Source organism: Cucurbita pepo, chromosome 1, assembly GCF_057944985.1.
Source record: "Cucurbita pepo subsp. pepo isolate OVF chromosome 1, ASM5794498v1, whole genome shotgun sequence".
Taxonomy (NCBI): Eukaryota; Viridiplantae; Streptophyta; class Magnoliopsida; order Cucurbitales; family Cucurbitaceae; genus Cucurbita; species Cucurbita pepo.
In genome coordinates, this window is record NC_141798.1 from 14,566,550 (window position 1) to 14,630,660 (window position 64,111).

The 64,111-nt window shown below is 35.9% G+C and overlaps 2 protein-coding genes and 1 non-coding gene across 3 annotated transcripts; 1 reads left to right on the plus strand and 2 right to left on the minus strand.

Annotated features, from left to right (window-relative positions):
* Positions 1 to 15,867: 15,867 nt before the first annotated feature.
* Positions 15,868 to 17,704, minus strand: LOC111799657 (ethylene-responsive transcription factor ERF119-like). Its single transcript, XM_023683091.2, has one exon. The coding sequence runs from the start codon at positions 17,087 to 17,089 to the stop codon at positions 16,169 to 16,171; it is 921 nt and encodes a 306-aa protein (XP_023538859.2). The 5' UTR covers positions 17,090 to 17,704; the 3' UTR covers positions 15,868 to 16,168.
* Positions 17,705 to 49,970: 32,266 nt separating this feature from the next.
* On the plus strand, positions 49,971 to 50,109 carry LOC111782990 (small nucleolar RNA Z247). The gene has a single exon (XR_002813252.2). It is a non-coding gene; the product is annotated as a small nucleolar RNA Z247 (small nucleolar RNA).
* Positions 50,110 to 56,554: 6,445 nt separating this feature from the next.
* On the minus strand, positions 56,555 to 60,338 carry LOC111799472 (alpha-xylosidase 1). Its single transcript, XM_023682868.2, has 3 exons — positions 60,040 to 60,338; positions 59,269 to 59,951; positions 56,555 to 58,674 (listed from the first exon to the last, which is right to left on the minus strand). The coding sequence occupies exons 1-3, from the start codon at positions 60,279 to 60,281 to the stop codon at positions 56,801 to 56,803; spliced, it is 2,799 nt and encodes a 932-aa protein (XP_023538636.2). The 5' UTR covers positions 60,282 to 60,338; the 3' UTR covers positions 56,555 to 56,800.
* Positions 60,339 to 64,111: the final 3,773 nt, after the last annotated feature.

Consider the following 64,111-nt stretch of genomic DNA (forward strand, 5'->3'; position numbering starts at 1 on the left):
TTCTCCATGTTGTATCAAAATAGATACATCTCTTTATTGCAATTTTCCAAGACTTAATAGGTTGTTTTTCAACTCAGACATATAGAAAACATAAATGATTACTTGAGTGGCTCCAGCAACTTGCAACCTAATATTACTTGTTTGCACACATAATATTGTCGAAACTCCTTATCAAGATCTGAGAATCATTCCTTGTTTGCACACATATGATTGCTACTGCCCGAATCAAGGAACCAAACATCTTCCCTCCTTGATTGATAGAGTTCCACATATGACATCAGCAACATTTCTTCTTCCTCCTCAAGCTCAGCATAATTTGCTTCTTTCTCCCATTGAGAACACTCATATCTAAAGTTTCCTAACTAATGACACTTATAACACTCAACTGTAGTTTTGTTGAATGGATGTCTACCTCTTCCTCTTCCTCGAAAAGCTTTACGAGTTCGATCACCTCCTCTTCCATCGGTTCTATTATCGTATGCTCCTTTTACTGCTTGTTCATCACCTACACGTCCATTCAATCTTTGCTTATGTACCAGCAAGCTATTTTGCAATTCATCGCTAGTTTAATCTTGAGGTCATTGATCTCAAGATTTTTTCAATAATCACCACTTGTTTCATGTTTTCATCATGAACTTTCATCTTATTTACAATAGTGAGAGTTTAAGCAAAATATGCATCAAAACTCTCGCCCTCTTCATCTGTAGGACTTCAAACTCTTTCCTAAGAGCTTGGAGATGTGCTCTTTTGACTCTTGTGGAACCCTGATACTTCTGGGTCATAGAGTCCTAAATTTGTTTGCCAGTATCTCTATTAAGGATTATTTCTATAATAGTTCAATCAATAACTTGAAACAAATAATTCTTGACCTTCAAGTATTTCAGCTTTTGGTCTGCAATTAGTTTTTTTGTTGTGCTTCATTAATCTCCACTCCTTCTGTGGTGGTAGGGATTTGGGTCTCCACCAAAAACCAATATTGTTTTGAGTGAAGAAAATTTTCCATAAGCATAGACCAATAATCATAATGACTACTATCAAACTTCAGAATTGTTAGTTGAACGAAATTGGTTTCATGTGTCATATTTTGATTCTCTCTCAGTTCACTCTTCTTTTTCTTAAGAAAGAACTGCAGTCTCTTTTCTAACAATCAAGCCTTAGGATGTGGATCCGGTACCAAATGTTGTGAAAACACACAAACTAACTCAAAATGAAACTCCCAAATCAATTGCATTCATAAACAAAATAAATTGGTTCCCTTTTATAGCCCTACAAACTAATGAATTTAGCAAACATAAAATAGCAAACTCCAAAAAAAAAAAAAAGAAAAAAAATTAACAATCCATCAAATGATTTAGTGGTCCAAACATCTCTGAATAAATGAACATTCCTACCGAAATTATTTTGTCTAAGCTAACCCTCGGTCTAAAGTAACATATTTAACAAAGTAATGAAATTATTTTGAATTTTGTTTATTTTATTATATGTTTTCAAGTCAAAAGAAGACGAAGCAAAGTTTGATTATTCTGTTATAAACATTTAGCTGGTATGTTTTTTCTTAAATTTTTAATTGACGATAGCATACACATAGTGACAATTGGTGGATTAGGATGATGGGCTTTGTCTGAATCCTGTGCGCAGCATTGTATGGGTGCCTTCCCCTGTTGCCTGCTGACCTGGACAAGTGTCCGCCTTCACTTTGTCTTCTTTGATTTTGCTCTTCTGCTTTGCTATTAAAAGTATATATATATATATTTTTTCTATCGTTGAAATTGGGGGAAAAAAGAATAAGAGAGTGATAACGTGACATAGAGAGCATCTTGTTGCCGTTATTATAAAATTCATAATGTTTTAATTGTTTAAAATAAATAAAAATCCAATTTTAATAACCAAATCTGAGCTACACCTCATGAGAGAATGCACGTGCAGTTCTTTCCAATAACATCCTTTCGTTTCTTTTTTCTTTTCTTTTTTTTTTTTTTTTTTTCTATTTTAATTTTAAAAGAAAAAGCAGACAAATTGCAAATTTTTTAATGTTTGGATTTATGTGGAAAGAGCCGCCGCATGTGTTGTCTCTTTACTTTATTCATTTAATTTTATGCTTTTCTCGGTAATGGTTTTTTTTCTTCCAAATTGTTAATATTAAAATTAATTTCTATAGTTTGTTAAAATTCAAATCACTTATTTATAAGAATTTCATCCAATTATATGAACTATTTATAATCTTTTACCGACACTATTATAATGTTTTTTTTTTTTTAAATTATAAGAATTAAATTTTAAATTGTGCTCTTTAATGAGTGGGAAATCAAGGATCAATATACTGAGGAGGTTGTTCTGAGTGGGAAATCAAGGATCAATATATTCAGAAGGTTGTTTCATATGAACATATTCAATAAGAGTGTCATTGAGGAGGAAAGCATTCTTAATATCAAGTTGTCGAAGAGGCCATCTATTTGTGATTGCAATAGAAAGCACAACACAATCAGTGGTAGCTTTGACAACCGGATTGAAAGTGTTAGTGTAGTCGAGACCAGGAACCTGAGTATAACTTTTGACAACAAAACGAGCCTTGAAACGCTCGACGGATCCATCACGCAGATATTTAATGTGAAACACCCATTTAGAGCCCATGATATTGGTGTTGAGAGGGCGAGGAACCAAGGTCCAAGTGTCATTTTGTTGTAAAGCTTGAATTTCTTCATCCATGGCAGCAACCCGAGCAGGATTCTTACCCGCAGATTTGAATCCTTTTGGCTCAGTGGATGCAAGAAGAGCATAAAGAAGTCCAGATAAGCCCAAAATACTAAGATTTACTAGATGATGAGTCTTGAATATACCATCTTTGGCCCGTGTGGCCATAGGATGAGAGCCCAAAGAAGAAGAGGAATCAACAGCAGGTTCAATAGAGGCCGGATCAGAAGTCGAAGGTGACAAAGAGAAACCAGCAAGAGAAGTATCAACATGCATAGACTCATCCCCAACTTCAGAACAAATATCACATGGAGATGAGCTGGATTGAGGAATGTGTAGTGAAGAAGTGGTAGGAGGATGAATCAATATGGTAAAGATGCAGTCCTAAAAATTTTGAAATATGAAGAGAGGAAAGAGGATGGGTCTGGGAAATAAGGATAGCAGGAAAGTGAGTTTCATCAAATTGAGCGTGGCGAGTGATGTATAGCTTAATGGTGGTGGGATCAAGATAACGAAACCCTTTATGAGAGGGACTATAACCCCAAAAAAATGCAAGGAATGCTGCGGGGAGAAAGATTGTTAGGCATATAATCATGCAAGCAAGGATAAACACGACAACCAAAGGGATGTAAATTTTCATAATGCGGAGAGTAGCTGTAGAGGAGTTCAAAGGGTGATGATGTTTTCTCTCAGCACGACCATTTTGATCAGGTGTATATAGACAAGAGAGTTGATGGTGGATGTCAAAAGTACGTAAATGAGTTTTGAAACAAGTGCTAGTAAATTCGGCACCTCCATCGCTTTGAAAAACCTTGATACGAGCAAAATTTTGATTTTTTACAAATTTAAAAAAATATCAAAGAAATAAAATTTTAATTTTAAAGGGTAAAGCCAAGTGAATCGAGAATAATCGTCAATAAAAATAACGTGGTAAAGAAAACTCGAATTGGATTTGATGGTAGAAGGACCCCAAATATCACAATGAATAAGATCTAACACATGAGACGACCTATGTTCATTGTGGGAATAAGGCAATCGATTACTATTTGCAAGCTGACAGGTACTACATAGGAATGGAGAAGACAATAAAGACTAAGAGAAATATGATCTTTTTTATTTAAAAAAGAAATAACATAATAGTTCACATGACCTAGACGAGCATGCCATAAATCATATGAAGCATGTAAAGATTTGTTTCTAAGAACAGAAATAAGGGCAGAGTTGTCACGCTCCAGCACATATAGCTCTCCATCCCTTTTACTGGTTGCCACAACCCTTCCTGTTTGACGATTCTGGATAGTAAGAAGGTTATTAGTAAATGTAACGGAGAGAAAAAAAAAATCAGACGTTAATTTACCAACTGAAAGAAGATTTTTAGTGAGACGAGGGACAACAAAGACATCTAATAAATGAATATATGGAACAAGAGAAAGAGTATCAGTATGGGTAATGGGTAGGGATGCATTGTTTCCTACGATCACAGAGTTCTTACCCGTGTAATTTTTAGACTGATCCAAAATAGATGGGTCGGTGGTCATATGAGTCGAAGCCCCAGTGTCCAAAATCCAATCAATAGCCTCGGGTCCAGCAATAGAACATGACATGTTGAAGGCTTCAGCTGTCAGCATAATGGCCCTCCGTGCGGCATATTTGGCAGTGAGGTGGCCAACGACCTTGACTTAAGTGGGTTCATCCTTGGTTGGAAGAGTTGTTGTTGTGGAAATGAGAATGACCTTGCTGGTTGCTAAAAGAAGCAAGGTGACTTTCATGGGTGCGACCACGATTAGTGGCTATAAATGTCGTAGGAGTGGAGTCATAAGACTTAAGGGAAAGCTAGAACAACTCAAAACTTTCAGCTTTAGAGACTAAATCTACAAAATAGGGGAAGGGGTGATAGCCATCTGAGGAGTAGAAAAAGTTGAAAAATCGGGGCAGAGTTCACAAAGGAACCAGTGCACTTTATCAATGTCCTCGACGGGTCTACCAATGGCATGAAGTTGGTCACAGATTGTTTTGAAGGTATGGGAATACTCAGCAACAGGTTTGGTGCTACGTTTCATCAGCTACAAGTCATCTTTGAGTCTCAGTTCATGAGCTTTCGAATGATGGTTGAATGTAGTTTTCAACGCAAGCCAAACGTCACGTGTAGTGAAGAGACTAATGAAGACAACAATAGCTTCCTCGGTGAGAGAGGAGAGTAGGAGACAGAGAAGCTGTTGATTGATTGCTTTCCACGCAAAATATTTGGTGTTGAGTGTTGAGGAGGTTTTTGGTCAAAGCTAGGTGGTGAAACCATAGTTCCATCAACATAGCTAACATATCTGGACTCTCAAGTAGAGGGAGAAGTTAACTTTTCCAAAGAAAATAATTGGGGAAGAAAGTTTGATGGTGATCATATGTAAAGATGAGAAGAGGATTCGGAAGCCATAGAAAAAAAAAAAAAAAAAAAGGATTAGGGTGGTTAAAACAGATGGGCTCTACTACCATGAGAATATTTGCTGAAACTACCACATCTAAATGGTGGTAAAAATTCTCTCATTTACAAAATCAAAGAAGTTACAAATAATATGGAAAGCCCAATAAATGAAAAGACTAATAAATTGGTACAACATATTGGTCTATAATAAAAAGACAAATATGATAACGAGTAAGTCTCAATAGAAGGAAAATATCTAGATATTTGTCTATAATAAATAGTCAAATATGATCTATGATAAACCGTAATGAAAGACTAAATGTCATACAAGATATTTTCTATAATAAACGGTGAAATATGATACATATCGTAAATCATAATTTAAGACTAAATATTTTTAATAGGTCGTTGGGCTGGAGCAAAAAAGGAATGTGAGCTAGGCCCTGTGTGCATGTGAGCATGTGTCTTCTGCCTACAGGTTTAGATGATTGGGATTGTCGAGGTTGAGGTTCAGCATTTGCTTCGGTTTCCAACCTTAGGCTTGGATCCGAGGCAAATTCTTGACCTAATTTTTTCTTCAATTTATTTTCTTTTTGTTTTGCTCCCACTTTTAACCAAGTTTTGGCTACTTTTTGACAACTTTTTCATGATGGATTCATGACGAAAATCTTCCTAAAATAGAGAGAAAGTAAGTATTTCCTGTTGAATATTATTGGGGGAGATAATAAACAAAATTGGTAGGTTCGAAGACCGAAAAGCAAATGGAAAATGACTTAATGTTGTTGACTTCCCTTGAACGATGTTTTATTCCCTACGTGAGGTTGGATATGTGCACAATGAGAAGGATCGGGAGAGTATAGATCTCGGAAGTTGAAGAGAGTGCTAGGTGGTTAAGTGTAGTGAGGTTTTGTTGATTTCTTTGTCTGGTTACATATCAAAACATAAATAATATGTAATAACTAGAGAACTTTTTTTCCCTTCCGTTTAACTATAATAGAATGGGCTGAAATAGGAGCAAACTGATAAAGTTGAGATTAACTAGATGGATCTCGTCCAAATTGGTTTTGTTTAGGTTGAATTGAGTGGAGTTAGATCTAAATCGGACCAGATTGAGTGAATCGGTCTTCTTTTTTCTTGTGTGATTGTTGCTTTTGCTTCAACTTCTAATCGTTCGTGTGATGCTAGTGAGCCCACAACATCTTTAAGGATGACGATGATGTGTGAACGTTTCGAGTAGGGTTGAATGCATAATACTTCTTTACATATAGGCTCATCATACTTGTCAAAGACGTGTTACCTATGGCTGCATGTTGGATGTCCTGGTTATGCTTGTCCAAGACGTGTTGAGAAATACCCATAACCTCCATATTAAAATGGCTAGTTAATGGTGGAATATAGTAACATATGTAGGTTACAATATAACCTTAACTCCTATATTTAAAACTAACTTAAATATGACAACAAATAGTTAAACTATAATTAAATAATGCAAATAATAAAATGTGCTTATTAGTCATCTTTGGACTATTTGATAAATTTAGCGGAGTTCATTAAATGCAACTTAAAGTGCATTTAATTCATCTCTGTCTTGAAGCTCAACTTTGCATAACATATAAGGGAGGTCTCCAATGTTTTTTAGAATTTCCTTTGATGAACTCACCATAGCTTGAATATAACTGTATAAGGTTTGTTGTAGCTTCTTGGCTCTCGTCCTTCTAATTGGACCTTGAGGCATGAAAATTCCTTGGTCGTGGTTCATATCACGTGTTGTCCATAGTCGCTTGCACGTTCTAAACCCATTTTTCATGCTTTCATGTTAGATAGGTCTTTTACTATTTCATGTTGTCTTAATATGGGTGTGTATGATCGATCACCAAAATCATGTCTACACCCGTCAAGGCTAAAATTCCTTAAAATATACTGTACGAGAATGTGACTAGTTATCAATTTTTTCAACCCGAGTTGTATGTTATCAAAGTCGTTTTTACCTACTCGCTTTTTACTTATAACATTACTTTCTTTAAAATTGTTTTCAACATAATTCCTCGCTCACATTTTCAAAATATTTCTCTCAAACACCACCTAAGGCTTGAGCATACGTCGATATTGTTCGCAAAATCTGAATTTCACACAGTTGACTTGTTCGCTAGGTTAGAAGAAGTGACGCACAATCTGTTGTTTCGTTGCCACAAAAGTGTGTTTGTGATAAGTGATATTAGAGACAAATCGTCTCCTTGGATCGTATTATACAACATGTTCGCTGCAAAACAACTAGGCAAATCTCAAGCTAATCGATTGGTAGAAATCGAAGAACAATTACTCTACATGAGTGAAGTTCCTAATGGAATGGGGCCTTTGGAGTCTTGCATGAATGAGATTGTCGCTAAAACAAACAAGATCGACAAGATGGCAGGCCGCCTTGAGGCAATGCATGTCGTGGAATTAATGATTGGGGTCGAGGCTCTAGAAGACAAGGCCACAACTGGTGGTGGTTTCGAGCATAGGAATAGTTCGACGACCTTTATTGCCCAGATGGAGGAACTCATCGATAGTTTACAGCGTTGAACAAATGATTGGTCAGATGACCTCAGAAAGAATGTTTGCTGAATCCACCACACCTAAATGGTGGTGAGAGTTCTCTTATTTATAATCATTTACAGAATACAGAAATATGGTAAATTACAAATAATATGGAAATAGCGATAAAAGGAAAGAATAATAAATGAATACAATATATTTGCCTTTAATAAAATGGCAAATATGGTAACCCGTAATGTAAGGCAAATATCTAGGGCAGTTGCTTCTCTTTCATTTTCTTCTTCTTTCACTAGCACTATTCTTGAACTGTAAACAAAGTGTCTTCTTCCTTCTTTCTTGAACCGTCAAAAAGGAGTAATGAACGGTCAACTATCCTTAACATCCCCCCGCAAGCTGAGCGTCGGATTTGAACGAACGTGAAGCTTGGATCTGAAAAATTGAAAGAGAGGTTGAGAAATACTCTTTGTGAAGATGTCAGCAACTTGGAGATGAGAGGGTACATATTGTGTGCGAAGTTTGCCAGCGATAACAAGTTCTCGAAGGAAATGATAATCTAGTTCAACATGTTTGGCCCGCTTGTGAGAAACGGGATTAGAGGTCAAAAAAATAGCACTTTTGTTGTCACATAAGAGTAAGGGCTGCTGTGAAATAGGGACCTTGAGGTCATGCAAAAGATACGTAACCCAAAGAAGTTCAGTAGCAGTTGTGGCAAGAGCACGATACTCAGATTCACAGCTGGAGCGTGAGACAGTAGGTTGCTTTTTGGCACTCCAAGAAATGAGATTGTTACCAAGGTAAATAGAATAGCCGGATGTAGAACGACGAGTATCGAGACAACCAGCCCAGTCAGCATCCGAATAAGCGACTAGCGTACTAGGAACAGTGGATGGACGAAAGGTAAGACCAAAGTGGAGTGTTCCTTTGACATAACGAAGAATACGTTTGACAGCAAGAAAGTGATCTGCAGTAGGGGCATGCAAGAATTGACTGACAGAATTGACAGCATAGGCAATATCTGGACGCGTAATAGTCAAGTACTGAAGGGCGCCAACAAGAGATCTGTAGAGAGTAGGATCAGAGAAAGGAGAACCATCAGTAGTTAGGTGTTGAGAAACAACCATGGGAGTGTGAACTGGTTTGCTATCGAGCAACTGAGCACGAGTAAAAGTATCTCGAGCATATTTTAATTGACTAATAAAGAGACCATCAGGAGTGGGTGAAGCTTCAAGACCAAGAAAGTAACTAAGATAACCCAAATCTTTGGTAGCAAACTCAGAATGAAGCTTGCGAGTAAAGCTGTCAATAAGAGATGAATTGTTGCCGGTAACAATAATGTCATCAACATAAAGAAGCAAATAGATAAGGTTAGATTGCTGATGAAAGACAAAAAGGGACGTGTCAGCGCGACTGCAAGAAAACCCAAGTGTGAGAAGAAATGAGCTAAAACGCTGAAACCAAGCAAGAGGAGCTTGCTTTAAGCCATAGAGAGCTTTCTTTAATAGACAAACATGAGTGGGAAATCGAGGATCAATATACCCAGGAGGTTGTTCCATATGAACATGTTCAATAAGAGTTCTATTGAGAAAAGCATTCTTGACATCAAGTTGTCGAAGAGGCCATTTATTTGTGACTGCAATAGAAAGCACAACACGGACAGTGGTAGCTTTGACAACCGGACTGAAAGTGTCAGTGTAGTCAAGACCAGGAACCTGAGTATAACCTTTGGCAACAAGACGAGCCTTGAAACGCTTGACGGATCCATCAGGCAAATATTTAATACGAAACACCCATTTAGAGCCCATGATGTTGGTGTTGGCAGGGCGAGGAACCAAAGTCCAAGTATCATTTTGTTGTAACGCTCGAATTTCTTCATCCATGGCAGCCACCCAAGCAGGATTCTTAGCTGCAGATTTGAATCCTTTTGGCTCAGTGGATGCAAGAAGAGCAGAAAGAAGTCCAAATGAGCACAAAATACCAAGATTTGCTGGATGACGAGTCTTGAATATACCAGCTTTGGCTCGTGTGATCATAGGATGAGTGCCCAATGAAGAGAAATCAACAAGAGGTTCAATATAGGTCGAATTAGAAGTCGAGGGTGGCAAAGTGGAACCTGCAAGAGAAGTATCAACCTGCACAGACTCATCTACAAGGTCAGAACAAATATCACACGGGGATGAACTGGATCGAGGAATGTGCGGTGATGAAGTGGTAGGGGGTGATGAATCAATATGATGAAGATGTGGTTCCAAGAAATTTGAAATAGGAATAGAGGAAAGAGGTTGGGCCTGGGAGCTAGGGACAGCAGGAAAGTGAGTTTCATCAAATTGAGCATGGCAGGTGATATATAGCTTAGTGGTGGTGGGATCAAGACAGCGGAATCCTTTATGAGCAGAACTATAACCCAAAAAAATACAAGGAATGTTGCGGGGAGAAAGCTTGTTAGGCATATAATCGCACAAATAAGGATAAACACGACAACCAAAGAGATGAAAATTGTCATAATGTGGAGTGTAGCCATAAAGGAGTTCAAAGGGTGACTTACCTCCAAGAAGTGGAGTAGGCAACCGGTTGATAATGTAAGTTGCAATGCTGAAAGCGTCAACCCAAAAACAAGGAGAAAGATGAGAGTGAAAGAGAAGGGTCAAGCCAGTCTCAGTCACATGATGATATTTTCTCTCAGCACGACCATTTTGAGCAGGTGTATATGGACAAGAGAGTTGATGGTGGATGCCAGAATTACGTAAATGAGTTTTGAAACAAGTACTAGTAAATTCGGTACCACCATCGCTTTGAAATACCTTGATACGAGAAGAATATTGATTTTCCACAAATTTTTGAAATTGAAGAAAAATATCAAAAAAATCAGATTTAAATTTTAAAAGGTAAAACCAAGTGAATCGAGAATAATCATCCATAAAAATAGCATAATAAAGAAAACCCAAATTTGATTTGACGGGAGAAGGACCCCAAAGATCACAATGAATAAGATCTAACACATGAGACGACCTACGTTCATTGCGGGAATAAGGCAATCGATGACTTTTCGCAAGCTGACAAGTATTACATAATGATGGAGAAGGCAATAAAGACGTAAGAGAAAGATGACATTTTCTATTTAAAAAAGAAATAACAGAATGATTCACATGACCCAGACGAGCATGCCATAAATCATATGAAGCACGTAAAGATTTGTTTCTAAGGGCTGAAGTAAAAGCAGAGTTGCCGCGCTTCAGCACATATAGCCCTCCATCTCTTTTACCGGTTGCCACCACCCTTCCTGTTTGACGATTCTGGATAGTAATAAGATAATTAGTAAATGTAACGGAGAGAGGAAAATCAGACGTTAGTTTACTTATGGAAAGAAGATTTTTAGTGAGGTGAGGGACAACCAAGACATCTAATAAGTGAATATTTGAAACAGGAGAAAGAGTACCGGTGTGGGTAATGGGTAGGGATGCACCGTTTCCTATGATCACAGAGTCCCCCGTGTAATTTTTTTACTGATCCAGAATAGATGGGTCGGCAGTCATATGGGCCGAAGCTCCAGTGTCCAGAAACCAATCAGCAGCATCGAGTCCAGCAATAGAACATGACGTGTTAAAGGCTTCAGCAAGGTGAGCATGAGAAGAATCAGGTCGAACATACCGTTGGTTGCAGCGGTCAGCATAATGGCCCTCTTTGCGGCATATTTGGCAGTGAGGTGGTCGACGACCCTGACTTGAGTGGGTTCGTCCTCGATTAGAAGAGTTGTTTTTGTGAGAATAAGAACGACCTCGCTGGTTGGTAAAGGAAGCAGGGTGGCTTCCATGTGTGCGACCACGATTAGTGGCTGTGAATGCTGTAGGAGTGGTGTCAGAGGACTCAAGGGAGCGCTGGAACAACTCAAAACTTTCAGCTTTAGAGACTGAATCTGCAAAACAGGGGATAGGCGTGAGAGCCATCTGAGCAGTAGAAAAAGCTGAAAATTCGGTGCCGAGTCCACGAAGGAACCAGTGCACTTTATCAATGTCCTCGACGGGTCTGCCAATGGCATGAAGTTGGTCACAAATTTTTTTGAAGGCACGGGCATACTCAGCAACAGGTTTGGTGCCACGTTTCATCAACTGCAAGTCATCCTTGAGTCTCAGTTCACGAGCTTTCGACTGATGGCTGAACGTAGTTTTCAACGCAAGCCAAACATCACGTGCAGTAGATAGACCAACGACAACAGCCATGGCTTCCTCAGTGAGAGAGGAGAGCAGGAGACAGAGAAGTCGTTGATCGGCTGCTCTCCATGCCAAATATTTTGGGTTGAGTGTTGAGGAGGTTTCTGGTTCAAAGCGAGGTGGTGGAACCATAGTTCCATCGACATAGCCCAGCATGTCTTGACTCTCAAGGAGAGGGAGAAGTTGGCTTTTCCAGAGAAGATAATTGGAGGAAGAAAGTTTGATGTTGATCATATGGATTAGAGTATTGAAAGGAAGAAGATGATAAGAAGATTCGGAAGCCATAGAGAAGACATGATCAGGGTTGTTAAACCGAAAGGGCTCTGATACCATGTGAATGTTTGCTGAATCCACCACACCTAAATGGTGGTGAGAGTTCTCTTATTTATAATCATTTACAGAATACAGAAATATGGTAAATTACAAATAATATGAAAATAGCGATAAAAGGAAAGAATAATAAATGAATACAATATATTTGCCTTTAATAAAATGGCAAATATGGTAACCCGTAATGTAAGGCAAATATCTAGATATTTGCCTTATAATGAACGGTCAACTATCCTTAACACAAGGCCACAACTGGTGGTGGTTTCGAGCATAGGAATAGTTCGACGACCTTTATTGCCCAGATGGAGGAACTCATCGATAGTTTACAGTGTTGAACAAGTGATTGTTCAGATGATCTCAGAAATGTTTAGAGTAGTAAAGGCTGAAGTGGTGGATTTGAATGCCAGACAATACCTCATCCATGAGAGCGGTGGGGAACCAAACTCCAACTGGAGTGTTGTACAATTCAACAAGATAATTGTGAATGTTTGCTTAATCCACCACATCTAAATGGTGTGAAAGTTATCTTATTTATAATCAAATAAATTACAAAGATATGGAAATAGTAATAAATGGAAATAACAATAAAGTAATAAAGCAAATATTAGATATTTGCCTTATAATAAAATATCAAATATAATATATATGGTAAACTATAATTTATTACTAAATATCCTTAACAATAATGATCCTTTAGCTCAAGTCCTTCTGTAATGCTTGAGATATTAAAAGCTCTACAAAATTTTATCTTTGACCTCAAAGAGTACTTTCGAGCCACAAATATCATGGAAGAAGAAGTGAAGGTCACATTGTCATTGGCAATAAAACATCTAGTTGATGATGCAAAGTTGTAGTGGAGATCCAAGTACATAGACATTCAAGATAGTCGATGTAGTGTGGATACTTGGAGAGCTTAAAAAAAACAAACTTCACTCTCAATTTTTCCTAGAGAATATTGAGATAATCACAAGAAGGAAGTTAATGGAGCTGAAACCTACCAGTAATATCCGAGACTTCATTAAGCAGTTTTCTAGACTTATATTAGGTATTTGTGATATGTCGAAAAAAGACGGTCTTCAATTTTGTCGAGAAGCTGAAGTCTTCCCAATATGCTACAACCCAACTATTATTTGATCTTATCTGATGTACTTTATCTTCTTTTAGGTAAAACAAGAATTTTATGTACGAATTTTGTTAGGATTTTTTTTTTTAACCCTGTGTTTTCACCATATTTACAGTATTTTTATAATAACATGACATATTTTAAAATAGTTTTTAAATAGTTTTTTTTTTCTTTTCTTTTAATTTACATAGTAGTGGTACGTGGGTAACCAAAAATAGTAAGGAACCAATGAAAATGAGAGATGCATTTTCAACACGCTTTATTTTGATATCTTTGGTAATCGTTTAATGTGAATATTATTCTGGGGAAATACTTTTATAGCAATAAGTTATTTTTTATTATTTCAAAAATGCTTTTAGTTTTTTTATTTTTTTACAAATTTCAAAAGTGCTTTTGATTTAAATATAAGCACTTTCTAAATAACATTTTAATAATATATATTAAAAAAAATAACATTTCGCCAAGATTTCTATATATATATATATATATACACACACAAAAGATGACTTTTATTTTTCCTCCAGAAAATAGAAAAAAGAAAAAAGCTGTATTGCTAGGAATGGGAGAAGCTTGAGAATAATAATAATAATAATAATAACTTTATTTTTTTCTTTTTGAAATTTTGTTCAGGTGCACAAGTCTTCCACTGCAACTTGTCTGCTTCAGACATTTATTAATAAAATTGATTAATAATAATAATAAAAATAATAGCATGGGGAACCGTGTAGCAATAATGGAATTTTTTTTATAATTATTTTACTCATTTTTATTTCTTACAAAAAAAAAAAATAAAAATAAATCATAAACTAATAATTATATCGATTCAAACCCTAAACTTTCGTAAGAGTATGAATTAACGGGTGAAAATTGATGTATTAAATCCTAACGCGCGTGAAAATTCATAAGTAAATTTATATTATTGTTGTAGCTAAATGCAATGTTTTTGTGGAAAATCCAGATGCACCCAACTCAGACAGTGTCACTGTCTTCTAAGTGTTCAACCAGCACATTATGTTCTTGTCTCTTCCCAATACAACACCAATCTAACCCTCATCCCAAACCACATATTTTTCATCAATATCCTTTCTTTTCTTCTTCTTCTTTTTATTTTAAATCTATTATTATTATAACAAACAAAAAAAAAGATTTCAACATTTCTAAATAATGTTTAAATTAAAAAAAAAAAAAAAAAATTATTATTATTATTATATTTTATTTGATTGGATTATGCCAAGTCATCATCCACCACCATTATTATTGAATATAAGAAGTCAAGAAAAGGGATCTCTTCCGCATTCCCAACGCATTACCAAACACGTCGCTTCCTTTCATACAAAATTGCTGTAACTGAGTATGCGTGGCAGTGTGTGAGTGGACTGTCATTTACAAATATCTGTACGCAGGTACCCATATCACATGTCTCTCTTATTCAACATTATTTCCCATCCTCCCCTTTCGTCTTATTTCCCAAAAGAAAATTCAACTCTGTGTCTCCATGTCCGTACCAAATTCTCACATTTAAAACTTTACTAAATCATGCATTAATTTCTTTTTATATAGTTCATACGTATGTCATATGTAGTTTCAATACATGTACAGTGTTATTGAGAAAGCTCTTTTAAAGTTTTCAAAGACGTGTTGTAATTGACTCGTGATTTGGAAATAGAGATATAATGAAATTGAAATTCTTAATAATAAATTTATTTAATAAGAGTTAGCACAAAAATTATATTAAATTTGTTGTCAATATGGGATATATAGAGAGGTGAGTAGATTTGTATAATTTATAATAATAATAATAATTGATAATAAGAATAATAATGGAAAGAATAAAAGTATTATTTGATTATAAGGAAACAAAATATGAAGAAAGAAAGAAAGAAACAAAAGGGAATAAAGGCAAATAGGGATGAGAATCCAAAGGAATTATGAAAATTCATTTGGAATTCTCAGGTTTTATTGATTCGGATCCAGCAACGAATCATGTCCCTCTCTCCACCTAATTTCATAAAATAATCCCTATTAAATATCATACTATTTAAATATACATATAATATTAAAAGAAAATATCTCTAAATTTTATATAAATTTCTATAAAAGAATTAAAATACCAACTTTTTTTTTAGTTTTTATTTTATTTTTATATAGAAACCTAATATTTTGTTTAAAAAATATGAAAACATATGATTAATACATTCAAACTCTTTTAGAAAAACAATTTTAAGAAGTTTAACCTACCATTAATAAAAATACTTCACTTCAATTTTAAAAGTTTTAATAATATCTTCTAATTTTTTAAAAAAAAATTTCAAAATTAATTTGTAAGTATCACTTTTCAAAAATAGTTATAAGCTTAAAAAAAACATTAAAAAAAGAGATAATTCATCTATTTAAGAGTATTTTTATTAATTTAGTATTGAATAAATTCTTGGTTAATTTTGGATGAAGAAAGAAGAAAGGGAGTTGGATTTAATGATATATTGGGGAAGGAAAAAGGATGGATTGAGAGCAAAAGGACCAAATATTGCTCTCCCAACAGACAAAATGAGCTGTAACAACAAATAAAAACATCAAACTCTTTCAACTTCATCCATAATTCATTGTAATTTTGGAACAACAAATTGGGAAAAACAAAGAAATCCATAACCCTGGACGTCTCTCTAACCGCACCAAAACCCAGAACATATGGACCTCTTCTCTCCATAAAACAAAAAAAAATAATACTAACAAAATTTCCCGGAAAATCTTTTAACATTTTCCCGAGAAAATCAGTCCAACCTCCACAGAATCATCATCATAATAATAACAAATTTAACGAAAAAATAAATAACACTCATTTCTTTCAACCCTAATCTGCAAAACTTGTCATGAGCAAGGCACATTCAGAGCTTCATCCACCCAACAAGATAGGTCAACGTTTCCAAAATCGTTGAAGTCGCAATCCGGCAGTCCACTGGGTTCGTCGTCGTCGTCAAACCCAAATATATGAAGGTCGTCCATGGCGGTGAAGTCGTCCAAGAATTGCCCAATGTCGTCCATGAAAAAGGGGTCCAGTTCCGGTACTAACCCTAGATTTGTTTCCAAACCCTCGCCCACGAATCCCAATTCGGGCATTTGAAGTTCCTCCTCTTTGATTGAAACAAAGGAAGAGGTTTCCATTTCGACAATGTCGGCGGCTGGAGATGTTTGAGACACGACGCTGTCGGATTCTTCCTCGATCTCCTCGGTGGAGGAAGAGGAAGAGATGTTGCTGCTTTTCGGTGGTGTGGCAGCCATGGCGGATTCGAACTCGAGACGCTTTGATTCGTAGGCCTGAGAGGCTTCTTCAGCAGTGTTGTAAGTTCCGAGCCAAATGCGAGCTCCTTTGAAAGGGTCTCGGATTTCAGCCGCCCATTTCCCCCATTTTCTTTGACGAACTCCTCTGTGTCGGGAGGCGGTTTTTCTGGTTGAAAGGGTTTTAGTCCCTAAAACCCTCTTCTTCTTCAGCTCTGGGTTTTTGCCGCCATTGTTGCTATCTTGTGAAGAGCTCGGAGTAGTAGTGGTTACATCAATCGATTTCGACTGGTAAGGAAAGCAGGGGAGGTGGATTTCTCCAATGATTCGTTTAAATTTAAGGGATCTCGTTTCGATTTCACCTTCATCCTCGCTGGAAGATAAATCGGTAGCATCTGGATCGTCACAGATGACGCGGATTTTCCGTGTCATTTTCGGTTCTTCCGGTCTGGATTTTGATTTTTTTCCAAAACATCTCTGATTCGTAAGCTGTAAAACTCGAGGCTCTGACATTTTTGTTAATGTTTGTCTAGAAAAGAAGGGAAGCAAAAAAAAAAAAAAAAAGAAAAGAAAACTGCTGAAGTGGGGAAAAATGGTAGTTGAGACTAAAACCCAGAAAGGAAAATAGATGGAAACAGTGAGAAAAGGAAAGAAGAAAGAAGAAAGGTGTTGGGACACAAACGCATGGAAACAGAGGGGAAGGACAGTTTGAAGGTCGGGTTGAAAGTGCAAGAGAGATACAAAGAAGAAGAAGGAGGAGAGACAATGAGAGGCAAGTCAAACCGAGGCGACATAAATGTCCGCCTCCTCAACACTCCCTCCTCCCTGCCTCTCCTGGAACTCCGATTTCCCCTTTCCTCAAAGCTGAGAGAGAAGAAAACAGAGTAAAGAAGAGAAGAAAACAGAGTAAAGAAGAGAAGAAAAAGGAAGGCAAAGATAAGGAAGCAGATAAAAAGAGAGGGAGAGAAGAGGAAAGAAAGTAAAAGAAGATTAGGAATAGGATTAGATATCTAAGGCTAAGGCTACGGCCCCGCTTTCCCAAGAACAGTGACAAAAGGAAGACTAAAAAGGTAGTGTAGTATGTATGGGGGGCGACCAGAAAAACAGAGAGAGAGAGAGAGAGAGAGAGAGAGAGAGAGGGCAGGGAAAGAGACAGAAGAAGAAGAAGAAGAAGAAGAAGAAGAAGAAGAAGAGGAAGAAGAAGAACCCTCTTTCTCTCTCTCTCTCTCTCTCTCTCTCTAGATTTGCAATACACAGAGAGAGAGAGAGTGGAGAAGTGGGTATATAAAAAAAAAAAGAAAAAAGGATAATATGAGAATTTGTGATATGGCATATCCATGATGCACATTCATGCGATATGCCCATCCCATCCACCATTTCATGTGTATAATGCCGTTAAACCCAAAGCGCGTCCATCCCACTCGCTTGTCAGAGCAGATTCGGAAACTGCTGCAGCGGGCCGTCAGTGGTGTGTCGGCCTCTTTCTCCCAACCAACCCTAAATAATTTGATGTAATTACCATTATCTTTCACCCACATTCTTTCAGGTCAAATGTTGCCTTTTGCTTTTCTTTTCCTTTTTTTTTTATTTTTATTTTTATTTTTTTATTTAATTAAAAAAAAAAAAAAAAAAAAAAAGAATATGATTATGTCGAAATTTATATGGAAATGCCATCCTATGTTAGTAGTAGTCGTAAAAAACGCACGATTTGTCGGAATTCAGCTATTTGGATGCAAACTCAATTAATAATACAAAATCTCCATCGCTTTTTACTATTCATTTTTATGCCAAATTTTGCCTCCCCCACAAACTTATTCAAATTAAATTCAATTTAACGCTTTTTAATTCCTTTAATAAAAAAAAAACCCTCCTCTCATTTTAACCTTTAAACCACAGGGACCAATTTTACCATTTAACTTTCATTAATTAATTTTTTTTACTTTAGTCCCCAACAAAAAAACCTAAACTCTTAAATATTATGTTTTAGGATTAAATATCTTTATAAAATTAGCGAAGGGCTTATATTATACTATTTTAAAATTTTAAATCGAATAAATAATTCTGGAACTTTGTTATTTTATTTAGGGATTCAGAATCAAATCAACACCAAACCAAAGACTTTTTTTTTTTTTTTTTCTTTTTGTTTTTGTCATAGTCAGCTTGGTTAAATTCAATGGCTTTTATCAATTTATTTATTCAGAGTATTTACATAATTACCATAACATAATATATGTATTTTCAAAGATAGAAAAAGTTCAGTACTTTTCAAAAATTGAATTATCAAAATTCAACTTTGATTGAAATATAATATTATTAATTTAATCACAATACTAAATACTATTGTATGTTTAATATATATTTTAGGCAAAGTAAAGGACCCTAGAGGATGACGTCGGCTAAGAAGGTCAAGGAATAGAGACGTAACACTTTTTTTTTTCTTTTCTTTTTTTTTTTTTAATTTCAATTTACAATTTAATTGTTAGGATAATCTAGTCATGTTTCCAACTTTGAATTTCTTTTCGATCATTCTCGTCCTTCATTTCAATTTTCTTTTCGTTAGGTTTGCAAGCTCATGAATATATAATGGCAAATTTTAGGATAAAAATACTTTTTAAATAATTTTTCTTGTAAATCTATAAAGATATATGCATGTAATTACGTTCTTATTTTTAAAGAAAAAATTTATTAATTAATATTGGTACTAAAGTTCTAGTGTAATACCTAAATGTATAAAATTAATTTTATGAAAAGTTTAACGAATGCTACAACCGTACAATATTCATAATCAATGACAATATCGAATACATGAAAGAAATGGGAATGAGGTGTGGAATCTGTCATATTCTAAGAGGTTTGGTGAAGAATGAGGGTTTAAGATGGATTTCGAGCTCCATTGAGGAGGAGGAGGGGCTCGAGATTGAAGAAAATCCATGCTGAAAATTTGGAGTGAAAGCCCATTGTCTTTGATGGTGATTCTTCTTTGAATTTGTGAACATAGTATCAGCGTCATGCCATGTCAAATCCTTTATTTTCTTTCCTGTTGTATTGTTTTATTATTATTATTATTATTATTTTTGGTTACAATGGTTCAGCAAAATCATGTCTAAATTTGTCAAATCTAAATTGGCTCAAAATGTGTTGTATGGGACCAAGTAGTCATTAAACCTCCCCTGAACAAGTGTTGTAATCTCTTGCCAGCATATTTTCAATGGACTTTCACAATGCTTAATTCCAATGATTTTTCTCAACCACATTTTCTAAAACTTTTTCTCTTAAGACTTGTCTCGAGCTTGACCACATGTTAGAATTGACCACAAAGTTCAATTCTCACACGACTAGCTTGTTCGCTGGATTAGAAAAAGTGCCACACAATCACTAGTACACTGCCTAAAAAGTGCAATTGATCATGAAATCAAGTTTCTTCGCCAAAGCTAGCCCAATTGAGAACGAAATTAGATGAGTTGTTGGTTGCATGGTTCATCCGTCCTGCATGCAAAGGCAACCTATAAGGCCCTATGCTATTTTAGAAGAAGGATGGGATGAAGTCTATGCATTGACTATAGAGCTTTGAACAAGGTGACAGTACATAACAAATATCTTCTACCGATAATATCCGACCTATTTGATTAGCTTCAAGGGGTCTAATACTTCACGAAGCTAAACTTACGATCAGGGTAACCAAGTACGCATTACTAAGGGAGTGAACCCAAGACAAAGTGTGTAATGAGATATGAGGCTTTTGAGTTTTTTGGCAATGCCTTTCGGCCTGACAAATACCTCAACTATATTCTATACATTGATGAGCCAGGTCTTTTATGAATACCTGGATCAATTTGTTGTTTTATACCGCAATGACATAGTCATATAAGTGCAACGCTAGAAGAACACTAGGTACATCTAAAGCTAGTATTTGACAAGCTACGGTAAAATCAGTTATATGTCAAGAATAAGAAATGTGTCTTCGTACAAACATGCATCACCTTTCTTGGACAAGTCATCAACTGTGGAAAAATCAACATGGATAGCGATAAGATAAAAGTTATTCAAGACTGGAGAATCCCCACTTTAGTGGCCGATGTACGATCCTTTTCTGGAATTAGCAAACTACTACAAGCGATTCATCGAAGAGTTTTCACGACGAGCCACCCCATTAACAGAACTATTGAAGAAAGACCACCCCTGGTCGTGGTCAGACGAATGTCAAAAGGCTTTCGAAGATCTGAAGGAAACCATGATGAAGGCCCTATCCTTGGCTTGGTAGACGTCTCTAAGCCTTTCGAAATAGAGATGGATGCATCTGACTTTACCCTTGGGGATGTCCTTATCCAAGAAGGCCACCCCATGGCCTATGAAAATCAAAAGCTCAATAATGTAGTAGATACGTATCTCCGAAAAAGAAATGCTCGATTTCGTTCATTTTCTCAGAGTGTGTAGGCAATATCTGCTAGGATCTCACTTCGTGGTGAAGACGAACAACAATGTCATCTACCACTTCTTTGACCAACTGAAGTCGACGTCAATGTAATCCGATTGCAAGAATCATTAGCTGAGTTTGACTTTAGAATTGAGCATAAAACGAGAAAGAATAACCAACCTTGTGCAATAAGATTGATGGGTTGATGTCTGACATCATAAGAGAACACCTGCACAAAGACCCTTTGGCCAAAGTTGTTGTTGATCTAACCAAAGTAGGGACGACTAGATAGTTTTGGGTCAAAGGAGACCTTCTACTGACAAAAGGAAACAAATTGTATGTCCCAAGAGTGGGAGCATTGAGGTGGCAGCATTGAGGAAGAAGCTCATCTTAGAATGTCATGATACGTTATGGGTCGGACACAATGGGTGGCAATAATGTCATGATACTTTATAGGTTAAACACATTGGATGGCAATGAACTTACACCTTGGTCAAGAAAGGGTACTTTTGGCTAAACATGTGAGATGACATAATGCAGTATACTAAGACGTGCCTCATTTGTCAAAATGATAAAGTCGAGAAGGTCAAGGTCTCGAGAATCCTTGAACTCCTGCTAGTGCCCACAAACCTTGAGAAAGTGTGTCATTGGACTTCATAACACACTCTGGAAAGTTTGCGAACACTCAAAAGAATGTTCGACCGAGTTAATAGTCCAACTGTTCTTTATTTATGTTTTGATGTTGTAGGGCATTCTGTCAAATATAGTTAGTGACAAAGACAATAGATACAATGGAACTTTATGGACTGAGTTATTCACGTTCCCGAGGACAACTTTAAATATCTCTTCAGCTACCACCCCCAAATCGTTAGACAGACAGAAGGATTCAACTACTAGCTCAAAGAGTACTTACATCATTTTGTTGATGCTCGTCAAAAGAATTCGGTACGACTGCTAGACGTGGCTCAATTATGTTTCAATTGCCAAACAAATTCGTTTATTGGAAAGAGCCCCTTTAAAATTATAAGTTGACGACAACTAACCGTGTAACAACAAGAAAAAAGAGTGAAACCACCGGCGGACTACGAGAATTTTTGTGAACATCGGAATTCTCGTTCAAACACCGACGTCATGCTCCTACAAACTCTTTCCCATCCTCTCAGCCACGCCCCAGATACTTGCAAAGGAGAAAATACAGAGAGAAACGAGGGAGAGAGAGAGAGATTCAAAAATGCTTCAACGAGACGAAACCCATAGATCCGACGTTGAAACAACCTACCCATGCTGCAAAAGGAATCACTAAGCACCTCGAACCGAAGTCGCCTGCGCACGTGTTAGCCTCCTATTGCACCACGTGTCACCACCTACAGCGAGCAGCCCTTAGGCTCAGTCGGTTTAGACGGCTCAACTCGGCTTTGCAGCTCAAATTCTCAGCTATTCAGCTCAGTAAACAGATTTTAGCCTAATTTCCACCGTTCCGACCTCCCAAACCTGATTTTGACCCTAAATAAGGTAATTGAGGTCATTATAATGCCTTATTTGAATCATTTAAGTTGAAATTATATTATACTTGTGAAATACTAAGGAAAGATAATGAATAACCTAATAGGAATGACAACTGGCAATAGTTTGGAGTACTTTCGAGGAATGAGAGCTAACCTACACAAACTAGGGAGAACAACCGTTGTTGGTTATAAATTGTGTGCAGTATGATGACACGTGCCCGTGGTTTGCCTGTGTCATAGGCGGTACATGTAGACTGTTATGAAATAATATGTAAATGTTATGCGTTGTGATTGCTATGTTGTGTTTGATGAATTGATATATTTTACGCTATGTTATGTTATGATATGATGTGTTGACAATATGCTCGAGATTATTACGTGACTTTTATAATATATGATATGATATGTGCACGATATGGACTATTATTTTTTAAAGCATGAAAATGTTATGATATGACTAATATGTGAGATGCCTGATATGCTATGATTGACATGTATAACAACAAACTATCATGATATACAACCCAGACGTACGTACGCATGAAAGAAATGATGAATGATATGATAAACTTTATGAGAAATGGTATGAAAATGATATGATATGAAGGAGACACTAGCGGGGTTGTATTGATGATTATTAGAATGGAAAAATGTTGGGACCTCATGCATTTATGTGCTCATGCATCGAGGGATATCCCTATTCCTTCACAATAGTACAGATGTGTACGCTACGAGGTAGGAGAATGATCATTATGTTTATCATAATACTGCCGTGACGGTCGCTACTTCGAATTGGTGTCCAGCATCAACTACTACCATAGAATGCTCGACTGATTAGAAAAGGGTCCAGAAGGTGTGCGAACTGACTAGTGGGTCCATACTCGCATGTGTGAACCGTGTGTAGTAAATTAAGTACACATCCAAGTTGCTTGTTAGGATAGCCGCCGTGGGAAAATAGACTATTATGATAGGTCCCATGCATGAAACTTTATGGGTTTGCATTTAACCCTGATATGGGGAGCTGTTACTTAGTATTTATTAAAATACTTAAGTCATGTGCTACTCTACTTTTCAGGTAAAGGTAAGGCGTCTCTATGCGGCTAATGATGGCATCGCAACTACAAGACTATGACACGTGCTTAGAATAGTTTTGTATTTAATTATTAGTAGACTATAAGTTAGTATAGTTAATTGAATTTCCATTTAGTAGCATATAAGTTAGTAGGACATTTTACTTTATTTCATTTTCTTATTTATTTATTTTGTATTGATTTATTTTAAGGGCCTTAAATGAAACATACAAGACTAAATTTAATTTTATTATAAAGTTTCAATTGAATTATTATCGCATTAAATGTTTGAACAATTTAAGATATATTTGAAGAGTTTAAAACTTTCTAAGGACCTAAACTAACCATATTTGAAATTTAGGATATATTTTTCCTCAATTTAGGATATATTTGAAGTGTTTGAAATTTAAAACTTTCTAAGGACGTAACTAACCATCAAAGTAGCTTTTGAACCAAGGCGAGGGTGTGTATGAGTATGAGCTGCAAAGTTATGGAGGTCGAGATAAATCAAAACAATGATTCTACAATGAACAATTTGTTTACGATACAATCATAAACTAAATCCATCTTGGGACGGTAATGAAACCCATTTTTCAAGTCTTGAAATCAACATTTAGGAGAACAAGTCGTCTACTTTCCTGATATAAGAAATAGTGGACTCCATCTCACAAGCTGATGTTTACAACTCCTTATTTTATCAAGTTCCCAAAATGGTAGACATCTTGATTGAGGTACAAAAGTAATTCTCACTCATGAAAATCAAAGGACAAGTTCTCAAAATTCATAATTCATTCATGATTAAGATCAAATTACATATAATCATCCTATGAAATATTAATCTTCTCTAATGGACTTTAAAGGAGAGATTAAGTATTTCGTGGTCTATTCTTATACAAGCTTATATAATAAGATACACCCACTTATATGTCTCTACATAAACAATTTGAATCAAATTATTTGTAATGATTACAAAATAGATTGTATTAATAGTTTTACTAGGATAAGTACCCAATCTTATCCATATACTAAATACTCTTTAGGTTATTACTTGAACATCGATCCTCTTATATGTCAACTATATATTGTTCAAGTTTACCATAATAAATTTATTATACACAAGGTTATATTTTGCACAACATTGGATAATGTATATACAATATAAAATAATGAATACAAACTCTTTAGCCAATATTCTCCTTGCATTTTCTCATTGTCATTCTCTCTTACTGTACATACTTGGAGTCATCAATACAAACTCTTTAGCCAATATTCTCCTTGCATTTTCTCTATCCTGTTATTTGTGTTCATCTAGATCGAGTGTGTGCGTTGTTGTGCGATCCTAACAACTAGTATCAGAGCCTCGATGAAATTCACCACTATCTGTGAAGATAAAAAGCTTAAAGATTGGAATTGAGAGGTTTGATGGATCCGATTTCAGTTTCTTGAAGATGCAGATTGAAGATTATCTATACCAGAAAGATCATAGTTTTAGTCCAAGGGGGAGTTTGTTGGGTTTTATGTCCTAAAACTCATAGTTTGTAAACAAAAAACATATTCTATTTTCAATAAAGTTATTATTGTTGTTTATTGAGTAAAGATTGTTATTGAATAAAGTGAACTTTACAATTATTAATCTAAATCCAATAAACTAAGAACACTCTGACTATAGTATGATTACTTGAACTATATGTAGAGACATAAGAGTGGATCAAGTTCAAGTATATAGTCAAGATGATCTATAGTACAGGGATAAGGCTGAGTACCTTATCCTGGGGACACTATGGATGCGGCCCACTTTTGTATATGATATAAACAATGTGATCACTAAATTGTACATGCGGAGACATGTGAGTGAGGGCGTCCTATGCAATGAGCATTGCATAAGATTGGACCATGAAGAAAATCACTCTCACTTTATAATGTCGTTTACTGTTGAGACTGATTTTCTTTTCATTCGATAACCTAGGTAGCTAGATTTTAATCCTGAGCTAACCATGAACTCCTGTTTATTCGGAATTATCCTTAGATTTGCATGGGTGAGAGTGGCTCTAGTTCGCCGACTCAATAGGCCTCCCATTTCAGGGGTAAGACTGGGTGAATGGCTGGGGACGTGGAGTGCAAGATGGAATTCACTCCTACCCACCCTTAGGGATAGAAGAGAGATAGTTCCCTTAAGCACTAACTCTAGGTCTTGAACAAGGGGCCCCACCCTCTCATTGGTCTGAGAGGGATTCGGTTTACTGGTTGGACCACAAACCAATTGTTCATTAGAGGATCAGTGAGACATAAGGAACAAGAAGTAACTTCAGGGATAAAACAATAAATTGACCCAGCTCTAGTTACGAACAACCTGTGAAGGATCGACTTACTAATCATGGTTATATCAAATGGACAGAAATATATCTATAGTGAGGGGAGTGCAACTACAAGGCTATAGTTGAGTGTCCTAGTAGTTAATGAATGTTGGTTAACAAGATTAATGAGTTTAACCGGTTAATCTTGAATCGTTGGAGCCCATGATCTATAGGTCCATTAGGTCCCTCTGCTAGCTCATATTGGACTAAACCATAGAACAGTGTGACGAGTGAGTTCGAAGTGTTCGAATTCAAATTAGGGAATATGCTCTACATATATACGATATATTTAACCGCATTTTTGTTTTATTTACGAATTAAACAAAAAGAGAGAATCTAAGATATATCTTAATCAATTATGTGTCGGAATTGATTGGGATTGGCATTTGAATTAATATTAAATATTAATTAAATAGTTTAATTAATCATTTAATATTAATTTAATTTGAAATTAATTATTCAAATTAATTGTTGAATTAAAATGAATAAAGTCAAAATGTTGACTTCATTTAATGGAAAAATCCATGTTAGTGGAATTTTGAGGTGTCAAAATTTGGTTTAACCAAACTTGCATGCTTGCCAAATAAACCTCACAAATTTTAGTGGTATTTTGAGTGTCAAAATTTGGTGAACTCAAACTTGCATGCTTGCCACATAATCCCAAACATTTGAGTGGAATTTTGAGTGTCAAAATTTGGTGATCTCAAGTTTGCATGAACATGCAAACATGACTCTATAAATAGAGTGATCATGGTACATGGAAGGTCTTCCTTTGGGAAAAACCTTGAGAAAAACCTCTCACAAACTCTCTATTCATATATACTAAATCCCTCCCAAGTTTAGTCACTCATCGAATTCCACAATCCCGTTCTAAGGCCGGAGAATAGTGGATAAGACACTAGTGGTGGTTCGAAACCGGTTCGTGAAGAAACTTGAGCGACAAAAGGTTAGTATTCAAACTCCTTGAGTTTTAATGCTTTTGAACATGCTAGCTAATTTACTATAATTGATGTACTTAGAGTGCGTAAGATTCAAATTGCTTCCGCATGTGTTATATTAACACCATCAGTCTAGGCTTAAAAAATACGTTGTACTAAGGCTGAGTACGTGGTAATAGCTGAAGCTGGAAAGGAGACGATATGGATGACTGACTATCGAGAAGAATTGGGCAAGAAGTAGAACGAAAAGATTCTTTATAGAGATAGTCAGAGTGTCATACAGTTGGTGAGAAACTCGGTCTATCATTTAAAGACAAAACACAGAAGGCGATACCATTTCACTCGTAGGTTAGTGGAAGATGGTGATGTGTTTGGAGAAGATAGAGGGTGCAAAGAATCCAGCAAACGTGTTGACAAAGTGTGTTGTTGTTGGAATATTGAGGTTGTGCAAAGCCTCAATTGGTATAGTGCAGTGAAGATGCTCATGATCATTTGAGAATGAAATTCTTGGTTGACTGGATCAGTCTTGAGAATTGTTAGGTTATGGAGTATGCTGTTTATTTATAGTTTAGTCAACTGTTATTCATCGCAAAACTATATTTGGTAAATGACATATAAAGTAAATTGTCATAAATAGTAAATAGCTATGTATAGTAAAAAGTTATATGTGATAGACAGTTATATATAGTAGATGGTTATATGAGGTAAAGCTATATATAGTAAACTAAACCATATATATATATATATATATATATATATCCCAGACCAAAATTTGAAAATGTATTTTCTATATTTTCATCCATACAAATCCTTAAGCCAATATTCTCCCTACATTTCCTCTATCATGTTCTTTGTGTTCATCTAGATCGAGTGTGTGCGTTGTTGTGTGATCCTAACATTTTCATATTCTTTTCTACCTCACTCAATTCAGCTTGGTTCCTGCAAAGTGTTCTAATCTAGATATGTAACACAATTATTTTCATTCAATTTCATTAACTACGGAAGAAGATACTTTAATTCAAAGTTGGGCCAAAATCTAAATATTCATTGTTCTTGAACATCGATAATGGTTTCTTTCTTGGACTTTTTCACGAAACTATTCAAAATAGTCTCCTAACGCATCCATTACCGTAACTATTACTCAAAAGGATCCTAAGGGAGAATGAAAATGAAAAACCTAAAACTTTTATGTCACCGCTTAAATTATAAGGCGTCGAAAGACTGGATGTAACTGACAAACTATGCAATGCATTTTGAAAGTGTGAGAAGATAGTGGAAAGGCACCATAAAATTTTCGTTGTATACTTTTAATTTTAATGAAAATAAATCAAGTATGTATATATGACATGTTTATTTAGAAAGGGGAATGGGGATCAGGATACATCTTTGTACATTACAAAACTTGTGGACTCGACAGATGCCTTGAGTTGACATTCTTCTTTGACTATTGAGCTCTTGAGTACCTCCTCGCCTCAACTAGAATTATTGTGGACCTGAAAAAGAAACTGTAAAACGAAATGAGTATATAAAAATATAACTAGTAAGTAATCTACTTGTAGACTCTCAATGCATCTTTAACCCAATAGGTATTTACTGGTTAACGCTACGATTTAGGCGAGTCAATCTTACTATGCATTAGGTAACTAGTAGGCCTTCACAACAGTGTCAGATGTCTGAAGTTGAAGTGCTACCTCAAGAATAGTCTCACAATCAGATAAGGACAACATGGTGAGTGCTTGTCTGCTCGTCATCCATGAGAGGTAGTTGGCGAACCCATCCCACAGGCCATATAGTCACCCAAGGTCGGGGGTACTACCCCTTGTATATACCAGCTCCGTTGACTACCTGCATGATCAATGCCCTCCCATAGGCCAGATCCGCTGTAGGGTAAGATAGTTGAACTCTCTCACTCAAGTCACACAAATCCCTAATTGAGCTCATGTTTAGCTCAATGGTACCAAACCATAACGAAAAGGGTTGTGGAAGCTCCACGAATGTTGCATTGTCTGTTACCGGGCTACATGGTACCTTTATTTCCTCTAGGGTCGTGGTGGTGGTCATCTTGGTCTCTAAGGCGGTTTGGTGGTCTCTAACTTACCCTTGAATTTACGAAGAAGTAACATGTGACGTACGAGGATTGGTGAGCTGCGTATCATATTCAAGTGTGGGTCGTCGAGTTGGACTTCAAGTCAATTGGAGTTTGGGTAAAACATCGGTTTGGGTCGCACGCACATCTTGAATCAGATTCAAGTCGGGTCGGCCTCCAGACGTGTCGCCGCCTGCTACCTTACTTGTTGATCCATTACTCATCCGACACGTGTCCCAATGGCATCCAAATGCACTCCACCATTTGCCATCCAACGCGTGACTTATCTTCCTTTCTCCCTTGCGCATGAATTCCAGAATTTTTTTATTATCGAATCAATTTATTTACATTTTTATAACTCTCAATTCTTAATCCGAAACGAACTACTTCCTTCACAAGAAATATATCCTGATCCAGCTAACTAAACTTAATGTTTTATGAATTTTTTAATCAACAAAAACCTTAAGGATTGGGATTGAACTTCCTAAAAATAAGCATTTTTACTGGATTCGAGGCCTCCAAGAACTTTGATTTTGACGCAATCCTTGACTAAGTTCCAACTCCAAACTTATGAAGTTCTAGTGTTGGAAGATCATGCTAAAGAATCAAGCCTCAAATACCCAGTAGACTCACAAATTTTGAGGATAACCTGAAGCCAAATATCTGCAGACTTACCTTATGTTTTTGGACGATTCTTGGGAATCAGTCAATTTCAAACACCCAAAGTACCTCTCTTTGGTCCAACGAATGGTTTGGTAGAGATTTTACAGTCGATTGTGGTCTCTAGGTATCGAACTTTGGTTTGTGTGTTAAGAATGAGAAGCCCTTATATCATTTTTCTTCTGTACTTCCACTTTTCCTACTTTAATCACTTCTTTGTTCATGCATAAATGATTTACGGGAGGACTAGTAATTTGTTCCATTTGTTCCCTCACTAATTCTCTCTTTCCCTTTCGTCTCTCTTTTCTTCTTACTTTTTTCTCTCTAATGACTAATTTAGAACCCATATATAGGAGAGTGAAAATGATGACCCAAAAATGGTAGAATTCCATTAATAACAAGACATTTTATAGGGTTTTAAGTAGGACTAGCAAACCACCAATTTAGCACTCTCCATACGAGTGGGAATGTAACATTATAAGTCCCCATTAATATTGAAGCTTGGAATCTTAGAGATCAAATTTTAAAATATTGCAGAATAATAAAATGCTTAGAAAAATATAAAATAAGATGGTAAAAAAAATTAGAAAAAACAAGTTTGGGATATTTTGGTCATTTTGACCCTCCAGCTTGTTTTTTCTAATTTGAGTAAAAAAAAGAGTAAAATATTTTGGTAACTCCAATCAAACAAAATGAGTGTTTAGAGGGGAAGAACCTGAAATTAAGTGGGAAGAGAGAGAAAGGATGATGGAGAATGGAGTAATTCTCCTCATTTTTTTTTGGCTATGGACCCTCAACCAAACCTAGGACGGTAAGTTTTCTAGTTTTGGACCAATTATGAGCAAGATTATTTTTTCTTGTAGTTCATAAAGAATTACAAGAAAATATACTTGCATAGTGTTGGGATATAGAGCCTGATGTTACGGAGTCTAATGCCTAGATTTAGTAGAGATATATCTAGAAGATATTTCGTAAAGATCTAGAGATATTTATGGTAGATATTTAGTAAAGATATGATAGAAATATATTTTTTCGTAAAGATGATATTTATGGTAGATATTTAGTAAATATATGATAGAAATATATTTTTAAGATGATATTTATGGTAGATATTTGGTAAAGATATGATAGAAATATATTGGTAAGATTATATCTATTTAAATCTTTGGAAACTATATTTGTAAAATAAAATCTTTGAAACTATATTTAGTAAATTGAAACCATATAGATCGCACTCTCAAAATGTATTTTTCTTAGTATTCTCTCTTGTTTTACATAGTCATCAATAAAATCTTTAGCCAATATTCTTCCTTGAATTTTCTCTCTCCTATTATTTGTGTTCATCTTGATCGAGTGTGTGCGTTGTTGAGCAATCCTAACAACTGGTATCAGAGCGAGGCGAAATTCACCACAATCTGTGAATATGGAAATTTCAAAGATTGGAATTGAAAAGTTTGATGGATCCGATTTCAGTTTCTCGAAGATGCAGATTGAAGATTGTCTGTACCAGAAAGGCCTTCACGAACCTCTGTTGGGGGTGAAGCCAGATACTATGACCACGGAGCAGTGGAAGCTCAAGGATCGTCAGGCCTTAGGGTTTCGATTGACGTTGTCCAGAAATATGGCATTCAACATCATCAAAGAGAAGACAACGTCAAATCTGTTTAAGGCGTTGCCGAATATGTACGAGAAACCGTCGGCTATGAACAAGGTGTATTTGATGCGGAGGCTATTTAATCTACAAATGTCTGAAGGTGGATCTGTTGCTGGTCATATAAACGAATTTAATATGATCACAAGTCAACTGAGTTCGATGGAAATTAATTTAGAGGATGAAATTAAAGCATTGATTTTAATGTCATCTTTACCCAAGTCGTGGAATACTGTTGTTGCCACGATCAGCAGTTCACGAATCTGATAAATTGAAGTTCGATGAAATTCGAGATGTAGTTCTTAGTGAAAGTATTCGCAAACAGAAAATCGGAGATTCATTAGGCAATGCTGTCAGTGTTGATCAAAGGGGAAGAAGTAAATCAAAGGGCCCAAACAATAGGCATCAAACTCAATGAACCAAGAAAAATCTCCAAACAAACCAAACGTAAATTGTTGGAGCTGTAGAGAGATGCCACTTTCGGGCAGATTGTACAAAGAGGAAGCAGAATCACAAATTAGAAGATGACGATGATTCGGTAAATTTAGCAGAAGACATTGGGGATGCTCTAATCCTCAGCGTGGACAGCCTGATTGAATCCTGGATTTTGGATTCAGGTGCGTCTTTTCATTCATCTCCACATAAAGAGTTGTTTAGAAATTTCGAGAATCTGTGTCTTGCTAACAACAAAGATTTAAAGATCGAAGGAAAAGGGGATGTCTGCATAAAAACTCCGGTAGAAAATCAGTGGATATTAAAGGATGTCAAATATATTCCTAGTCTCAAGAAGAACCTGATCTCTATTGGTCAGTTGAAGAGCACAGGTTATGCAACAAAGTTTTGGAAGAGTTCGTGGAAGATTGTGAAGGGTGTTATGGTGGTAGCACATGACACAAAATCTGGAACCTTATACACCACTACAGGGTGTATTAACATGGCTGCTGTTGCTGAGAGTGCTTTAAATTCACGTCTATGGCATAATAGACTTAGACATATAAGCGTTAAAGGAATGAAGATGCTGGTTGCAAAAGGAGTTTTGGAAGGTTTAAAATTTGTTGATATGAATCCTTGTGAAAACTGCGTTATGAGCAAACAGAAACGAGTTAGTTTCACAAAAACTGCTAGAGAATTGAAGAAATGTACCAAGACAACGAAGCAAGTGGGAGATGAGGTTAAGTTCCTGAAAGATTCACCTAGTGATGTTGTAGCGGATACTCAAGAAACAGCTGAGACTGTTGCTGAGGAACCAGAGGTGAAGCAAGTGGGAGTTGAGGTTGAGTTGCTGAAAGATTCATCTAGTGATGTAGCAGATACTCAAGAAACTCCTGAGACTGTTGCTGAGGAACCAGCAGCAGAGAAAGTGACACGTGAGCAAGTGTTAAAAAGATCATCCAGAACCATCAGAGTACCAGATAGGTATGTACTTTCTTTACACTATCGGTTGGTGACTGATGAAGGGGAACGAAAGCCTCTTGATGAGGCCCTACAATTGGAGGATACAACCAAGTGGAAGCAAGCTACGGATGATGGGATGTCTAGGCTTCAGAAATGCGCAGCTCTTTCATCTGCAGAGGCTGAGTACGTGGCAATAGCTGAAGCTGGAAAGAAGATGATATGGATGCCAGACTATCTAGAAGAATTAGGCAAGAAGCAGAGCGAGAAGATTTTTCAGGTAGATAGTTAAAGTGTCATGCAGTTAGCGAGGAACCTAGTCTATCATTCAAAGACAAAACACAGAAGGCGATACCATTTCACTCGAAGGTTAGTGGAAGATAGTGATGTGTTTGGAGAAAATAGAGGGTGCAAGGAATCCAACAAATATTTTGTGTTGATGATGGAACATTGAGGTTGTACAAAGCCTCAAGTGGTATGGTACAGATTGAGAATGAAATTGATTGTATTAGTCTCCAAGTGGGAGATTGTTGGGGTTCACTGGATCAGTCTCCAGGTGGGAGATTGTTGGGATATGGAGCCTGATGCGTAGATCTGATAGAGATATATTTGGAAGATATTTCATAATGATATGATAGAGATATATATGGTAGATATTTGGTAAAGATTTGATAAAAATATATTTGTAAGATTATATCTACTCGGTTTAAATCTTTAGAAGTAATATTTAGTAAATTGAAACCATATATGTACCAATTCGTCATTGCTCTCAAAATGTACTTTTCTTCGTTCTATGTATTCTCTCTTCTTTTACATGCCTAGAGTCATCAATAAAACATTTAGCCAATATTATTCCTTGAATTTTTTCTCTCTTATTCTTTGTGTTCATCTTGATCGAGTGTGCGTTGTTGAGCGATTCTAACATATAGATGGATTAAGACTCTATAAGTTTGTTGAAGAAATTAAGTTAGATTCGAGTTATATAAAATATATATATATAGATATATAGATATATATATATATATATAAAACGATAGAAGAAAATAGTTTGAACAGGATTTTGGATTGAAATTTGAGAAAAAAATGTTTGCACAAGCAAAGAAGGGGCTGACACATGTTTTACAACCAGTGGATGAACACATCCGGTAGACAATAAGTGTCTAGGTAAAGGGAGGACACATGTCGCTCATTCAAAAAACACAACAATACCCTCCGAAGCTGAGATTCAAACGCAAGATGCTTGGATTGATTCGTCCAATCAGAAGGCGACACATGACAGAATACGCATGCGCGTATCCCTCCTAAAGTGCATCTGTACTCAGCGTGAGGGATGCACGTGGTGGTGCATGGGCACTTGTGAGGTAGTTTTCTGATCTGTTTTTACTCATGTTGGACTGTTTTGGAGATATTGACCTTAATATGACTTGAATTAAGACTTACATAGAAATTTAATAAATTTTGGAGCTCCTAACAGGTGGAAAAGCTATCTTGGAAAGGCATGTATCATCTAAGTGAGTAGTTGCATGGACTTTAAACAAGTAATACTTGTAGAAATTGCTAGAACGTGCTAGCGTACAAGTATTCCTTGTCTTATGTGGTTAGAATATGCATGTTTAGAACTATAAAAGAAAAATTTTGGACGAGAATGCATGTATGTATATATGAAAAATTACTGTTATGCCTCTAGGATGAGATTCCGAGATGCATGCTGATTTTATATTTTTCGTAGAGCTAGAAAGAGAACGTGCATAACTAGAATACAGGTTGGGCAATATGAACGAATAAGCTATGTAAGAAGTAGGAAATTACCAAAATGCCCCTATGATGAGATTTGTGATGAATGTTGTTTTAAATGCTTTCTGTTGTGTTAGAAAAGAGGATGATTGTGATATGTGCTCCGTGTGATTGATGGATGTTATCTCTGTGTTGAGTTTGCATAAATGTTTTAATTTATGTTTTTAATGCTTAGGTGGTTGATAGAATTATCTCCCTAATAAGCTTGTACGAATGTCTAGATTATGTATACCATGCTTTAGGTGATCGATAGAGCGGTTTCAATACTACCTAAGTGGTACATTTTCAATAAGATCAAGTACCCTAGGATCGTAAGTGGCGATCAGATGTTTAAACCTGCGTGCACCCAAACTATGGATTAGTCGAAGAGTTAGTCCTAATCGTCCTATAAACGATAGTTAAGAATCAAACTGTTGAGATGCTCCTAAGAACCTAGGAGACCTTCACAACATTCAAGGATGACCAAAGTAACTTACCAAAGTAGTATGAACTCAGTCATCAGTCTCTCCACTACCCTTTCCACTATGAGATTATGGTAGCATGTGTTATAACCCTGTGGAAATGGCCTCCTGAATAGGGCCACTATGTTGTAAACCCGTTTTTGAGAGGGGGAGCGTGAGACCACATAGGTTAATTTAGTAGCTAGGCGATACATGGGAGATCGCATCCCCCAAACTTTGGTGACTTTATGGTTCTGTAGGAGCGTATGCCAAATAATCCTCCATGTATTATGTTTAGATAAGCTCACATCATATTGTCTTCCAACATTTCTATGAGATAGCGCATCAACTAAGGACATCGTACATTCACTGCATAAGCAAAGCAAACTATCTAAGTCAAAGAACATAAATGTTGTAGAACCTTACATACCCATAAAAGGTAAGATTATGATCAGAGAATTGCTCGAAACTTCGAGGTACCCCAAATTCTCAAATAGTTGTAGAGACTAGGTCAGAACTTCCTAGAGTCCGAAGAAAAGTCTATGGATACCTACTAGGTTAAGGATGCAATGAAACTCTACAATTAGGTTGCTTACTGAGTATTTTCTCCTCTCTTTTTTCTAAGTGTTCACAAGTTGTTGTTAAGGATAGTTGACCGTTCATTATTAGATATTTGCCTTACATTACGGGTTACCATATTTGCCATTTTATTAAAGGCAAATATATTGTATTCATTTATTATTCTTTCCTTTTATCGTTATTTTCATATTATTTGTAATTTACCATATTTCTGTATTCTGTAAATGATTATAAATAAGAGAACTCTCACCACCATTTAGGTGTGGTGGATTCAGCAAACATTCACATGGTATCAGAGCCCTTTCGGTTTAACAACCCTGATCCTGTCTTCTCTATGGCTTCCGAATCTTCTTATCATCTTCTTCCTTTCAATACTCTAATTCATATGATCACCATCAAACTTTCTTCCTCCAATTATCTTCTCTGGAAAAGCCAACTTCTCCCTCTCGTTGAGAGTCAAGACATGCTGGGCTATGTCGATGGAACTATGGTTCCACCACCTCGCTTTGAACCAGAAACCTCCTCAACACTCAACCCCAAATATTTGGCATGGAGAGCAGCCGATCAACAGCTTCTCTGTCTCCTGCTCTCCTCTCTCACTAAGGAAGCCATGGCTGTTGTCGTTGGTCTATCTACTGCACGTGATGTTTGGCTTGCGTTGGAAACTACGTTCAGCCATCAGTCGAAAGCTCGTGAACTGAGACTCAAGGATGACTTGCAGTTGATGAAACGTGGCACCAAACCTGTTGCTGAGTATGCCCGTGCCTTCAAAAAAATTTGTGACCAACTTCATGCCATTGGCAGACCCGTCGAGGACATTGATAAAGTGCACTGGTTCCTTCGTGGACTCGGCACCGAATTTCCAGCTTTTTCTACTGCTCAGATGGCTCTCACGCCTATCCCCTGTTTTGCAGATTTAGTCTCTAAAGCTGAAAGTTTTGAGTTGTTCCAGCGCTCCCTTGAGTCCTCTGACACACTCCCATGGTTGTTTCTCAACACCTAACTGCTGATGGTTCTCCTTTCTCTGATCCTACTCTCTACAGATCTCTTGTTGGCGCCCTTCAGTACTTGACTATTACGCGTCCAGATATTGCCTATGCTGTCAATTCTGTCAGTCAATTCTTGCATGCCCCTACTGCAGATCACTTTCTTGCTGTCAAACGTATTCTTCGCTATGTCAAAGGAACACTCCACTTTGGTCTTACCTTTCGTCCATCCACTGTTCCTAGTACGCTAGTCGCTTATTCGGATGCTGACTGGGCTGGTTGTCCCGATACTCGTCGTTCTACATCCAGTTATTCTATTTACCTTGGTAACAATCTCGTTTCTTGGAGTGCCAAAAAGCAACCTACTGTCTCATGCTCCAGCTGTGAATCTGAGTATCGTGCTCTTGCCACAACTGCTGCTGAACTTCTTTGGGTTACGCATCTTTTGCATGACCTCAAGGTCCCTATTTCACAGTAGCCCTTACTCTTATTTGACAACAAAAGTTCTATTTTTTTTAGCTCTAATCTTGTTTCTCACAAGCGGGCCAAACATGTTGAACTAGATTATCATTTCCTTCGAGAACTTGTTATCGCTGGCAAACTTCGCACACAATATGTACCCTCTCATCTCCAAGTTGCTGACATCTTCACAAAGAGTATTTCTCGACATTTCTTTGAATTTTTCAGATCCAAGCTTCACGTTCGTTCAAATCCGACGCTCAGCTTGCGGGGAGGTGTTAAGGATAGTTGACCGTTCATTATAAGGCAAATATCTAGATATTTGCCTTACATTACGGGTTACCATATTTGCCATTTTATTAAAGGCAAATATATTCTATTCATTTATTATTCTTTACTTTTATCGCTATTTCCATATTATTTGTAATTTACTATATTTTGGTATTCTGTAAATGATTATAAATAAGAGAACTCTCACCACCATTTAGGTGTGGTGGATTTAGCAAACATTCACAGATACCTACTAGGTTAAGGATGCAATGAAACTGAGTGCCCGAGAGCTCCATGGCCACGAAGAGAGTTGATCCAGAGCGGGTCAATCCGTCTTGTATGTTGATTCTTGTATATGGAGCGTCTCTCAATTTTCAATCACAATAAATTTACTCTTGAGGTTTAGATTTGATTCCATTTTCCCCCTCTATCCCATTCTCTATTATTTTAGCCGACATAAATTGACATGACATTTTTATATTTTTTAAAAATAAAAATTTATGAAGTTGACATTTTTAACTGACATAATTTGTTTTTCATCGCTCTTCCCTCTTCTCTCTTTTATATTCTCCCATCTTCTTCCTCCATAACTTGTCGACCACTACCACTGCCATTAGCCGTCAGTCACGACTGTCGCGCCTGTAATACATGTAACATCCAAACTTCAACGTGATAGTTTCAAAATTTTAAGGTTCAAACTATCTTTTTTTGTCCAAGTTAATTAACTTGAACTATATCAAACTAGAGAAGATTTCAAAAATTTGTTGCACTAAACAAATGAAAATCAACATCGGAAAGTATACCACCCATGTAAGTAGTCATTTAAACTTTTTTTAACCAATACTTATATGATATGAACTGAGAGACATCAATCATACAATATACTTCAATGAAGATGTGAAGAAAAGGTTGTCAAAATTATCAAAATATGTTTCAATTCATGCTACATTGAAGAAGAATAAAGTTTGATTGTTGTAAATTTTGGGTGGGTTATAATTTAGAGTAATTTAGAGTTATTTTAAGACTTTTTATTTCATTTCGGTTACATTTACATAATGGCTAATTATGGCCATAAAGTGTGAATGTTACAACTTTTGGAATGCTTTTAATAGTTTCATTTTGAGGCTATATAAAGCCATGTATGTTGTATTTGTAAGGCGGACTTGGAAAATATATAGAAAGAAGCATTTGTGCTTTTCTTTAGCCAATGGCTAAGTTTCTTTGCAATTCTATGTAGTTTAGATTGCATGTAGAATCATTCAAGCTCGACATGATCAATCTTGCTTGTGGAATGATTCGAATCTCAAACAAGTGTTTGAGATATTTGATCAACAAGAGTCATTCAAGCTAGACATGATCGATCTTGCTTGTGGAGTGATTCGAATCTCAATCAAGTGTTCTTGCCTTGAGATATTCGATCAACAAGGTAATTCGAATCTTACCCCCTTGTAGTTGATTCCTTATCTTATCAGGTTAAATTTTTTATCATTACGACTTTAGAATGTCAGTTTAGATGAGAATGCAATGTATGTTGGAGAAGCCGGCTGAAATGTTCATAAGATAAGGTTTTTAAGATGCATGTCGTTTGAGATGTCTTTATTATGCTAGAATGGATGATGGAATGTTGATATATGTTCTCCAAGTGATTGATGTTATCTCTTTGTTGAGTTTGCATGTATGTATTTTTTAGAATGTGTTCTGTGCTCTATGCAGTTGATGGACGATAACTCCCTTTTGAGCTTGCATGTGTACTTGGAGAATGAATTCTTAATTCTACGTGATTATTATCTCCCTAAAAAAGCATTCATGGTTGCACCGTGATAAGAGTAGGATGCATCTTAGGATCGTGAGCGACGATTTTTGGTTAAGAGCTAGTGCTCCCATAACTAGATTTGCCTCGAGGAGCTAGCCTAGAGTGTTTCGAAAAAGAGAGTTTGAGATTTAAACTAATCTAGTAAACCTCCATGGTATTCAAGAAAATTTTAGAAAACTTATATGGCTACTAGCAGCATGATTTGTGTCAACATACATAGCCTAATCACCTCCTTTTTCCCTCCAATACCGTAGTCGTGCTATTCAGTGTCCTAGGTCATACCCAATAGTGCCCCTGCCAAGCTTAATCAAGGCGTCATGATTACTTGAGGAGTTACTATTATGTGTAGAAATGGGTTGAGAGTCAAGGTCACGATTTCGTAAACTTGTCCTGAAAAGGGATGAGGGACTACATAGGTTGTTTATCTCATAAGGAGTGTTATTATCGTGTGTGAAAATGGTAAAAGGCATCCTAAATAATGTCGCTACACCGTAAACCAATCCCGAGAGGCGATAAGGGGCCACATAGATAAACTTAATAGCTAGCCAGCATGCGAGGTCGCTCCCCCAGACTTTGACTCTCGTGGTTCTTGTGGAAAGGTAGCCAATTAACCTTACACACAAATGTTCAGAAAGAGACACCATACTTTCTAATGATATGTGATGAGGTTGCATTTCAATCCAAGATACTAATCATTCACTTTCAAGGCAAAATAAGCTTACTAAGTAATGAGAACAAAAAAAAAAAAAAAAAGAGTTGATAAGTTACATTGCCACAAGACAAGTGAACAACTTCTAGACCATGAAGCTCAAATATCTATAGAACCGTGAGAATTGTTTGAAACTTTGAGTTCTTCCCTGAAACTCAAATAGCTATAGAACTTATACTCGAATTTCGTAAGACCTAAAGAATAGTGTATGGGGAGTATTTTGCATCGGTGAATCTTACTTTTATAAGAAAAAAAAACAAACATGAAGATCATCGCCATATTGGAAAAGATATTTGGATTGTAATAAAATAATATGAAATATGGAAAAGGTGTTTGAATATGGTTGTAAGACTAATAAGTTGGATGTCAGAATTGAATGCGTTTGGTTTCCGTAACCCAAGAAAAGCATACGCACACGGCTTTCTTTTACAATCAAATGAAAGCGCAATTGGTACACTGAAACGACGGCCCCCTCCCCCACTCCTCCCTCTCCTCCCGACATTATTGCCTTTACCTCATTTTACTATCCCCATTTATTCTAATAAATGTCTCACAACTCACTCAAAATTATAAGTTTTAATATAACCGTAGCATATTTTTTTGTCACTTTTAATATAAAATTAAAAAAAAAAAATTAATAACACCAACCAGCATATCTACAAAAAAACAAAAAAATCATTTCTTCCCTTTGAGTAAACTAGAGAGTAGGATAGCCTAATCGTTGAATACGTATATAGGGTTGTTTTTATAGCCTAGTGATTCAAACTCGGACTACCCAACCCAAACGGTAAGAGTTGGGTTGGGTTATATTTTTTTCAATTTCGATTTGGTTGAATATTTAAAAAATCAAAAGTTGGATTCAGTTGGTAGGTTGAAACTTTTTGGTCCTACTAGATTGAATTTTTCTTTTCTACCTTATCTTAAAATTCGGTTTCTAAAACCCTCAATAAAATCTCTAAATTTGGACTAAATAGGAAAAATCGGGTATTTAATATATTATTAGAACTCATGTACTATAGTGCATAAGACATAACACTAGGTCTATAGTAACGTGATCATTAATGATCGAAAATTGATTAATTTAAAAGTTGAATATACTAATTTTCTATCGTTGGAAGTTATATTCTATATAATGACCCTAAATTTCTATGGTAAAAAATAAAAATAGAAATAAAATTGGAATAGAAGGTATGTATTCTCATTGATATTTATAACTTTAAATACGATACAAACTACCCACTAATACAGAAAATATAAACTAATTAAATATTAAAAATAAAATAAAATATACTATAAATCAAATTAGAAAAGAAAGAATATTAAGATATAATATCTGAGATATATTTCATAAATAATATATTCTCCAAATATTATATCTCAACATTCTACTTACTCAGAGTTGCTATTAACGTCTCATGCTCAACTACTATATGAAATATAACTCTTAAAAGATATATCATTTATAGCATAAATATTGAAAACTTTTAAACAACTTTATCTCTGGAAAACACCGTCATGGTCTTACGTGTTTCATACGAAATATGGAAAATAATTAAAACAAATGCGAAATAAATGAAAATAACGTGAAATTCAAGACAACCTATTCTACTCTAAATTTAGAGATTTAAATATGCATCTACCCTATGTACGTGTCATGGTCTCTGCTAGTGATATCGCCGTCATACGTACATGGGCTCCTTGTCTTTACTTGAAAAATGATGTGGCACACGGTTTGAGTATTTCAAAGAATACTCAAAGTGACCAACTATAGGGGTCATGCTAAATGCAAACACATGCAAATATACTTTAAGGACCTATCTCTATCTCATATAGGGGTGACCTCTAGTCCGGACTACTATGGATGTGTAGTACTTTTCTACACACGACTCACACATGTGAGTGTGAATCCCCATGCGGTCCTCGCACCTCCTAGACCCTCTGGTCAAGCTAGCTGTCCCTAGCGACGTTCGGAGGTCAACAAACCCCTGATATCATGCTCATGATCACCGTCATTATCATATTGTGCGCATCCACACTCATCATCACAAGGGGAGACATCATTAATCTCTCACCACAAACTCTTAGTGAATTCAATGTGTGTTCATGATGATTTTTGTGCATAGTTCTGTTACTCATCTTCAAATAAACAAAATCCCTCAAGGAATTCTCATAAACTCCCTCTAAATCTTCATAAATGTTGAGGTTAAAAAGAAAACGTTGGTGATGGATTTCATTATATTTTCTAACCCAAAATAATTACAACTTTCACAAAATCTTTTTTTTCTCTCTCTTTTTTTATTTTCTTAATTTTTTCTTAATAATTTCTCAATTTTTAATTTTTAATTTTTCCTTTTTTCTTCTCCATCCTAATTTTGTTGAAAATTTGAGTATTATATCAACCCAATATAAATATAAATACTAATAATAAATTTGTAACTTTATTTCAAACTTAATTATTATTTATAAAAAATTTCAATATCAATATATTTACAAAATTGAAATCTTGATACGATACTAAGTAAATTTTTATAAATATAGATGAGAAAAAATTACTTATTAGAATAAAACTCGAAACTTTTATCCCTTAAAATTTTTTACGCAAATTTATTTTTTTCCCTTTGATTCCTCCAAAAGTGGTAAGAAAATAATTAATTTGTATACATTTATCATTAACCAAGAAACTAAACTAAAAAAAGTATTAAATCATAAGAGACTAAATTAAAACTTTTAATAATAATAATAAAAACTTAACTAGACTCGAGCATACCATTTATCATTAAAAATATTTTCAAATTACTCTCACACACTTTTGAAATAAGTCTTTTTAAATATATATATATATATACACGTGGAATACAATTGAAGAATCATTTTCCTCCATGAGATCAAATTTAGATCTCTTTTCCATGGTAAACCTACAAAATTAATTTTGGATTCTTTTTAAAGAACCCAACCGATCACAGATGAGAATATAGAATCAACTTGAATACTTAAAAAAAAAAAAAAAAAGAATTCAAGAAAAAAGGATGCTAATAGTTTTTAATACCATTTTCATTTCTGTTCTTTCAAATTAATCCCATTGTTTCAATAAATTTTAAAATTAGTTATTAATAATTTAAAATTATTTTTAAAAAATAAAAATTAATTAATCAATAATAATAATAATAATTTTTTTTTTTTTTTTTTTTTTTTATGGAAAGGAGTGAATATATTTTCAAAATTGATTGACCCAAAAGTTAATAAAGATTTATTTATTATTATTATTATTATTATTCCATAAAAAAAGAAAAAAAAAAAGCTGTTATCGAAGGTGCGCAAAGGGGAAGGGAGGAAAATGAAGTGTGACGTTGAAATATTTAAAGTATGTTTGTGGGGTTATGGTAATGATGCACATCATCATGCCATGTCCTCATGTACATGATGCCATCATACACATCCCATAATTTTGACTTCCAAACATGTGATGCCAAAATGGATGGAAATTAGTGGGCCAGCGAGGATCTGCTTCCGTTTCCCGCCAATTGCGCCAGCGTGGAGCCCACCAGGACCTTTCTTTTTCCCGCCAAAGCCCCTCCCGACCCTCTATGCAACAACACCCGGCGTTTAGTATAAGCACAGCTGTATGTTTTATCTTTTACATTTAACGGTGGGCCCTACCGCCCCACGTCAAAAATGGTAACCGCTTGCTCCTGAACCTGTAAGGGGTTTTCCCTTTAAAATATGGGTTCCTGTAAAACCCAACTAGTTTATGAGTTCATACCTCAAAATAAAAATAAATTATACAAAACAAAAGGAAAATTAATTAATTTGAAATTTACGTGTTTAGTTAATTAGATGGATCTGACCAAAATTAAACCAAATCCAACCATACATACTTAGCCACGTGATTAGTTAGTCCCTTCTCCAATCTCTCATCCCGTCCCAACAAAGATATGTTCGAAAACAAATGAATTTTGTTCTGTTATAAGGGTACTTGAGAATATTTGTTAATATCACTTCATCCCCTTATTGAGGGGAAAATTCTCTATTTATAATTAAATAAATTACAAAGATATGTTATATTTATATTTCTTTTCTTTTGAAATTTTGGTTTCATGTTTTAAAAAGAGATTCAAGTATTTTTCTTGTTGACATGGAATATTCTTTTTTCTCTTAATTAAATTTTCATATATGGTAGGTGTAGAATTAACGGCATGCATTGGTTGGATTAAAAAAAGACTTCCTTTAAAATGGTATGTAGTCATAATTAAAAAAATATATATTTTATTTAAGAATAATATCAAATAAAGGTTAAGTAATAAAAATATATTTTATTTAAGAATAATATCAAATAAAGGTTAAGTAATAAGTGTATGGGATAGAAAAATAGGTTAGACGAACCCAATAAAGTTTACAACCCAATCTAGAGTTACATTGGATTAAATTGTCAGGTTATTTCTATAAAATAATATTTAACGATAATCTTATTCATCTACCTTACATATTACATTAAAAACTAAAATTTCGTAAAGTTTAAATATCAAACACTTACAACTCACAATGCACTTAATTTTTTTTTTGAAGTAGTTAGAGTTGGATTGAGTTATAACTCTATTTTTTAGGTAGTCGAATAGGTAGCCTTCACCAAACTAAAACAAATGTTAACATATTGAATTTCCATATCCATATAAATAATTACAAGTATATAAAAAAGTAATAAATAAGAGAGACAAAATGAAGAGAAACAAATAAAAATGAAGTGTTTTTTGTGGTTGTTGAGAGTAAAATTGTCGTTGACAAAGGCGATTGGCAGAAACAATCAGAAGTCCTATGGTCAATTAAGTATGGGACGTGACATCGGACAAAATTTTATATTACCTAATTGTATTTGATAATTGCCATCTATGTCGGGTGTCACAATTTTAATTAATTAATCATCATTACTTTTTGATTCATGTTCTCGTTCGGGTGACATTGGGTGAGCAAGACATGACTAGAAAAAGTTGTGAAAAGATGGAGAGTGAGAGAATTTCAACTTAAATATTAATGAATGAAATCCTCAAATCATATATATACTAAGGCATTGCCTTTAGTTATAAGCAACTACTTGGATAGTAATTTTTTACTTTTTCTTTTTGACTAACAACAAACATAAACGTGTTCAATATGATTTAAGTAGGGTTTGAAAATAATAGTGTTTTTTAGATCAATCTGTAAAAGATAATATGGTGTTTAAAAATTACTTTTCAAGTATTCATAGTCAAAAGATAAAGTGAAAAAGCTATTCAATTTTGACGTTGAAGAATAGTTATTCAAATATTTCTTTACAGATTTATCTTATTCTAAAAGTAGAATCTATTTTCTAAAGCACTCGAAGTGGAATGATTTCATTTCAAAAAATCAAATTATCATATCTATTTTTTTTCGCTTTTCCATGAGCAAGATGATAGTTTTTTTCTTTTGTTATATCAATTTTTGCCTAAACTCTTTCATTTTTACCTTTAAATTCGACATATGCGACGCATGCAAAGAAAGTCTGTGTTATATTTCTTGTCTATTCTAAAATTTGAATGAGCGTTTCAAAGTAAAGAAGTATGACACTAGTAGAAATAATTAGACAATTTGTGACTAAAGTTTAGTTTAGAACATAGAAATCTTTGTCTCTCTCTCTTTCAACTGACGAGGCCAACCACCCATGATGCCTACAAAACATCCCTCACACAGCAGCCCATCCTCCAAGGCTCCCTTGCAAGTTAAGAGAGTAATATACAGAGAGAGAGGAAGACAACAAACAAATTTAGTTTTTCTCGGAGTACGATTCCGACGAGACGGAGAAAGTTGATTCAATGCCTATGACGGACTACCCATGCTGAAAAAGTAATGACCCACGACCCCCAGCACATGGAACGTAAGCCACTTGTGTTTCGTATCACTCCGTCGCGTTTCCCTTTATCGCTAGTGAAACTCGTGTTTTGGAGAACTAAGATATCAATGGATTTGTAATTGTAGGTGTTAAACGTAGAATAGGTCATATCTATACATAGTAAGATAATCTATTAATTTTCTGGTTCGTTACCATGGAATAAGGAGAATCTACTCATTTCTTGGTTCGTTACCATGGATCAAGAGAATCTACTGATTTTCTAGTTCGTTAACATGGATCAAGGAGAATCTACTAGTTTCCTGGTTCGATACCATGGATCAAGGAGAATGTACTGATTTCCAGGTTCGTTACCATGGATAAAGGAGAATCTACTGATTTCCTGGTTCGTTACCCTGGATCAAGAAGAATGTACCGATTTCCTGGTTCATTACCATGGATCAAGAAGAATGTACTGATTTCCTCGTTCATTACCATGGATCAAGAAGAATATACTGATTTCCTGGTTCATTACCATGGATGAAGGAGAATGTAATGATTTCAGGAGAATGTAATGATTTCCTGGTTCATTACCATGAATCAAGGAGAATGTAATGATTTTCTTGGTTCATTACCCTGGATCAAGGAGAATCTAATGATTTCATGGTTCCTTACCATGGATCAAGGAGAATCTACTAAATTCATAGTTCGTGACCATGGATTAAAGAGAATCTACTGATTTTCTGGTTTCTTACCATGGATCAAGGAGAATGTACTGATTTCCTTGTTCGTAACCATGGATCAAGGAAAATCTACTAATTTCCTAGTTCGTTACCATGGATCCAGGAGAATCTACTGATTCCTTGTTTGTTACAATAGATCGAAGAGAATTTATTGATTTCCTGATTCGTTTCAATAGATTAAGGAGAATCTACTTATTTCCTTGTTCGTTACCATGGATCAAGGAGAATGTACTGATTTCCTAGTTCGTTACTATGGATCAAGGAGAATCTACGAATTTCTGGTTCGTGGCCATGGATCAAGGAGAATGTACCAATTTCCTGGTTCTTACCATGGATCAAGGAGAATGTACCGATTTCCTGGTTCATGACCATGGATCAATGAGAATCTACTGATTTCTAGTTTCCTTATCATGGATCAAGGAGAATCTACCGATTTCCCGTTCCTTATCATGGATCAAGTAGAATCTACTGATTTCCTTGTTTGTGATCATGGATAAAGGTGAATGTACTAATTTCCAGGTTTGTTACCCTGAGGAAGGGAAATCTACTAATTTCCTGATTGGTTACCATGGATCAAGGAGAATCTACTTATTTACTGGTTTGTTACCTTAGATCAAGGAACTGATTTCTTGGTTCGTTATCTGGATTTAGAAGAATGTACTCATTTCCTGGTTCGTTACCATGGATGAAGGAGAATCTACTGATTTCGTGGTTCTTTACTATGGATCAAGGAGAATCTTCTGATTTCTTGGTTCGTTACCATGGATCAAGGATAACTACTCATTTCATGGTTCCTTACCATGGATCAAGGAGAATCTATTCATTTTCTGGTTCGTGACCATGAATCAAGGAGAATCTACTCATTTCGTGGTTCGTGACCATGGATGAAGGAGAATGTACTGATTTTCTGGTTCGTTACCTTGGATCAAGGAGAATGTACTCATTTCTTGGTTCGTTACCGTGGATCTAGAAGAATGTATTGATTTCATGGTTCGTTAACATGGATCAAGGAGAATCTATTCATTTCCTGGTTTGTTACCTTGGATGAAGGAGAATCTATTGATTTCGTGTTTCCTTACCATGAATCAAGGAGAATCTTCTGATTTCCTTGTTCGTTACCATGAATCAAGGAAAATCTACTAATTTCGTTGTTGGTTACCATGGATCTAGTTGAATCTACTAATTTCGTTGTTCTTTACCATGGACCAAGGAGAATCTACTAATTTCCTGGTTCGGGACCATGGATAAAGGAGAATGTATTGACTTCTTGGTTCGTAACCATGGATCAAGAAGAATCTACTGATTTCTTGGTTCCTTATCATGGATCAAGGAGAATATAATGATTTCCTGGTTCGTTAGCATGGATGAAGGAGAATCTACTGATTTCTTGGTTCCTTATCATGGATCAAGGAGAATCTACCGATTTCCTCGTTCCTTTCCATGGATCAAGTAGAATCTACTGATTTCCTTGTTTGTGATCATGGATAAAGGTGAATGTACTGATTTTCAGGTTTGTTACCCTCGAGGAAGGGAAATCTACTAATTTCCTGATTGGTTACCATGGATCAAGGAGAATCTACTTATTTCCTGGTTTGTTACCTTAGATCAAGGAACTGATTTCTTGGTTCGTTACCTGGATTTAGAAGAATGTACTGATTTCCTGGTTCGTTACCATGGATGAAGGGGAATCTACTGATTTCGTGGTTCTTTACTGTGGATCGAGGAGAATCTTCTGATTTCTTTGTTCGTTACCATGGATCAAGGATAATCTACTCATTTCATGGTTCCTTACCATGGATCAAGGAGAATATATTCATTTCCTGGTTCGTGACCATGGATCAAGGAGAATCTACTCATTTCGTGGTTCGTGACCATGGATGAAGGAGAATGTACTGATTTTCTGGTTCGTTACCTTGGATCAAGGAGAAAGTACTCATTTCTTGGTTCGTTACCGTGGATCTAGAAGAATGTATTGATTTCTTGGTTCGTGACCATGGATCAAGGAGAATCTATTCATTTCCTGGTTCGTTACCTTGGGTGAAGGAGAATCTATATTGATTTCGTGTTTCCTTACCATGAATCAAGGAGAATCTTTTGATTTCCTTGTTCGTTACCATGAATCAAGGAAAATCTACTAATTTCGTTGTTGGTTACCATGGATCTAGTTGAATCTACTAATTTTGTGGTTCCTTACCATGGACCAAGGAGAATCTACTGATTTCCTGGTTCGGGACCATGGATAAAGGAGAATGTATTGATTTCTTGGTTCTTAACCATGAATCAAGAAGAATCTACTGATTTTTTGGTTCCTTATCATGGATCAAGGAGAATATAATGATTTCCTGGTTCGTTAGCATGGATGAAGGAGAATCTACTGATTTCTTGGTTCCTTATCATGGATCAAGGAGAATCTTCTTATTTCCTTGTTCGTTACCATGGATCAATGAGAATCTACTGATTTCGTTGTTTCTTATTATGGATAAAGGAGAATCTACTGTTTTTGTGGTTCGTGACCATGGATCAAAGAGAATCTACTAATTTCCTGGTTCCTTACCATGGATCAAGGAGAATGTATTGATTTTCTAGTTCGTTACCATGGATCAAGGAGAATCTACTAATTTCCTGGTTCGTTACAATGGATCAAGGAGAATGTACTGATTTCTTAATTCGTTACCGTGGATCAAGGAGAATGTACTGATTTTCTGGTTCGTTACCGGTGCTCAAGAAGAATCTACTAATTTCTAGGTTCGTTATCGTGATCAAGAGAATCTACTGATTTCCTAGTTCGTTTCCGTGGATCAAGGAGAATTACTTATTTACTGGTTTGTCACCGTGGATCAAAAAGAATCTATTGATTTACTAGTTCCTTACCATGGATCAAGGAGAATCTACTGATTTACTTATTTTTTATAATGGATCAAGGAGAATCTACTGATTTCTACTTCCTTATCCTGGAACAAGGAGAATCTATTGATTTCCTGCTTCCTTACCATGGATCAAGGAGAATCTATTGATTTTATGGTTGAATTTACTAATTTCCTGCTTTGTTACTATGGTTCAAGGCCAGTTATGTAATCCTCATTGTACACATCTATAAATACATGAGGTCGTTACCCATATAGGTCATAGTGACATTCAACTTAAGATGGTATCCGAGCCAAAGTTTATTCATTAACAATGTCTATCATATCTTCTTTCTCTCCCCATCCACCATCTCCAACACTATCTCATCTACCATGGCGTCGACCTTTGGCCCAGTCCCTCTCCACCACGCTGTCACAATCCGTCTCCCCAAAAACAACTTTATCATATGGTGTGCCCAGCTCCTCCCCTACCTACGGTATGAAGCTTTTGGGCTACCTCGACGGCACTATTGTCGAACCTGTTAAGTTGGTCCCTTCCTTAACCGTTGCTGGTGTTGACCTGGTCTATAATCCGACCTATGATTTATGGTATGATCAGGATCAACAGGTCCTTAGCGGCCTTCTCTCCTCCATGTCTGAGGAGATTCTTCACGATGTGGTTGCCGCTACTACGTCCAAGGGGCGTGGAATACCCTACAACGGATGTTTTCGTCGTCAACTAGTGCTCACACTATTCAGATCCGTGTTGAGCTCACCACATCCAAGAAACGCGATCTGTTTGCTGCAGATTATTTTCACAAGACCAAAGGGCTAGCCACAGCTAGCTCTGCCTTGCGGGATGATGATGTGATCGCGTATCTCCTCACTGGTCTTGACCTTGACTATTATCCTTTTGTCATCTTGATGACTACCAAGAGTGAAGCCATCATGCTTGATGATGTGTTTGCACATCTAATGGCGTTTGAATCTCGCCAACTACAACACCACGCTGAACTTCAATTAAATTTTGGATCTTCGGCCAGTTATGTTGGTCGTGGTAGTCAGCAAAAGAAACGTGGGCGTAGGGATCGTGGTCGTGGCCGGTCTCAAGGTGGCACACCCTCTTGTCTTGCTGGTTATCTACATGACACTATTGATATGAGCTTGTTTCTTACAAAGTCCAACACTAATTTGCTTAATGCCTTCTCGAATGCTGATTGGGCCGGAAATCTTGATGACCGTCGAAGCACTAGAGGTTATGCGATCTTCTTTGGTGGCAATCTTATCTCCTAGAGTTCAAGGAAACAATTGATAGTTCCTCGTTCTAGTACGGAGGCTGAATACAAGGCGATTGCTGATGCCACTGTCGAATTAATCTGGATCCAAATCCTCTTGCGTGAGCTTGGGATCTCGCAAGTGCGAGCGCCTAGCCTGTGGTGTGCCAACATTGGTGCCACCTATTTGTCCACCGATCCAATCTTTCATCGATGGATGAAGCATGTTGAAGTTGATTATCACTTCATTCATGAACGAGTGTCGACTCGTCAGCTTGATGTGACTCATATCTTCCAAGGATCAGCTCGCCAATATCATGACAAAGCCACTGTCAGCTCCTTAGCCGTTTTAGGCTCAATTTGAAGTTAGTTTTACATAGTCCAGATTGAGGGGAGGGGGTGCTAAACATAGAATAGGTCATATCTGTTGGCTTTTTTGCCCTTAATCTCAAATTAATTAATTTTAATTAATTAATTAATATTTTGATGATAACAAACTTACCTCAAATTATTAACAATTCTCACTATTTTGTCCATAGTGTAAGGCTAGGAATAACGATTTTAAAGTCTTTTTTGGTGGACTCAAATTAGAGATAAAACGAAGAAGTTTCAGTTAAAACAAGATACCCGACGTGATGATGTGGTGACAAAATTGACATCATAGACCAGCGGCAAAATTGACAACATGGACCAGTTGAAGTATGACATTTATAACTTTGGTAGCGTAACAAAGGGTGGAATTTTCAATTGCTTTAAAGTATTTGAATGATAAAATCATTTCAATTACATTTATAAAAGTTTTCGTTACTATTTCAATTACATTTATGAAAACTAGTTTTCCCAAACAAAATTATTTGAATTACATTCATAATCATTTTAGTTACATTTATAAAACTTTTCAATTATTTTTAAATATTACTAACCTGATTTTCATTAATATTTTTTTATTATATTATTACATTTAAATATATATATATATATATATATATATTTAAATGAAACATGTGGTCTATAGTTTTTCATGGTAAATTTAAAAATAAATAAATAAATGAAACATGTGGTCTATAGTTTTTCATGGTAAATTTAAAAATAAATAAATAATATTTTTTGTGGTCCACGTTTTAGTGTTCCGTATCAATTCCTATTTTTAAGACTTATTACTATTTAAACTCATCACATTTTTTTAAAAGCCTCCATTGTTGCTCATTTTATTTGCTTCATATTTTACAACATATACAAAACATAGAACACAATACACAACTTCCATTTTTTTTAGATTTAAAACTTTTTTTTTTAAAAGCCTCCATTGTTGCTCATTTTATTTGTTGTTTATCTTATTCTTGAGGGAGATGTCTATTGTATTGTGAGAAAATTATAAATCTATTACTTCAGAGTTGTGGTGTGTTTCTATAAGATTTCAGACAATTGTACCGGTTTGATCATGAGTCGTGGAAAGGATTGAGTTTGCTCTTTAACTCGTAAAAAGAGCAGTGTACCGATTTGATCCTGAGCCGTGGAAAGGATTGAGTTTGCTTTTGAACTCGTCAAAGGAGCAGAGAGTTGTGGTGTGTTTCTATAACATTTCAGACAATTGTACCGATTTGATCCTGAGCCGTGGAAAGGATTGAGTTTGCTCTTGAAATCGTAAAAAGAGCAGTGTACCGGTTTGATCCTAAGCCGTGAAAAGGATTGAGTTTGCTCTTGAAATCGTAAAAAGAGCAGTGTACCGGTTTGATCCTGAGCCGTGGAAAGGATTGAGTTTGCTCTTGAAATCGTAAAAAGAGCAGTGTACCGGTTTGATCCTGAGCCGTGGAAAGAATTGAGTTTGCTCTTGAACTCGTAATAGGAGCAGTGTAGCGGTTGGACTCTGAGGAAAGAGTAAAAAAGGTTTATTCAAATTCCCAAGAGGCGCTTGGGGAGTGGAGTAGATCGAGTTTGACTGAACCACCATAAAACTACGTGTTATATTTTCTAACCCTCTTCTTATTTAAATTCTAAATTAACTACGTGTTATATTTTCTAACCCTCTTCTTATTTAAATTCTAAATTATTGTTACCACTATAAGACTACGTATTATATTTTCTAACCATCTTCTTATTTAAATTCTTATTTAAATTCTAAATTATTATTAAGTTTTATTGCATGGTATTAAGTTGTTACCACTATAAAACTACGTATTATATTTTCTAACCCTCTTCTTATTTAAATTCTTATTTAAATTCTAAATTATTATTAAGTTTTATTGCATGGTATTAAGTTTTATTGTTATTAGAAAATTTTAATATTATATTGTTGAAACTCTATTTACTCGCATATGGATCCAACAATATGTATGCATAGTAAGATAATCAAGGAGAATCTACTGATTTGTTGATTTGTTACATGGATCTAATAGGATCTACTGATTTTTTGATTTGTTGCCATGGATCAAGGAGAATCTACTATTTTCTAGTTTGTTGCCAAGAATCTAATTTTCTGTTATGTTACCATGTATCAAGGAGAATCTATTGATTATAAGGTTTGTTACCCTAGATCAAGGCCCTAATTCTCATTATACACGTCTATAAATACATGAGATCGTGACCCATAGAGGTCACAATGTCATTCAACCTAACAATAGGTACATATGAGAAGTTGTGACGTCATGGGAGTGGAAGGAAAAGGTGAGCAGAAGGTCACGACAGTGGATAGTTGAGACCGAGAAGAAAATTGAATGGTTGCGAGAGGAGAGATAGGAACACACGAAGAGACTTGAATAATCGGGTGAAGAAGACGCAACCCGTAACTCAAGCCGAGTAGCTCACTTGGCCCGTCTGCAAGCTCACGGCTTAGACACACGTAGTTAGGAAGTGTGACCTGCGCGCCAGTGAGATTGACCTGACCCGACTCATAACCCACGCGCGCCCGCCCCTTCATGTGCATGACGCGTGCTCTCCCATTGGCTCCTGCGGCTCGGTTTGACATTCTAGACATCAATTCATATATGTTGGACCCTCCCAAAGCTAAATTTGACCTTATTTAAGGTAACTAACGTCTGTAGGAGCTGTTTTTCTCGGTTTTAAATTAAATTGAGTTAGGAATTCGACTTTTACTAAAGCTTTTGAGCGAATATTCAAATAGGTGAATACTCGACATAAGTAAAAAATAACTTCAAGAATGAAAGCAAACTAAGTTGGAAAGAGAACGTCGGCTAAGGCCATCCAAATAAGTGACCGTACTATCGATAAGTTGTTATGGTATTAGGATGTGTTATGATAATGCTATGATGTTATGATGATGTGATTTGATATGATGTTATGATGTGTTACGATGATGCTATGATGATGTGATGTATTATGTTACTATGATGATGTGATGTATTATGTTGCTATGACATGTTATGATGATGATGCATTATAACATAATGACATAAGATGTATGATGTTGATATGACATAACATGATGATACCTATGATGTGCATGTATGATTCCATGTTGCATTATGATGAAGAGTTTTCTTATACACAACCCTTGAATGATGTTATAAATGACAATGTATGAAGGCTTATGTATCTATGTTATCTAGAGTAATATGTGAAGGATGTGTGAGTTGTGTCACATAAATGATTTAAAGGAAAACTATAGGGACCTCATGCATATTCTATGTTTATTTACATTGGGATTCTTCCCCTTTATGATGATGATTACGAACGTGTACACTATGATGATGATAACGATCATATCTTAAATGATATTCGAGGGTTATGTTGTACCTCTAGATGTCTATTACAGCCAACTAGCTTGACTATGATGGGCCTAGGGGGTGTGCGAGTCGCTTGGTGGGCTCACACTCGCACGTGTGAATCGTGTGTAGAGAAGTACTATATATCTAATTTGTTCGGACTAGAGGTCACCCCCATGATGGTTTTAAATGATAGGTCCTTAATCATGATTGCATGTGTTTGCATTCCTTAACCCCAATAGCGGGGTCAGAGTATTTCTTAAAATAATCAAGCATGTGTTACTTCTATATTTTAGTTAAAGACAAGACACCCAGGTACGGTTGATGATGACATCGCAATTAAAGACCATAACACATGTACAGAGTAGTCGCATTTAATTTCATAGATTTTAGGTCAGATAGGAAATTATAGTTTTATATTTACTTAGATTTATTTTAATATATCTTTTGTATTGTTTTAAGACCTTCCTCCCCATTATCTTATGAAGCCGTCAAATGAATATTTCCGTATAAGATATTTTGTCATGGAGTAGAAAACTGGGGTCATTACATATATTTATTTCATTTCAATAGTTTTGAAAACATTTTGGTACGATGGAGTTGAATGCTATGATGTACATCAAGAATGATATTTCATATGTAAAGTTATTTTAATTTAGGCTATTAATAATTTCTCTCTTATGACAACTTGTATAGATGTATGGTAAAAGGATAGTATGCATATTCAATTTGTGCAGAAAAAAACGTCATTCACTTAACGAAAAGGAAAACGATGTTAATGATACATATATAACAAAAGAATGGTGATCAAGACTTGGAATTTACTCGTGAACTATTAAGTGGAGATGAATTTCTTGTATATACAAGAATTTGAATGTTATATACGTGTTAGGGTAGTTGCATTTTATTTCTTAGATCAGGGTATCGTTTTAATCTTTTCTTTGATTTATTTATATTTTGAATTGATTATTTTTTGTTGGTCTGCTTTAAGGTGGTTTTTAATGCCAACTTTTAAGTCCATGATATCGTTTCATGAATTATTTTAAATGAATGTTTCGACATAAAAAGGTCACGTCATACATATGGTATCGACGTTATTTCAATAGGAAATTAGGGTCGTTACATTATGTATATGTCATATATGTGTTGATTATTGCAAATTGTGAATGTTGTATATGAGGTATTATGTTGGGATGAGCTTTGTTCTATTAAGAGGTTGCCAACCGACCTCTAATGGCACTCTATCGTACACGATTTACCCACGTAGGTACCACAATTGGATTACACTTGGGATCCCTTTATTTTATGTCCAACAAGATTATTACCATGAGGAACTATATTGAGATAAATCTAATTCTAATGACCCTAACTAATCTCTAATGGCCCTTGGTTTATCATGATTGACATGACAGGCACAAATGTTGGTTTAAGGTTATTAAACACCTAGATCAATTAAGCTAAAACAATGTTGGAATCCTTAAACAATAATAAGAATGTGGGCAAATGGACAAAGTATAGATAGTGTTGTCCTCACATATGAGAGTTGAAAATATACTATGGCATCATGTTACTTTGGAGTCCATTTAGAATTTGAAAACATTATAAGGTCTTAGTAGGAACATTTTAGCCATTATCCAATATCCACTTTAATCTTGGTTTAGGTCTTAGACATACTCAAATTACTAATTACTTGGATGATAACTTTACCTAGTACTTATATCCATGGGAATAGAGCTTATATCAAATCTTAAGTCATTTGGACTTAAAAGGACATAATAGGAACATTTTTGTCATTTTACCTATCTCTTTAGTTTATGTACCATAAAGTTAAGAGAATTGTTAACTAACAATGAGAGGGACCGTAGGTAACGAATTCGAAGTTTCCCCAAATTCCTTAAAACTTAAGTGTCTATAACGATATGAGGAGGATTAGGAGTTGGAAACGAACGCTTAGGTCACACCTTCATGGCCTATGAGCCATTAGCCTATGATGATAATGACGACGTCGACGATGAAATTGATGAAAGGGACTAGTAGGACATATAAACAAAAACTCTTAGAACTCTAAGAAATGAACCACGAAGACCAACAACCCAATTAGGACTAAGGAAAAAGAATTTATAATTTCCGTACCATGGCCCTAAGTTGAGCTTAAGTGAACTAAGTAAACCTATGGTATAGTCTAAGAAAAGTCTATAACTTACGAGCGAACTCCTAAGTATGAATAGGACACTAAACAAACGAATGAATTGATAACCTAAGACTTAAAAAATTAAGAACTATAAGCAAACTGCTTACTGAATGTGTGCACGAGCTATGAGGGTCGGACTAGATTGGTGTCTATTTTTAGATGTTATAATGTCATGAACTTGGTATTTTTGTACTTTTATTTTGCGTTGTCATTTTGTCATCTATGCATGATGTGTTCTAAGCACTCTTCAAGCATCTCAAGGTTGTACACTTACTTTATTCTCAAACAAAATAAACGATGAACACAAGAAGTACAAGGCTTGTTCCCATGGATAAGGATGAAGATATGCTTTAGCTCATCTCTTTTCCATAAAAGCAGGAGGAAACAAAAACAGAAGCCACCAACCAATTTAAAACAAAGTAAAGGAGAATTATGAAAGCAAAAAAGCCGTTGAATCAGACAAACTAGAGTAGAGAACTACCTCTCTACCTTCTATCCCATTTTCCAGGAGACTTCAAAGTTCTTACCAACTGCCAAAGACAATCCCTTAACCTCTACCATCGCAGTTTTCCTCTTATCCCCTCCATCCTCTAGTTTATCCAGCTGATGACTTTGTTCCGATGCATAAAACTCAATACCCGAACCTCCCGCAACAGCTTCTCCATTGATCTCGAGGGAGCTCGCCCGCTTGCTTGCATCTAACCCCAATACGATAAGTTTCTCAACGATCCAACCCTTATCGAGAGCAAATTTGCTTTCTTGAACTGCAGACCATACTTTAACACTCCCATTGCTGACAGTTGCATAGAGTTCAATGTACGTCGATAGACCGTCCCCAAGATTAATCTCTGGACGTTCATCGTCATCGAGGAACAGCGTTCCCTTGGCCTCTCCTTCGCTTTCATCGGCAGGGAAGGCCACGATGAAAGTGAATGGAGTTTTTCGAGCTTCCTTCGAAATCAATCCACCTTGCTGCATTGGCAGAATGGTGTTTTGATACAAATGCACATTAATAACATGCAATGGTGCAGGAAGAGACAGAGATTGAACTTCTTTTACGACTATAGTTTGCCTCATATCAAACAAGCTGTACCAAGTGCCTGGAGGAAACATTGCACTCACTTTGGTCTTTGCCTTATCAAGAACAGGGGATACCAAAACACTGCTCCCAAGCAAAAATTGAGTGCTCACATTATAACACTCCTTAAGATCTGGGAATGAGAAGAACAGCGGTCGAGCAATTGGCGCTCCGGTATTATGAGCTTCGTAGTTCAAGGTATATAGATACGGTAAGAGCTTATACCTCATCCCAAGTGCATTTCGGGCAGATTTCGCAACCGATTCCCACTGATATAGCTCCTGTCTTGGGGAATAGAAATTGGCATGATCCCTCGAGAATGGATAGAAAGCGCCAAGTTCGATCCAACGGTTGCATAGTTCTTCCGTGGGCGCTGGATAGAACCCACATATATCAGAACCAACCATTGGCACTCCAAATATACCAAAATTAAGCATGGTAGGAATAGAGTACTTCAAGTCATTCCATGTTCCCTTGTTATCGCCAGTCCAATGAGCTGCATATTTGCCCGAACCGACGAATGTGGAGCGGGAAAGGATAAAAGGCCTCTTTCCCTCAAGGCTGAGAAGGGCTTTGTGCGTTGCGATGGATTGAGAGAAGCCGTAGAGACTGTGAGCGTCGTACTCAAGAACACCATTGTAGTGAACTGCACTGGTTGCAATAGTTTTGAAGCCTATGGGCACCTGCAATCCTGAAGCATTTATCTTGTATGGTGGATCATCCCATCTTGTTTTCGTAATATTCTTGCAGTCCAAGCAGCAAATCCAACCAGGTCCAGTTCCACTAGGACACTTTTTCCCTTTAGGAATTTTGCACAATCCTGAGCAGAAGTTTGAGGCTTCATTCATATCAATCCATAAGCCATCAACAGGGACGAGTTCATGGAAGCGATGCACCTCATCGATCCACCACGAAACAGTTTGGGGATTAAGGTAGTCAGGGAAGTTCACAGCGCCAGGCCAAACTTGAGCCAAGTATGGTTCACCCTCATACTTAATGAAAACGTCTTTTTCCATACCCCTTTGATGCACGCCATAACTAGAATTAACAGCAATGCCCGGGTCGATAATCACAATATACTTCATGCCTATACTATGTATCTTGTCTAGGAAAGCTAGAAGCTTCTGACGCGGATAATTAACCGGGTTGAGAGTGAAATCCTTGTGTCCTTCCATGTGATCGTCATCGTTCCAAATAACGTCGAGAGGAATTTTAGCCTTTTTATAATTCTCAACAACATCCTCAACAACAGATAAGTTATGGTAACCCCATCTACATTGGTGAAATCCTACACACACCAACAGAACATATTTCATTACAAGTTATGAAGATATCAATAGGAAAATAATGGAAAGGCAAAATCATGAAAACACGTAGGGTCTCAACTTTATACAAAAGGCTGGAAATTAAATTTTTTATTTTTTAAAAATATTTACTTTATCATGAACTATAATATCCTTTGGATCTAAAGGTTGATCCAAAAAGCAAAAATAAGTAAATGAGACTTGAATACACTTAAAAAGCTTGTCCAATGGACCACCCAACACCTACCTAACATCATAGAAGGAAAGAAAATGTATATATATATATATATATAGATATCTTCCCTTCAAGAAAAAGACACATTAGAGTGCAAAAACAACCTTTTTCCTTAATTTAAGGAAGAAGGTTAGAAGGTTCAACCAATTTTACAACATGGATCTTGACCAATTGTCTGATTAAGTCATGGTCTAATATAATAATTAGTTCTTGCATTCAATTTTCATTAAATTGTTTAACCAGAACATCAGACAACAAACTTAAGATATGAAAAATCAGTTAGTTTGAAAAAAAAATAGCTTTAAAAAACATTGACAACACAGAGATTGAAGTAGAATGATACCGAAGGCCCAGTAAGGCATGGGAGCAGGTTTGCCGATGAGTGAAGTGTACTGTTGAACAACGTCAAGTGGTGAAGGCCCAGAAAAGAAGTAAAAATCCAAAACCCCTCCAATGATCTTGTACGTCAAAGACTTCCCTCTGTAAAACACATCCATCCCATTGCTATTCAGTAGCAGCACCGCATGTGCCGACGCCTTCCCCCCTTCATTTCTCAGGTCCATGTACACCGGGTGAGACCCATAAAGGTCCATGTTTAGATTTATGGCCGACGCATCCGTTGTGTACAGAGTGTAAGGCTCGTTCGGGTACAGCTTAATCCCATGCGGCTGCGTGTTCTCCCCTAGCCCGTACAGCGAAGCCTCTTCCGGTAATTTCGTCGAAATCTCAAGATATTGATCTTTAAACACCAAACTGCTATATGGGTCTGATTCAGAACAGCTCGAATCGAAAAGGGTTTCACCGTTTGATTTCCTTTTCACCACGAACGAAAATGGGTCCGATTTGTAGCTGAAGATTAGTTTACTGCCGACGTACTCCGACCCTGTAATGGAGTTTTCTGTCGATTTTCCGATGGTCTGTTTCGACACCGGCGGCTGCTCTCTCGGTAGGAGATTGTACGGCACCTCCCATCTCTGCTTCTCCGCGTCGGTGATGTGAACCCTCAAGCGGTCGTTTGTCTCATGCCTTAAAAAAGAAACCCAAAATCAGAAAAATGGAGGAAATGCAGAGAATGTAAGGTAAAAAACAGAACATAAAATGAAAATGAACATACTTGACAAAGAGCTGTAAGTAAGGGATATCAGGGCCATAAATCTTGTTGGGTTGCTTAACTTGGAGGCGACCCAAGAGAGCACCATCGGGGGTTTGTTGAACAGAGATTAAACGGTAGCCCTGTCCAATTTTGGGAGAAACAGGGGAAGAGGGAGATTTAGATTTGGAATGGACTCCATTGCAGAAGAGAAGCAGAAGTGAAAGGAGAAGAAGGCGAGAGGAAAATGGGGGAGAGGGAAGCATTGGAGCAAGTGAAAGTGAGAGGAGTGTGAGAAGGGAGCTGGAAGCACAGTTGAGGGAGTGGGTTTTATAAATTGAGCTGAACATCATAGGATTCGTCAGCTGGATTTGATTTGGTGGTACACTTCAAATTTTACAGTTCATGCCTTAATAATTCCTAAAAATTTTAAGCTCTTAACTCACCATTGCTAATCTAATTTGATTTCATCATCAAGCTCCATTCTAATGATCATCAATCTTCATGCTCGTATAACAATATAACTTTTTGGTTAGTTTCTTTACATGGAGGACTCAAGTTCTATATTGGGATGGATTTTTTTAAGTTTTGGATAAATATCATATACATGTACATATATACACGCATTATATAACTGAAAAAAGGTTAAAATGTCTACGTAATTGATGAATAAAAGTCGTGCTTTTGTTATGTTCTTGTTAAATAATTCATAATAAATACTTTTTTTCTATGAACCTACTAGTTTAGTTTTGATTTAGCTTCCAACTAAAATTCAGGGAGTTCTCCGGTAGTCAAAGACTTTTCTTGCTAGAGGTGAGGCGTCAAAAATCCAACAAATTAAAATAAAATATTTAAAAATTTATGAACTAAAACAAAAATAAATAAATATGTTATCTTTATGGATATCAACGCTCTTTCTTTTTAAGCATTTAATGTTTAGATCATCCACTTATATACCTTTTAAAAATTTCAATCGATTTATTTAGATGGAGAGCATGAAAGAGTGATAGACAAAAGGGAATGTGAATATATCAAACATCAATATTTCATTTTCATACTTCTATGAATTTAATGGATATATGAGATCTCACAAATATAAACACGCAGTTTTAAATACAAGATGCAACTTCATAAACATTAATCTCATAAAATATTCTCATTAATGTCATAGTTGGCATAAATACGTCATTTTAACTCATATAACATTCAATAATAAATTCACTTACTTCGATAGTAGTGCAAATTGTTATAATCTTGTTCCAGAAGCTATTTGAACTTCAACATAACATGATGGTGTCCAAATCTACTTGCAATTATCACATAGTACACATATATGCAATATTACTCATGAATATTAATTACATATGTTTAACGAGTTTTTGACCAATTCAAATTTAAGGAAAATTTTCTTAATGGATTGAAATTTGAGGAATATGGACGAAGATGATATCATCACGACCTCTCTTTTCATACTGCTAGGGATGGTTAACGCCACATCGCCAACTGGTGTTACCTGCGCTTTTGTCTCTCTCAGTATGGTCAGCACTAGGTGTTTCCGAGCCACGAGGCTTACACCCATTCGCATTGGTTCATCCAAAGTTCCTTACCCTTATACACGAATGATTGAATAAGCCATCTTCCTATCAAGATTAAGGAGTCAACTGAACATTTTAGCGGCGGGATTGAATACCTGGATCGAGTTAGAGTTCATATTGCCCGCCCTAAACAAATAGGAGGCATGAGCCACAGGTCGCACATAAGCCACTTGGAGTAGGCTAGGTAAAGAAAGAAAGAAGAAAGGCGATTGAAAAAATTGTGTAGTATATAGTTATACATCAAACATATGGACCAAATAATTGTGTAGACCAGAAGACAAGCGAATGGGAAGCGGTTAAGAAAATTTGATATTTATTGAGTAGAAAATAGGCAAAATTAGGGGAAGGGGGGTTAAATGGTGGCATGTGAGGGTACTGAGCACGAGCCATTGACAAGAGGGGGAAATAGGGTCCCACCCTCTCTTATGACAAACCTTGACCACCACCACCACCACTACCCCCCAATCTCCCCACACACCAAAATTAGGTCATTCACTATACCAATGCCTTTTCTTTTTTTTTTTTTTTAGATCTATCTTAGATGGTTAAAAAAAAAATTAAAAATCAAAATAGTGTGCATTTTTCAGTAAAAAATGGAGACTAAAATAGAGTTTAAGACAGGAAATAGAGTAAGAAATGAGCAATGGTGTCCCTCTCCTTATTTTATAAAATCATTTATTGACTCTTGTTTTTTTTTTTTTTTTTTTTTTTTTTTTTTTTTTTTTATAATGGTTTCTGTTGAAATATTGTCGGTGTATAAGTTAAATAAATTTATATTATTTTTATTCATTATTTTAAAAATGTATCTTAAAACAAAAGGAAAAAAAGAAAAAAGAAAAAAAAAAAAGAGAGAGGGAGTATTTAAGATGCAAAGGAAAAGAAGATGACAAGTGATGCATGATTTTTGTGCATTTAAACAGAGAGATTCGCCCAACTCCAATACCCATCTTCTCTTGTCGCCCCCCACTTTTGCTGCCACCCATTTTTCTAATAATCTTATTTCAACCAAAGTTAATAATGAAATTTTTATTATTGAATCATTATACCATAATAATTTATTATTATTTATATATATTTTTTAATTATCTTATCGGTCGTTCATGTATTATTCATTTACTCAAGTATCTAATAATAGAATATAACTATTATTGCACACATATTCAAACATTTCTGCTAAATATCGGGCATGAAAAAAGAAGACAACAAATTAGGTATTCCAAACTTAGCATTTACTGTGGCAGTGTGGTAGAATACTAAAAGATAAAAAGCATCATATTGGTTAGTTGGCAACACAGCATAGGTGCTGCACCTATCTCAACATAGTATCTAATTTGTACAGAACTGGATTATGATTTTCTCCCGACACCATTATTCAAGCAAAAATTAAAATATTACATAAATCTAGGCTCATTCTTCGATACTCATAATTTAATCGAGCGTGATTCTGTGATTAATCTAGGGTTACGTAATCTTATATTTTATTTGGTTGCTCCTGAATTCATGTATCCAATGAATATTATCTTCTTTTATTGTTTTCCACTAAAAAAAATAATAATAATGCTTCAAGCATACAATTTTATATAACAGCTTGATTAAAAGAAAAATAGTGTGTCAAATGGTGACATGAAAATTAACCTTGGTTTGGAAAACTTGCTGATCACGTGGGCAATAATTCACGTAACTTTAGTTCCTAAAACATTATTTACGTGTAGCATGTTTCGACAAATCTCCACAAAATGTCGATTGTAACGCTTCTAATTTTCTTAAACTACTAATAATGCCCCCTCTTCAACTTTCATGGTGTCCTCAGCTTCACCGTTAGCCGTACATTGATGCCTTGTCTTTACCTGAAAAATGTAGGTAGCACGTGGCTTGAATATTTTGTGAATTACTCAGTAAGTCACCCCACTGTTGGAGATAGAAATGCAAACATATGCAACATATGAGAAGGACCTAACTTTTCGTAAACTTTACATGGTCGGGCACAACCAAGCAGGCTCGTATACGTACTCCCTAGACTTGGCTTGGTCGGGCACAACGTATTACACGTCGCCGAATACCACAGAACAGAAAAGACCCGCATGATATTATGGCGAACATTAATATCGTATTTCCTTCATGACATAAAAGAAAAATATCCCGATGCAAGTGAGATACATATATGCATGAGGTCCCTTAACATACCTAACATGGCATTGCATACGCATTACTAACATTACATATACATTTCTTACATTACATGACATATTACAGAACATGAAAATACGTTCCAATTCCATAAGCATTTCATAACATAACTTCATCATGCTACGTGTACACATGTCAACATTCATCACTTTCATGACATATAATACTAGCAGATCAACCATAACTTTTCATAACGTAAGCAGTCAATAGTCAACATAATTCATACATCACATTGTCATATCACATAAAATATGGTGCATGCAGGGGCCATAGGGCACGCACCATCATACAATACGTAATAAGCCAACTCCAAC

Bases quoted from the DNA above. Each gene is read 5' to 3' on its own strand.
- LOC111799657 (XM_023683091.2), bottom strand. From the start codon at position 17,089: ATGTCAGAGCCTCGAGTTTTACAGCTTACGAATCAGAGATGTTTTGGA.
- LOC111799472 (XM_023682868.2), bottom strand. From the start codon at position 60,281: ATGCTTCCCTCTCCCCCATTTTCCTCTCGCCTTCTTCTCCTTTCACTT. The intron at 59,952-60,039 runs GTATGTTCATTT...TTCTTTTTTAAG, and splicing joins TACTTACAGCTCTTTGTCAA to GCATGAGACAAACGACCGCT. The intron at 58,675-59,268 runs GTATCATTCTAC...TGGTGTGTGTAG, and splicing joins CATGCCTTACTGGGCCTTCG to GATTTCACCAATGTAGATGG.